Source organism: Dermacentor andersoni, chromosome 9 (assembly GCF_023375885.2).
Source record: "Dermacentor andersoni chromosome 9, qqDerAnde1_hic_scaffold, whole genome shotgun sequence".
Taxonomy (NCBI): domain Eukaryota; kingdom Metazoa; phylum Arthropoda; class Arachnida; order Ixodida; family Ixodidae; genus Dermacentor; species Dermacentor andersoni.
Genome location: NC_092822.1, coordinates 106091861 through 106163949, shown reverse-complemented (window position 1 = coordinate 106163949; position 72089 = coordinate 106091861). Strand labels below are relative to the sequence as shown.

The 72089-nt window shown below is 44.3% G+C and overlaps 1 protein-coding gene and 3 long non-coding RNA genes across 6 annotated transcripts; all 4 read right to left on the bottom strand.

Annotated features, from left to right (window-relative positions):
- Window positions 1–11445: 11445 nt before the first annotated feature.
- On the bottom strand, window positions 11446–30109 carry LOC140213247 (uncharacterized). Its single transcript, XM_072284387.1, has 3 exons — window positions 29953–30109; window positions 27692–27786; window positions 11446–14174 (listed from the first exon to the last, which is right to left on the bottom strand). Exons 1-3 carry the CDS (start codon window positions 30053–30055, stop codon window positions 14043–14045), a joined length of 330 nt encoding a protein of 109 aa, XP_072140488.1. The 5' UTR covers window positions 30056–30109; the 3' UTR covers window positions 11446–14042.
- Window positions 20672–25482, bottom strand: LOC140213246 (uncharacterized). Its single transcript, XR_011890195.1, has 2 exons — window positions 25244–25482; window positions 20672–23484 (listed from the first exon to the last, which is right to left on the bottom strand). It is a non-coding gene; the product is annotated as an uncharacterized lncRNA (long non-coding RNA).
- Window positions 30110–31407: 1298 nt separating the features above from the next.
- Window positions 31408–62953, bottom strand: LOC126528469 (uncharacterized). The gene is made up of 4 exons (XR_011890194.1): window positions 62825–62953; window positions 41288–41355; window positions 32942–33028; window positions 31408–31687 (listed from the first exon to the last, which is right to left on the bottom strand). It is a non-coding gene; the product is annotated as an uncharacterized lncRNA (long non-coding RNA).
- On the bottom strand, window positions 51036–58872 carry LOC126529004 (uncharacterized). 3 transcript variants are annotated; one of them, XR_007599100.3, is made up of 4 exons: window positions 57766–58872; window positions 56671–56775; window positions 53860–54004; window positions 51036–51145 (listed from the first exon to the last, which is right to left on the bottom strand). It is a non-coding gene; the product is annotated as an uncharacterized lncRNA (long non-coding RNA). The 3 variants fall into 3 exon arrangements; XR_011890074.1 differs by lacking the exon at window positions 57766–58872 and having other exon boundaries at window positions 53860–53995; window positions 56671–57094; XR_011890073.1 differs by lacking the exon at window positions 57766–58872 and having other exon boundaries at window positions 56671–57090.
- Window positions 62954–72089: the final 9136 nt, after the last annotated feature.

The following is a 72089-nucleotide window of genomic DNA, read 5'->3' as shown; positions in this document are numbered from 1 at the left end:
TTTGGACACGTGAGATTAAATATAAGACTGAAATGATCTTGTAATAGGTGACACATTTCTGAATTTTTGACATACTGGAATTAGACATTACTAAGTGTAAATTTGTGTGTGTCTAGATCTACTAACACAATACCTGTTTATCTTCTAAATAACATTACAGGAACATACATCTTCGTATAAACATCTTGGCGCACATATCACCGCTAACCTAACTTGGGATGTGCGCATAGCATACCTTGTAAATGACAAAACATTTGCTTGGATAGGTTTGTCGCAGTTTTTCCATGTCGTTCTTCATTGAAGCATCCCTTATGTAACTAATTAATTATATCAAAGCTTGAATGTTCTGCATCAATATGGGACTCATTTCAGGAAAGCTCATCGCATGCTATTAAAATGATATAGAACAATACTGTTTGTACTCTACCGTCTCTTGCTGGTCGTTGCAAAATATATCACACAGTGCTTTTTTATCATTTACATTACCATCCACACCTGTGTCACAAGTTAACTCTTCCTCCCCAGTTCATACCATGTGTCTGCGCACCCAGGTTCAAAAGGTTGCAGTGCCATCCAACAGTCTCAACAGAACAGTAAACTGTTCGTCGCGGGCTCACCACTCAGAGTTTGGGATTTCTTTTGTATTGGTATTTAATAATATTGGGGAGCTGTTGGTGCATTGTGGAAAGAATATTTGTGTTATAAATAAATATCGGAGCTTGGAAGCAACAGAAGGGAGGAAATTGACAGCTTGCTTACTCAAGACAGTGTCATGGCCGTGCAAATGCATGCACATTATCTTTTTCATATATTATGGGGGAGGGTGGGCGCTCATTGCTAGAAAGAATAAGCACATAATGCGTTCCTTGCTGGAAACAGCCTGTTCTGATGGCATTTACCTAATTGACATCTTGACAATTAGAACGAATAAAACATTGTCTTATTACTTAGGTTTGCGACTTGGATGTTGGGCGTTATGAATACTAGTTTAGTTCAACTGGACTTTGAAGAACATGCACTTACTTTTCTTTGTGTATGCTGATGAGTAATTTACTGATGCAGAAGAAATAATTTTTCTCTTTAGTGTCCCTTTAAGACCACGGTGGTTGGGACGAACACAGTTCTGTCGTGCCCCCCTTAAAATTTGTTTTAAGGTTTATGCATGATGAAGTCGTGTAAATAATAAATATATAATAAATAAAATAAAGTCGTAATTATTGTTAGCAAGCGCCGTTGTTGCATGTCCAGAAAACTAAACAAGCCTTTGTGGTGGCTTCTTATGAACAATTTTCTCCTGTCTAGCTTGCAGTACCTGTAGCCTTATAAATAGCAATGGCTTAAATAGTAACAGCGCATTTTTGTGCAGGCCATTCACTCTTGTCATTTTTGACCAATAGCTTGCAGGTGTAAAACTAGCTTAGAAATTTCAATAGCTTGTTTAACATCTAAATTTATAAACAGTGCACCTAGAGGCTTGCACCTCTTTGCCATTTGAATGTTTCCATTCTAAGTTATAGCAAATGCAATCTGCATTTTTGCATTGTGAAAGGAACTTGTAATAACTGGCTCTTTCTTTATTAAGATATTCTCATTGGCATGACAGTCTGATGTGTCATAACATTGGCTGTGGGCACTGTGGAACTGAAAACTTGCAAAGAATAAAAAAAAAACAATGGCAAACTAATCCTTTAGTGTCATTGTTCAGTTCCTGTGTTATGTTAATTTGTACCACTGATACTTTGATGTCATCATAGCTGTGCAACCTTGTGCACAATGTCTGCAGTTTGCTGTGGGCATTTTCAGTGGTCACAAATTTCTTGTTCATGACATTCGTCTGTTGCAGAATGTTGCCTGCACAGCTTAGCAGCTTGCTTGTTCTAGTGTCTGCTATAATCTGTATTGAAATATTTGTTCTTTGTTCAAAGGCACTTATGACAAGGCAACAAGAAGAGTGAAAAGAGCAGAAGCTCTGTCTGGTGTGGACACAAAGGAGCAGTCGGGTAATTGCTTCTGTTTTCTTTTCTTTTTTTTAATGCCTGTGCTTATGGGAGAGGGGAAGGCAAAGTTAGATCAGGGCTACATTTACAGAGCAGTCGCTTTGCTGACGACTGACCAGGAAGCTAGCAGATGTAGGCATCAGGCAGAACTGGCAAGTCGAAGTGCATGCAATAAACGTTAGCAGCATACAGTACATAAATTCCAGATTAATTTAACCTTGTGTCGCCATGTGCTTGCCTCCTGGGTAGCTCTATAACTGTCCCAAAAATGGTGGTATATTGTTGAGTTCATGAACCAAAATGATCTTTCTTTTACTGCAGTACTTTGTTTTTTCCTCAAGGAAGCTGTATGGATTTTCTCTCCCCCCCCCCCCTTTTTTTGAGCTTCATCCTATTTGCGCAGCCCACTTTTTCTTTCACGGCTACCTTTGCCTTGAAAAGTTCTGAATTGTTAATTAAGTATACAGAGTGTTCCAGGTAATTTGAGCCAAACTAAAAATATGCGAATGCCATGTAGCTGGACCAAACCAAGCAGTTTTTTGCTGTCGCTTGGTGATACTGAGATTTTTTTTAATTATCTCTAACTTCATCGATCATCTTCTCAAATTAGATGAAAAGTGCCAATGACAACATTGTAGAAAATGAAAAATTCCCGATACAGCTTCCTGTTGCTCAATACGTGCTACATAAAATTGTTTTTCCAAGTATGAAAGAAGCCTGCGAATACACGCAAAGTGCCTTGAGCAGCCAGTCGTGTGGCAATTTTGCGTGTATTAGCGGGCTTGTTTCACTCTCGGAAAAACACTTTTATGTAGCATGTATTGAGCAACAGAAAGCTGTATCGGGAGTTTCTCATGTTGCTCTACAATTTCCTCCTTGACACTTTTCATTTAGATATAATACTCGAAAGTTTATTAAGACTAATTATGTGTTTAAGCAGAATGTAAAAATAATCTGAGCAGCTCCTAGCGATGACAAGCAAGATTACCTTGGTTCGTTCCGCATATTTTCAAAGTTTGGCTGAAGTTATGTGAAACACCCTGTATAGTGCCTCAAAAATAATTTTACATGCATAAATCTTCAGGCAATGATGCTTGCCATGGGGATGAAGACGAGGATGCAGCTGCATCACCTCGAATGGAGCTGCCTGCACCGCCCTGTATGCTTTTTATACAATAACTATGCAATCTGTTTCATTGAACAACTCTGGTCTTTTTTATTAGGGTTCTTAAAACCAATGCAGTCACCATTAGAGTCTAACACATGTGCGATGACCAGCCAAGTATGAATTCTCCGACAAAGTTGAATTTTAGGATCTGAAGAACAAAAAAATTTCGTCCCATGGAAATGTGTGGGCTGCAGCCACAACCTTTGGTTGGGATCTAATACACTGGAGTTGACTTAATGGATGTCTGCTGTAGTAGCACCTTCATTTTGCTTGCGGCTGCAAAGCTTGTCACTGTGTTGCTGTGCAGACCAATATGCACAAGTCGGCCTTTGTTTTGGCTTATCTGAGCGACAAATATAAAATCAATAGACAGTGGTTATCTGGTCGCGGGATTGTTCATAGATTTTGCGAAAGCTTTCGATTCCCTCAATCGTTTTATATTCAGCGATAAATTTCTTCGTTACGGAATTAATGGAATACCTTTGACGTTAATTCGCAGTTACTTAGAAAATGGACAACAAATTGTTCAACTAGGTGATTTTCAGTCCAACAGCACCGTTATTAACCTTGGCGTTCCCCAGGGATCCGTACTTGGACCTTTATTTTTTTTACTCTATATAAATGACCTGCCTTCGCAGCTTGTCTGTGCCACCCCTGTACTCTATGCAGACGATACTAACCTTATTATAGCAGATTATGAAGAATGGAACCTAATTAATAAACTTAACTCTGAATTACAAATTTCGCACCGTTGGTGTACAATGAATGCCCTTCACCTTAACCCAACTAAGACAGTTTTTATCTTATTTCACTCTGAAAAAAGGAAAACGGCTATTCATTCAGATGTCGTTTACAATAACCATCCGATAAAACAATCTAGTGAGACAAAATTTCTTGGTGTTATTATCGATAACCATTTAAAATGCCGCCTTCATGTGCGTTCCGTAGTTCAAAAGGCTTCATATGGCTTGCATGTGCTGTCGAAATGTCGAAACTATTTCCCTCCCCACATACTTATCAATCTTTACTACGCATTTGTTCACTCTCACATTAATTACTGCTTAGCGAGCTGGGGTTGCACATACAAAACTCATCTGTCACCAGTGTTTACACTTCAAAAAAGAGCTCTTCGCATTATAGCGCCCAACAGTATGCATATTAAGAGGGAAGATTTATTTAAAACCCTTAACATTCTCAACATTTACGATTTGACAACATACAACATCGCCTCCGTCATGCATCAAATAGTTCATGAAAAACTGGCCTTGACAACAGTCTCGCTCCATCCCTCACTTCGCAATGTTGGAAACACATCTCGCTGTCGTTTTTTATTGCCTAAGGTAAATACTAATTACGGTCGCTTTACACTACAGTTTACAGGTACCTTAGTTTGGAATAAGCTTGATAGTGACCTAACCACTCTAAGAACATTGCATACATTTCTTAAACGATTAAAACTCTCACTTATTAACAATGCGTAACACTGCGCATGCTTGCACATGCCCTCACTTTTCTTCTTTTTTTCTTTTCCTGTGCCGATGTTTTCGATGACATAACAAAGAAAATTGTTAGAAAAATGTATCTCATTTGTGAAATGTTCCCTACTACTGTATTTTCCTGTTTTACTTATTCAACTATTTAGGTTTTGTGTGATTTTGCAGTATAAAAAAAAACAGCTGCCATAGAAGTGTTTCTTCCCTGATAACAATCGGTAGGGACCCTTTAACAAATTTGTTGGGTCCCAAAAGTGTGTACTTTGCAATTGTATACGTTCATTATGTTAAATAAACTTTAAAAAAAAAAGATGACACTGAAACTCTCTTGCTATTTTAATGCTCTAAAGCAGCACTGAACCACCTGTTGATCTTAGCAAGCAAACATTCTGCATGTAGCAGATGGAGCTAACAAGCAGTCCGTACCGTCAACTTTCCAGAAGGCTTCTGCTCTCCATGTTTTTTAAGTGGTGGCCAGCTTCCAGTTGACATTATATGGTACCAGCCCATAAAGAATGGTCATTGGGAAATTTTTTTTGATGAATTACTTGTGTTCACACCCTGCCAGATTCACTACAGATTATTAGGAAGTCAAAACCAACGATTGTTAATACATCGCCACCCTTTTATCACTCGAATGTTTTTTCTGAGGCCCATTCATAAGTTTGCTTTGGAAAAGTAAAGGTGAGGTGTGATAGACCTGCCATTGTTACTGGCACTGCCCCTGCTGGAAAGAACCATTGAATTGAGGGGTAATAAGGAACGTATATATCATGCTCCCTGAGCACCAGTTTGCATATGGGGAACAGAAAAAGTTGCATGGTGCTACATGTAGCTAGCAGGGCGAGTTTTCTCACAGTTTGTACACTAGGCAACAGACACAACCACATGCAAGTGTAGTTCACTTGCTATATGCATGGCAGGATTGGATTGCACATTCACTCTTGCGCTCCAGTCTGACCATGCCACGTGGCGCGGACTTGCTGTGCTGCAGTGATAGTACACAAATCCAAACTTTGCACTTCAAAGCTATAGCAAAAGTTCATTACGAAGCGATATCTGTCAAGGAGTCTAGCCAGGACTGGCTGGAAGCAATGTTAGCCCAGCCTAGGTGCGCAGTGGTGTGTGTCCACTGTAGATGCTAACTGCCATTCCATGCGAAGTGTGGCCTGTGTATGTGTGGTTCGAGGCTAGTTTAGTGTTCAAAACTGATCGAAATTAGCTAGGCCCTACTGCTACAACACTGATAAGCAGTGTGGCCAAAATTTCATTTCTATATGGGTGGGTGCAGCTGAGCATCAGCAGACGATAGTTGGCTTCTCCTGGAAGTGCAGATTTTCACTTATTTGAGCCTGTTTAGTAAACTGTGTCTATAAAGATACCCAGTAACAGCCAGGAAGAAGTGCACAATTTTTTTAATTGGTGTTGGCTATGGGCCAATGGCAGCGCTGTCTGGGAATGTGCACACTCACGTCAAGGGGCACTTGCCAGCCGCCCCAAGAGGTTGAGGAGAAGGCCTCTGTTGAAAAGAAGGTTTGAGAAAAAGATGACTCCGCACTCCACTTCTGAGCTGTACGTGCTGCACACAAGTGCAAAATTTGGCTGAGGTACAGTAACGTGTGCTATCTGCAGAAGGCGATTTTCACAAGCCTGTGGTGTGGTTAAGGAAAATCTGCATTTAGAATTTTTATAAAATGTGATTACTTCTAGAAGAAGCCCAAGTATTGTCTAGCCACACTGCTTATTGGTATTGTATCCGTCAGGTCTCGCTAATTTCGATTCATTCCGAAAACATTTGACTAGCCTTGAACCACACTCGACTTAAGGTGAGACCACATGTTCACTTGCTAGCTCACTCTCACTCCTGGCTGCTCCTGTATAGATGAATTGATAGACTTATTAAACTGTTGACAGTGCCTCTAAATGCAGCATTTGGATGTGGCTACTATATCCGTAGGACAAGTTGGTGCAATTCAATGCCGATCCAGACCACTTAGCACGGCCAGAATTGACCATAAGCGCACACACTCCAGTCCTGTCGTGCGCCAGAGCAAAAGCAATACAGTTGCATGTAGCTGTATCTGCTATGTAACATTGATACCGCAGTCACTGCGATAAGCCTGCTCGCTGAGCTCGTTGTGGCTCGCTGAGGTGCTCTGAGTGGTTTCCGGGCAGTGTCTTTACAATCGCTAGTAACCACAGCAGGGTGTGGCATTTCTTGAGGCACCTGACGTTTCTGTGTAGTTGCGAGTAAGAGCAGGAGCAAGAGAGAAAATCTCGGGACTTTTGCTCCTTGAATATGTGACTTTGCTTAGGTGCTACAGAGAAGTTTCTATGCTCGCCTTGTATGCATTTCTCTCTAGGTGTGCCGGCATTGTGGAGTGGGGTTGAGGTTAAGCTCCGACACTGGCTGCCAGCATTGTAAAACAGGTATGCAGTGGGAACGGACGCCCTATTTGGTGATCACTGTGTCTAAAGGTACATCAGACAGACTTTTCTTGCGGATGCAGCGTTGGTGCCAAGTCGGTCATGCTGGATTATACCTTTTTGGCGCCTTGCGGTGCTCTATGCTAAAAACAAAAAACCACAGATTTTTCTTGGAGAGCAGTAAGGGCTGTAGTAGAGGCTAGGCATGCTCCCCTGGAGCACTATCTTTGCTCTTGCATGCTTTTCATATGCTGCTCTCCGTGACATTTCAGCAGCATTTTTGACTGATCCTCTTTGAGTGAAATAAGCACACGGCACCTTAGCAACTGCGGATGAACGCTATTGCCTGAAACACCACAGGCGACGCGTTGATGTCATGCTGTGAAGATTAGGCACTGTGCCTTGTAAATTTTATGAGGCCGGGCCGCATTATATGCGGCCCGGCCTCTACTACATGGTCCCTACTTCTCCCCTGGGAAAATCAGTGATTTTATATTGAAGGCTGGCGCGAGGAAGATATCATCCAGCACGACTGACTCAGCATGAGCACTGCAAGTACAAGAGAGTTTGTCCGGCACAGTGATTTTCAAATTGGGCATCGGTACCCACTGCGTCACCTGTTTCACCGCGCCAGCACCCGGGCGTAAACTTGACCCCACTCGACAATGCAGGCACGCCCAGGTACAGTTGCATACAACACAAGCAAAGAAACTTCTCCTTAGTGCCTAGGCAGCGAGATATTCAAGGCGCAAATGCCCGCACATTTCACAAATGCCTGTCTAAAAGCAAATATCCTACTGGAACAGGTCGTCTGCTTCCGAAGTTGCATTACTTTGAGGTGTGCCACGATCATAGCCGGAGCTCTTTATGAGTGAACATAAATAAATGTTTCGTTCACTTGTCAGAAATTGTACCATTGCCATAATAAGTGTGAAAAAAATGTGGCTTGTTGCTTTGTGTGCCAAAGCTGCATGTAGCTATCTGGTAGACTAGGAGAGCAAAGGTATGCGACACTGTACTCCACTGTAAGTTTAGGAACAGCCTCAGAGTTTTGGTGCATTGTAGGTGCCAAAATCGGAAGTAGTGGTATCTTCGTGAGCACCCAAATTCAAATTTAAACTGCCCACCATGGTGACATTTAATACGTGGAGGGTTGTAGGTATGCCCCGCTCTGCCGTAGCTTTCGCAGTGCAAAGGCACTGAAGGACCAGAAGCCCCGCGGAGGGGATCACGGCGATCTTTGATTGCTTCTGCTGAATGCATTGTACTTCTTACGGCAAAGTGTTTCTGAAATAGTTTATTTTAACTTCAAACGCATTTTTTTGAATACAATAAAATGTGATTCAGGGCCTTTGAGATGTCGTTACTTTATGCAACAGGCAAGAAATTTTACCACAAAAAAAACAACCTGGCACATCTAAACACGTAGCAGTTTAACTCTGCATACTATGATGCATACAGCTGCACTCTTAGTCTTGTGAATGCATCTTGCTATTATGTTTACTTGTGCTTTAGTTCACCAGCTGTCTCAGTACTTTGCTCTGTTGCTTTACTGCTTCATATCTAAATTTTCTTCCTTCATACCTTCAGTTTATAACAATAGAATTTTTGAATGTAGGTCAAGCACATAGAACTCGTTCTTTCACAGCACTTTGATAATGTAACTTGTGGAAAATAGTAACTACTTCACTGTTCTCATGAAAAGCAAGAACAAAGCCTTATCCTCACTGGTCCTACTTATTTTCATGACATCTTTAAACAGATTCACACCTACAGTTTAGCATTTGCACAGGTCCTTGAAATCTTTGAAATTGAGATGTGTTTTCAAGGCCCTTCAAAAGCCTTTGAATTTCATGAGTGATACAATCTAAAATCGATTATGCGACTCTCTTTCTATGGTGAATCAATGTGGACCCGGCAAACTTCCCACGTTAAAAACAATAGCATAAAAAGCTGACACCGCCGCGAGTGCTCGGGCATTTCGTTTCGTATGACTTGCATAGAACTGGAAAAGCCCCACACTGGGCAAGAGCAAGACACCGGCACTTGGTGTCGGCTCCCATCCCATGTTTATGGTGCTTTTATCACGCCTTGTTAGAAGCTAGAGGTAAGGAACTTGCTAATGATCAAGGCTGGACATTTTGAATATAACTTTTTGTATTTATGGCGCAATAAAGCTACCTAAAGTGTTTTGGAAGTGTTATAGTAAAAAGTGGCACATGTGATGCTGTTCTGCAACCTGAAAAGGCTTTGGCTTGGCCTTGAAAGTCTTTGAATACCCGTGAACTTTTATCGCTGAGACCTGTACGAATCCTGGTACTTTTACATTTACCAGAGTGCTCTGGAACAACCAATCAAATGCGCCACAAAAGCATTCCTTCTGCTATGAAATAAATCTTCTTGTGTTTCAGCGGTGATGCTGCGGGTGCTGCGGGTGCCGCTAGAGGTGAAGCAGCAAAACAGAGAGCTGCATCATGAGCTGCAGCAGCTGAGGCACGAGGTACGGGACATGTCTGAGAGGCTACATGAAATTGAGTCTCTCGACAGGACCCGTACCATGCCTCAACCTGCCCAGCGTACGGTGCCTGTAAGTCTCCCTCCGCTGCCTGCCAACAGCTTGGAGGAACTGGAGGCAGCCGAGGCAGCGGTAGGCGACGAGGCTGTGGCTGCCACCTCGGTTCGTACTGCCCATTTCTTTTTAATTGTAAGGCTATGTAACATGTAGATGTTCTGTGCTGTTTCATGAACCATGCTGTGGGTTCTATGTTAACTACCTATTGAGCGTCGCACACACTGAAGATTTTATAGAAATAATTCTTTTTCCCCGCTGTATAGCTTCTAATGGCATATCTGGACTGCGCCTACATTCTTTAGCATCCATCTAAATGTAAGTGTACACTAGTATAGCAGTGTGCCAGTGGCTGCCAGGATCAAATGTGTGAGCTTAAGCTCAGCAACGCCATAGCCACTAAGCTACCTTAGTGGCTTGCTCTCTCTGTAGAGATACATTTATGACTCAAGAATAGGTTGTTGAGATGATAAAAAGCATTGCTGACACAAAGGGCAAACTGTGCCAGCTTTCTGTAAAAGGACGCAATGCAGAACACTTGTGAAAAAATTATTTTTGTTGGACTAGTTGATCCATTGTGAATGATAAATATCAGTACAAACAAGTGGGACACGGTACAGAAAAAGAGGGGCGGTAACTGTATTGTAGTCATTTTAATGTGCAGTTTTCTGAAAAAAATTTTTTTGAAAATTGCATTACAATTGGATATGTAATCAAAACAGCATTTGCAAAGTCTACTGTACAGGCTGTTGAATTGCCCCATTGCTTGCATACTAACCAGCACTATCACATTTTTTTCTTCTGCTACAAGTCCATGAAACAAACTCCTCAATTATGTAGTTTCATGCAGTGATTCAAAGCATTTTCCAGAACCCCAGCAATTACTTTAGGCATGTAAACACACATACACTGCAGCCACTGTTACTTTTTATTCCGCTACTTGCATTTTTCAGCACCTTGTTTTATCTGCTTCTATGCTGCATTATATATGAGTATTTATTATGGGCTTATTTTCCATGCCTGAATGCCAAAGGTTAGGTGGGAAAGTCAGTTAACTTGCAAACAGCTTGAACCATTGCATCTGAACATTCATGGTGAAAACAAATGCCAACCATAGTGAACAAGGCTCCCACAAAGGGGTCACAACATTGTTCTAAATATTTTTTCACCTTGGTTGCCATCTGTTTTTTTTTCACCATGCTTCTTCCTGATCATGTTAGACTTGCAATAAATGTAACGTTGACCAAAATAATGTTGTTGAAGGGGTTAGATGTTTTCGCTTCTGTGTAGAAGCCGAGACGTCTAATCGTTTCGACAAGTAAGTCAAAGCAAGTGTCAAACCTTCCAATGTCGTAAGTGGCTACCTTCTGTGCCATGATGTGATGGGGGAGAAAGCTGAGCCAAACCTGGCTGTCGAACATCTATTGTAATAAATTATTTAGCGCGCTCTGGGGTTTGCCAGTATAATTATGGGGTTTTAGAGTCCCGCACTTTGACTTAAAGGGATAGACAACTGCTCAGAACATGAATTGAGAAAACCACACTTATGAAAATATTTCCTGTCTTACTGGGTAAAACGAGCCATCTTTTTCTCATTAAACATGTATTTATATTGTTCATCCTTTGCAAAAAGTCGTGGAAAATGACCTTTGACTCCTCATGCAGCAAGAACATATTCATAACAGCCCTGAAGAGGATGGAAAACTCGGGTGGTGTTAGTATTCATTTATGATAAATGAGGAACAGCGCACTGAAAACGGAAGATGAAAGGAAATGTAGACACACCACAACTTCACTTTCAACTGGAATATTTATTGAATGAACGAGTTAATATACACTTGAACTGCATATTCACCTGCAAGGCACTGAAAAATTCATGACATGCATTTGTGGTTAGATTAGGTGACACTAAACAATAATGAATTAACAAAAAGCCAGTTTGCTGCTTGGCTATCAACAATTTGCGTGGTCTACAGCGGAAATTGCTTTTTGTTGGAGTGCTATTGAAGGCTGGCTAATGCATTCTGGTCCTGCTTTCTGTATTCTACAAGCCTCACAAATTTGACATGTCAATTGGTCTGGGTGGCGAAAAAGAATCTAGGTCATGGTGAATTTTGCAGTGCACCCATAGTCACGGCAATGCATTGCCAAGTGCGAGGAGCAAACAGTGCCTTTCAGTCCATTTTGGTGCTCCCTCATGGGCACGTTTACACACTGCACTAAATGTCCCACGTACACTTGGCCACACCTGAGGGGGATGCTGTACATGATTGCAATGGTGCAAGGCATAAACATATCAGTTCGCCTAACAGGGCAGACATCTTTTGCATTTGCACCTATTTCCACATGTTTTCTTACCACTTCGAAGACACTACCCACTTTTTTTTTGCTAAAAAAGACCACATCTAGGCCATGCCAAGATCCCACCTTCTTCAACCTTTGCAAAAGCTGGTGGAAGTGCGGCATAATGGCTACCTTCTTCCTTTTCCTTTGGTGAAAAGAAAATAAAAAGTTTCTTTTTAGAGCAAGCAAATCGATAGCAGAGCAGCACGCTGGTTTTGATTTTTGTTAATTCATTATTGTTTGGTATCATGTAAGCTAACCACGAATGCACGTCACGAATTGTTCACTGATTTGCAGGCTACTGCAAGGCAGTGAACCATGAGGCCACTGCACCAGATTTCATTCGTCCTGTGTTTAAGAAACTCGATTGAGTGTTCGTCGAGATGCGTGAGCATTTTGTTGGTGACCCCGTCGGGCCCAGGGGCAGATCTGCCGTTGAGGGATGCGAGAACCCGCTTGACCTCAGCCACGGTAAAATCCTCCTCCATAGATGGCACGTCGCACCGTTCGTACTCAGGAAACCGGGCGGGGGGGAGACGCTGGATCGTCCGTGACCGCCTCATCTGGAGTCGAGTCGGTGGCCAAATGGACAGCTTTCGCCAAACCTCTCTTCTTATTGGATTTGCTGCTGCCATCATGCAGTAGGTGCCTGAGGAGACTCCAGCTTTTACCGTTCATGAGCTGGTACTCACCGAGTCGTACAGCTCGTCCCATTGCTGCTTGCATAGCACTTTGCAATGAGCCTCTATCACCTTGTTTATATGGGAAATTTTCTTGCGCAGTCTTCTGTTATGGTGCTGAGTCTTGCATCTCGCGAGCAGTGCCTGCTTGGCTTCCAAGAGATGCGCGAGCCTACTGTCCATCCTGTCTACCTCCAGGATCGGTTGTCACCTCCTTGGTGGCTAGAAAGTACTAAATTAATGCGCCCTTAAAGGGGCGCTAGTAGAGAAATTGTGATTGGAAAGATGCCACTTTTACGTTATGAGAGGCTCAATAATTACGAAGAAATCCAAAAACAAATGCCAGCTGACGCCGCTGCGTGGAAAATTCTGCAGTGGCGGGTCATGGCCTCATGCATTTTGACAGCTGCTGCTCGCATCCGGTCTACCATTTGTTTGTAAAGAACAAATTCATTAGATAAGAAAGCTTTTACAATATTTCATGTGCCAAAAAACCCAGATAACATAAACAACGTTAGATTTGCTGACGTGAGAGCGTCTCGCAGTCTCTTTTTCGAGCGAGAATCAACCTATTCATGGCTCAAGGAACTAAATTACATGTGTTATATACGATTTGGTATATCTGACATTGTGATTTTATAAAGCGAGAGGTTTGGTGGCTCGGTCTGTGTGCAGTGTTGGCACTCAAAAAGCTTTTTGTCATGCGCCTCAAAGCAATTTTGTTCAACACATTCCCACTTACGTTATGCTACCACAACAATCTATTACCAGTTATGTTTCGCACCTATAGTTATGTTGCCACACCAACACGCCCAGCTGTCCCTGCTTTTACAGTCCTACAACCACATTTTTTCTAGGCATAAGTTCGGTCATTGAAAAAAAAAACTGTGGAGCTGAATATTAAGACAGTGGGACAGTAGAAAGAACGCCTAGAGTGCCTGTCATCTGATGAGCCTCCATTTGTCATCTCCATAGGCGCTGTACCTCCGTGATTGTAAACAAACAATGCACAGCTCTCCTTCAATGTTTGCAATAAGGCAATCCAAAGCACAAGCACTTAGCACCGAGTCCACACTATCATGTTCCTCTTCCAATGAGTGCAACGAATCGAATTTCCTATGAATCGAGTGCGTCTCTAAAAGCTTTTAGGCTAGCAGGATTTCATGCTGCGCCACTCGTACACCCGATGTTTCAAAGTCTGCAAGCTGATCTCTTGATCCTTGCGCAACTGGAACCGTCACTTTAAGTCGCCAAACAATTCAGTCTGACACGTCCACCAGCGGGTCTTGTCACACACGACACACTTGCTCACACTGACCGCCGAAAGTCTTGCTGATCCGCTCTTTGACGTTATAACTCAAGTTTCTAGCTAAGCAGGTCGTTAGCACCTACGTAGAAAGGATCATCATGGGTTACTTTTGCGACTGGCACCATAGTAGCTAGTTGCACTTCAGCACACTCTTCATCAGCTTTTGTATCGCCCTCGTCGTTGTGCTCCTGTAAGGACAGACAGAGAATAAAAGGGTCAGGATAGGCATATGCCAAGTTGTCCTTTTTATTTTTAAAGATGTGTAAGTAAGTCAAAAAAGGCTGGTGGTGCCCTCTTAACAGAGAACAACGGCTCAAGATTATTCAGTTGACCTTGGCATCATGCGTAATGAGGCATCATGTGTTATTGAGGAAGACGGGTGCATGACAAGGGCAAATTTAAGAATGCAGAGTGAGCACCCTTTGCACTGCTCTGCTTTAAAGCGCCCGACAATTCTTGGCAGCAAAGCTGTATCTTAACTGCGCGATGAATACTGTCACATTTCTGTCGTCTACTGCTAGTGTATCTTTAAGTATGGATCGCTCTCTTAAATCCCTCCTACAATTCTATTCTGTGCGGCTGTGGGACTGTACTCATTTGTTTTTCACAATGGTTAGCTGTATAAAGAAACCCACTGGCGGGAACGCCTGATGCACCTAACACGATTAAAAAGACCTGTAACGTATTACACTCTAAGAACAGTTTACACCCTTTGGCGTGCCCCTTCTGCCACACAACGATAATCGTCATCTGCCTTGATGCGTTTCCTTTCTTTATCGCCGTGAGCCCGGAACATTCCAGTAACGAACGACACGCGCGTTATCAGAAGGGGCACTCCAAAGAGTGTAAACTGTTCTATGCTGATAACGCGCGTCCCGTTCGTTACTGGAAAGTTGCGGGCTCGCAGCGATAAAGAAAGGAAACGCATCAAGGCAGATGGCGACTATCGTTGTGTGGCAGAAGGGGCACGCCAAAGGCTTTAAACTGTTCTTACAGTGTAAGTAGGATGCATTACTCTCTTCAACTTTGCCAGGAGAGTATACATATGCCACGCTTTTGTCTCCCTTATAATTGGGCTAATTAGGGTAATAAAAATCCACATAGCCATCAGTTGATTAATTATTTGAGTGGTTGACTGACTGAGCACTTAACGCGCTAATCTAATGTAGCGACTGACCGAAATGCCGACGAGTGTGGCATCGCCGGCATCGCATCCAACCCGTCAGCTCCGTCATTCGTCCATACTGACACGTGTACTTGATGATATTTATCAGTTGACAACGTTTCACCACCTAACAAATGTTTTCGCTAAGCGCAGGACACGCCTGCATGTATCGGGAGTTGCTCGAATGTTATCAATGGTTCTATCCGCTGTCTGTTGTCGCCGAACCTTCTGTAACCTGATTTGTTGTATGCGCGACACGAATGGCGTAGAACTTTCTCGAAGACACGCGAGCACCAGCGCTTACACTGGAACCTTCGTTGACTGATGTATAAAAATTACCGAAGACACTGGAAATTCTAAAGTGTGCTTGTCGAAAGCCTTGTGGTCAACCCACTGCATATACCATGTTGTGCATGGCACCTCAGTGGAATGGCCACAGTGTTCGCCGATATCCCTTTGAATTACCCAAAGGTGCTTGTAGTAAACGAGGGACTCTCTATACATTCTAGGTGTCTTTATTTACGGTCACGTTCATACATTCATCGCAGTAACCTGTTATTTCTCTGTGTATGCCATATCACATTCATCGATTGCTCCGAAGTTGTCTTCTGGGAGGAAATCTTGTCGCTCGTGTCCAGTGAAGCCCTTGTGCTTGTTTGGATCGACGTCCATGACGACTTGTGCTAGACGCGCTTCTTGATGGGCCTGGTTGCGACAACTGCAGCCGCTTTCGTTCCGCCTCCTTGGCTCTGCTATTTGGTGACATAGCCAGACGCTACGGCCACCTGCGCTCTGCTTCCCTGGCTTTGCTGTTCGGTGACATGGCCAGTCGCTGCTGCCGTCTGCGCTCCAATTCATTCGCTGTGGTGTGCGGCGATATCGCCTGTCACTGCTGCCGCTTTCGTTTTGCTTCCCCGCCTTTGGTACCCGGCGATCTAATCAGTCGCTCTTGGCGTTTTCGGTTATGCCTCCCTTGCTTTCGCATCTGCTGACATGCTCAATCGTCGCATGCGCATTCCCTCCTTGTTCTTCTGGCGTTTGGTGTTGTGGGAATCTGGCGTCCGCCGCCGCTTCCCCGAACCGCTTGGCGCGGAATCACTGGGACGCTTCGGAGCCATGCGACTAACACCTGCTCACACTCGAATGTAACGAGACGTGTGGCGTAAGAGGGGCGGCGGCAAGCGGCGGTGCATCTGCCACCGCCGATGCGGACGCGCTCGTTATACCGCTACCGTAGAGTAACATAGTAAACGTAAAGAGTGGACACCCCCATAGGCGCCTGCGGCCGACTTTGGCTCTCAGTGCACCTAGCGGAATGGGCGAAACGCACCAGCCTCCAAGATGGTCGCACACGCTGCCGAATCTCGGAGGCTCCAATTTCAATTTTGTTTCCTGAATTTGCTTTTTGTGACCCATACCTTTGCTTAAATCGCGTGATTTCATCCAGGCGCTTGTGCCGCTGTTTATATGTGGTGACGACGAGCGCGCAAAGGTGTTTCACTCATGTTAGTTTCAGTTAAATTCATATTTGCTGTTTCAACCTAACTTAGCGCAACAATCTTGCCAATTGTTGAGGAACTAGAACTTTATGGCTTATGATATTGTACGTCTAGTAACCCACGCCAAAAGGTGTGTTGTTAATAAATGTGCCGTGTTCCTTAAATATAAATGAACTTGCTGCATCAAGAACACGAAAATAGACAATTTATTGCACCAAGATTGTAAGAGGCAGATGCATGAAAACTGGAAGAAACAGCGAAATGCAAGTAATACGGGTGCCGCACGGCGCACTTTTAAACGCGATCAAGCCCAATCCGATTTGAATTTCTCAGTCACGATTGCTTCTTCTGCGCAAGCTGCGCGATGGCGCCAATATCAGTCGCGAATTTCAATCCGGATCGGACTTGTTCGCGATCGAAAGTGGTCGTGTGACACCGGTATAATGGAGAATAGTCGGAAATGAATTGCGTGATGGCAATAACTTTGCACAAGCAAAACACATATAAGACGTGTTCCAACTATCCAGATAATGAGAAAAAGAAACTGCAAATACACGACACGAATTAATTTGCTCAAAACGGGATTCTTTTAGAAGGAAAAAAATATAACTTTTTTTTTGTACTTCTGCGAAGGAGGGTGAATTAGGGCAGCAAAATTATGTGAATGGTAGTATGCCGAAATAAAACGGCTGCAAGAATCCTCATTTGCAACGGCTGCAAGAACCAACATCCTCATTTCGAATGAGTAAGCCAGTGTGTCCGTCATTAAACAGCTGCAATTAAGCACTTTGTGTTGGAGGTCTTCAACTGCTGTCTTCGAAGCCTTGCAATCGTCTTCTGATAATTGGAGTTTTGCCCATGTTTTGCCCTTGAGTATGCGTGATGTCCTTTGGTTGTGCATTGTATTTTAAGGAAATGGTCGAGATTCCTGCAATACGTAGAATGACAGACAGAAGGTATGCAATACTGGAGGCTTCAAAGGTATTGAATGTAGACGCTACGTTCCTTCGTATAAGCAATATAGGAGGCTGCAAAGCTTTATTATGGAGATGCTGCGTTCCTTCATGCAATGCGTATTTTTTTTTTTTTTGGTTAAGGAAGCACTGTTATAAAGGCTAAGAAACAAGGAACTTTCTACGGTGACGACTCCATACACAATTAAAACATGCAAACACGTATTTTCAGACCGATGCAAAACAGCTAACAACGCTCGAGCGCACATAGCCTGCTACACAGGTTGGGAGAGATAGCATTATTGCCATACGGCAAATATTGCACGTGTACCGCTTAAGAAATAACTACATTTATTTTGCAGAAGTAGAGCATACTTTTTCAGCAGTCGCCGCGCGTATTATAAAGCGCGCTGCCCCGAACGGCATGTGTTCATAGGCCACATTTCTTAAAGAACCATTTTACTTTATTTTCTAACTTCGTCAACGTTTTTAACGTGCATAGAAGCTCGGACGCTGCCGCATCGCTGTTATCGCTAGCATCACCGCTCATTGCTGCACATAAAAAAAGAATACGAAATGAAAGTCAGCGTAGCAAATGGGCAGCAGCTGTTCATGACTGCAAGGTCGCCGTCACTCGTTCATGCGGCTAACAGTGACAAAACGAAATGCGAAGAGAATGAGTAGTTAACAACGCGCAAAAGAACTTGCTGTGGCCTTACCATGAAACGGCGACGAAGCAGACACTGGCAGAATAACCCAACAACGGTGCTCAGATGCATATTACAGAAAGAGCCCGGCGGAGCCGCCTGACAAGGCTTCGCACATGTTGGGTCGTGCCCAGTGGTCGTGCCGCTTGTCAAGCTGCTAGCCGCAGCCACAGCCGCATTTTTCTTGATAGGCTCTACCACCTAGCGGAATCAGCGAAGCTCCATAGCTCGGCCGCGAAACGGCTGGAGTGTCCGCTCTTGTCGTTTACTATGTTACTCTATGTCTCTACTGTGTGACGTCATGGTTGCTATACGCAGGAGCGCCCCCAACCGGCGCACCCGTTGCTAAGGAGGGGAGGAGGTTGCGCCGCTGCGCGGAGATGAGGCCACAGTTGGCACGATTCCAGCGCACGGACGGACGCGACCGCGAGCATAGGCTTTAAACCACTCCATGCACACGTCACCGCCGCTTTCTTAAGTAGCGACAACCTTTGTTGTACCCGCCGTGGTTGCTCAGTGGCTATGGTGTTAGGCTGCTCAGTACAATGTCGCAGGATCGAATCCCGGCCACGGCGGCCGCATTTCGATGGGGGCGAAATGCGAAAACACCCGTGTACTTAGATTTAGGTGAACGTTAAGGCACCCCAGGTGGTCAAAATTTCCGGAGTCCCCCACTACGGCGTGCCTCATAATCAGAAAGTGGTTTTGGCACGTAAAACCCAATAATTTAATTTTAATTTTTAACCTTTGTTGTCCGCCGCCTTTTCCCCTCACACCATATCCGGTTCCGGCATTTCCGGTTTCAAGATTGCCGGTTCCGGCGTTTCCGCTTCGTGGAGTTGCGCTGCGGGAATTTCCGCTTTGACTGCTGTTATGGTGAGGCGACCGCGCGTGCTTAGCAGAGCTGTGGCAGGCACCATGAGAAGAATGCGAAGGGGACAAGCTGTTGTATTCCGTTGTAGTAGCAGTTTGCGGTCGCTGTTTTCCAAATGCACGAAAAACGGCAGTGGTCTCCAAGCGCACAGGCACTACATTCCACTGTACGTTGTCTCTCGTGGCACAACCCGTCGCAGGTTGACGCGAAGCTGCGAACACGATCAGATCGCTGATTACAAGAGGCGGTGGTTCTTGGATGGGATCGCATTCACAGTTTAAACCGCAGCTGGTGGAATTAAAGTCTCTCCATGGACGCGATAACAAACAACGCTAAAAAAAACACACACAAAAAAAAACATAGCGTCACTTCCACTCGGAACAGGAAGCTGCAGCTACGTAAGTTCCGCTTGACGCCAGAAGCTAAGGGGGTGAGTGGGAAAGGAGCGTGGAGGAGGAGGGTAGGTTGGCGGTACTTATCCTGGTCGGCGGAAACGTGTATGGACGGGCTTTAGGCCCATTAAGAGGAAGCTTTAGCTCGGGTGCTCCTATCTAAATACATGTAAAAGGAGAATTCGTTTTTCTCGGTAACCACTGCGCCAAATTTGATGAAGTTTGTTGCATTTAAATGAAAAACTTGAAATATAGTGAATGTTGGCTTGCAATTTTTCATTTAGGTTGCAATGTTTTTGTTATAAATTGGCAAAAATTGAAAGTTTTCGAAAAACGAAACAATCAGGTTTACAACTCAAACTCAGCAACGAAAAAGGATAAGGCAATTCTGTGAATTGGATCTAATAGAACATCTAAAGCGGACAAAATTGAAATGTTACACGTTATTCTCAGAAAACGTCTTCATTGGAAATACAGCTTTTGCAGAAACCTTGTAAACAACTCAACAAATTCACGTAAGATGTAAAGTTACGTACCGAATTTTTCCGCTTTGAATTATCTAATGGATTCCGTTTACAGAACAACGATACCCGTACAAAAAGAATTATTGAGAAGGCATTGAAATATTGTTGGTCAATGTTGAGTTTTTTATTGAGGAATTATTGAGAGTATGTTGGAGAATTGTTGGGTTGAGTGTTGAGCACTCTTTAATATTGGCCACTGAAATCGAATTGAAACACCATTGTGTACCTCAATGTTGAATAATTGTTAAGTTACCATTGAAAGTCCATTGTGCTTAGACGACCCGTTGTGTTCGTTTTGTTGAATGGTCGTTGAGTTACCATTGATTCTGCGTTGAACTAACGTTGTGGTAGTTCTGTTGACCTGTTGTTGAGTTATTATTGCCACAGCATTTAAAAGCATATTGTGGCACAGTTGAGATGCCATTGAGATTTCAGAAGTCGCCATTGAAATATGATTGACGTTTCGTTGGGCTAGTGTATTTTTATTCATATATTGAAATTGCTTCGCTGTTCACACTTGCATGCCCCGGTGCCTGTCGTAACTTTCCCAAACATAAACAAAATCAAAGGAGACTGATCAACTTGAAGTACCTTTATTTACACTAAAGATGCGTGCACGTGAAACATTATTACAGTACATAGGGCACCACTACATCGAACCTGGAGACATAGGCTAGTACCTACAGCACTCTAGCAGTGTAAATACATCTGAAAAAACCTATACATATGAATCCAATCAAAACGATCATTGTGCTCTTCACTTTCGACTCAAGTTTATGACTAGAAGGCAAAGCGACTCAAAAGCCAGGCCTTAAGCATACCCTTGTAACAACCAACTTTGAACACATGAACACTTGGAGCTGCTTGCATGTGAATACACAAAAGACATCTGAATATGTTACATTAAAATGTTGCGCACACTAACACATCACAGGAAGAGCTACGGCTGACTGTGAGAAGGCAAAATAACCAACTTGAAACAAATGACTTCACGTAAATATATACAACCTTTAGCACATGTCTTTCACCATGATTAAAATTTAATGAAGTACCAAAGTAGACTTGCCTGAGCTTTGTCTTCGAGATATATATATTTTCATGTTGCCCAATTATTTTATAAAATAAGATCACTCAACTTAGCTATTATTTGACGAGACATCATTTAGAAAGTTGTCGGGCATGATGAACACCTGAATCGTGTTTCTGACAAGCCAGGATTGCTTTCTTCAGAAATAAACTTGTAAAGCTTTTGTGTAATGAAAGCAGCTTATCTCCCTGGCACAAGTCAAGAACAAACAGTACACCATTTGATTATGTTAATGTGGGGTACAGAAGAGTTCCTTAGTGGCATTTCCTCAATTTAGTGAGCTCATTTTCAGGTAATCTTTCTGGACCTGCACAAAGCTAATTAAAGCACTTTTTGGGGCCTTTTTTCCTATACCCAGCAACTAAGTGCTACCTCAGTCAATAAAGAGATAAGGAAAGGCTAATACCTCTGAACGATAAGAGAAAAAATTATTTAGCACAGAAAATTGGTAGTAACACATGGCTAACACAATTCCAAACAGCCAAATAAATGGTCACCTGCACTTTCAGTATCAAGCACCCCAGAAATAGTCAAAGTATGAGAAAAGGTTCCAATGACTCGACAGCCGGATTGCTGAGACAGTGAAAAACGCCAATAAATGCATATACGAAACACCAATTACCTCAATTTCGCAGATAAAATGTTATTAAAATAGCACCAGAATTTTGCTGCATAAAATACGTAAAGGTTGCATAAAAATTGGGACAAAGCAGTAACTGAAAGACAGAGGGAGCTACAGCACCCATGTTGAAAAAGATTACAAGGAAAATGATATATATGCATATTTAAATTTACAATTTTCGCTCCAACATATAGAAAAAGAACGCATGCACTTAGAGCATAAAAAGGTTCATGTGCCTGGAGAATGCAGCGCAGTACAAAGAAGCGTCATGAGAACCGAAAAGTAGATCTTACTACGAATGCTTGCAACCTACAATCAGGCATGTGCCATGTCATGCCTTGAATGGATGAAATTCATAAATCTTACACACAAAGGAAGTTACCATGACTCTTATTGGCTTCCTCAGGGGACTCCTTGAAATTGAACTAGAAGAATTTACTCAGTGTCAAAAACAAAGAGAAGATAAGATCCTATAGCGTTCTTCCTGAAATAAACAGCGCGAATAACTTCATGTATCAATTCTATGGACACTTCGCCAATTCGGTGTACATTTATATTTCACAACCACCCAAACAGAGACGAGAAGGATGAATTAAGGTAGGAACACACATGAACGCTGACTCAAGTAGATGTTTATTCGTGAAGACGAAGATTGTAAACACACTGGCCAACTTCACAAAGAAAAAGCCATGGATGCGCAGCATACACAGCCCGGCACAACAAAAAAGGACCTAAATACGTCCTGTAGAATAAACATGTGCGTCAAAAACTAACAAAAACATGAAAACTGAAAGGTTTCTCCTGTAAGTGATATTAACGAGAAGTACTGAAGCAACTCTTTCCCACTAAGGGTCACAGAAATCTTGCTTATGAATATTTCTTCGTGATCAATAAATAATGTTTCCGTAAGTCCTCTTGTGTTCTGGTCTTTGTGATGAAACAATCGTTCTTTCTGCTCTATAACGCAACACCAGAGGAGTTCCAGAAGCAATACTTATTGATCACAAACGAAACAATTGCATAACCAAGTTATCTGTTGCCCTTAGTGGGAAAAAGTTGTTCTCAAAAGAGTATTTCCCGTTGGGTAGTATCACTTATCGGACAAATCTTTCGCTTTTTCAATAGATTTGACCGATAGTTCTCGTTTTTCACGCACGTTTACTCTACATGACGTGGCTTCATATTCTTTTTCTTGTCGCACGTGGCTGTTTCTGCCACGCATGCACGGATTTTTACTTTTGCCAAGTTGACCAGTGTGTTTAATACCTTTGTCATCAAAAGCAAACTTTTAGTAGAGCTTGCGCTCGTGTGTGCTCCTACCTACTTCGTCGTCCGCCTCTGTTCGTGCTGCTGTTTACAGCACCCACGTATCACTTGGTTAGGCTGGTAAACATTCTCACAAACAAAAGTAAATGCCTCCCCTCAAAAGGTAGCCCATCCTTTACTACTAAACGCCAGAGCAAATCGAAAGTAAGCCTTCACAGCGTCCATGCGGCAGCTAGTACACCACAGAGCCACACAAAAGATAGTTGAAAATCCCACTTGATGGAGAGTGGCAACAGAGATGCGAGCTTGCTAGTGAATCAGCCACATATCAACGGGTGTCTCTTGCACGACGCCAAGGTGCTTTTGGCGTAGAACAGTTTAGCATTTGGGAATTTACTGCATACGTAACCTGTGAAAAGGGAATGTGGACAGAAAATGATATTGCGCGGATTAAGAATCTGCCACACACTGCACATAACTACGCACGAAATAGAACTACACACTATACTGGCAAATAAAAAATTTGCGACTCTTTACGAGTGCCGTCGAGAAAAGGAAGGAATGGGTTGCTACGGTAAATGTTAGCTAAAACACGCACAGCGATGTTTTACAGTGGGGAAAATATTCCCGGCTCTCTCGCAGAACCAAAGACCACGCGACAGTGCATAGCCAATACCAAACAGATATCGAATCTTTGCGCAGAAGTCCAGTAGAAGGAATGACCTAAACATACGCCGAGAGCGATGCGAGCGTGAGCGTGCCTGTACGAGTGAGAACATGTACCGCTTCTTTGAAGCTAGCCGCTCCGGCGTGGCTCCGATTATCCCGCGCGATTTGTGTGCAGAACGTCGCGTACACGCCCTTGCGCGTTTTGCTCGGTAGCGTCCGCGCAGTGAGCTAGCTTCGTGCACGCGTCATTCTTCACCGCGCAAACGGTGCTCGAGTGCGACGCTTAGCTCGAGGCGACAACGCGCCGATTGGCGCTCCTTTCGCTTCTGGAAACAACGCACATTCGGATCGGTCCAACTCAAAGAGGCAGCAGAGAACGGTGGCATGTTTCGGTTATCGCTTATTAAAATTGTACAGTACGCCTTCAACGGCAACCCGCCGCGCTAGATAAAGATGCTTACTGCGGTAGTTTTGGCGGTGATAGACGATAAAGTGGGGCCGTCGGCGGCTGTGTTCTTTGACCACGTCACCACACCTCTGTTCATTTGCGCTGTGTATCCATGTACAGTCACCGCGCGGAAGCTGTGACTAATCCGTTGGCCGTTCTCCGCAAATCCCAGAGAGGCGAAATATATTTCGCGGTGCGCCGCATCATTAGCCGCAACCTAAATCGAGGCGCGCTAACCGCTACTGCACAAAAGGTGATCACACTAACCGTATGGTATACGATGAGCCACTACGGAAAAAAAAAAATAATTCTGATGTTCCACGTGCCAAACCAACGATCTGATTATGAGGCACGTCGTAGTTGGAGACTCCGTCTTAATTTTGACTTCCTGGAAATTTTTACGTGCATACAATGCACAATGCACGAGCGCTTTTGCATTCCGCTCCTTTGGAATGCGGCCGCTGCAGGGATCGTATCCACGACCTCGAGCCCCAAATTGCCACGGAGGCCGCCATAGTTACGAAATGCGTAAGCGTGAAGTGCAACACTGCCTTCCGGTACGAGTGTGGTACAAGCGTAGCACAGCTGCGCACCTGCTGCACGATTATTTGTCGCGGTTCTCCTAAACTCGTAGTACCTGCCTAAGTACCTTGAAAGGCAGCGCGCCTCTCACGTAACGGAACGCGATAACAAGCGCTTAGACGGCATACGTGAGCCCCCACGAGAGATGACGTGGCGACTGTAGAAAATTATCACTGCGCAGAGAAGCCGATCCTTATGTTCCAATTGTGTTCTCTCATACAAATGAAGGAAACGTTATTAGACAGGAACAAATGAAGCAATGCAATTTTACGCACATGGGGCGCCGCTGCCTCTTCGCCTACCATTGTTTCAAACGAAGTGACGGCGGCAGCGAGAGTTCGTATCGCGCGCATTTGCTCCGGGGCATGCGGTTTGCTTCAAGAAAGTCAACGGTGTGCTGGACATGTCACGCTCGTCAATGTCAAAATAGAAAAAAAGGTTACGTGCTCAAGAAAACGAGATTACTTACCTATCTTCAGAAGTGCGGCTGTGACTGTTTCGGGGTGCCTTCTCTCCAACAGGCATCATGGCCTCTGCCGCGCAACTCATCAAAACAGTCAGTCTCGCACATCAGTAGAAGACTAGTTGTTGGGTGAGCCAACCACTTCACCGGATAAACGTCCCACTTATCGTCGTTAAAGCATTTCACTAAAATGTGCGTCATGATGTCCGAAAAGAAAATCCTTTCATCAAGACGCACGAGGCGTGAACCACCGCACAACTGCAACCGAATAACTGAGTTCGAGAGCCGTTCACAGCTTCACATGGCTTCACTATCGTATTCAGTTATAAAAACGTTTCAAACACAATATAACGGCACTTAAGAACCACTAATTGATTAAAAATAATTTTTCATCAACTAACCTTCATACATTTTTAAGAACTACCTAATTTATAGTGTAAACAATAAATACTACGACCAAAAAATGCGACTACGAAACTAGCGGTAACCATGTGTACTGTTGCAAAAGTGTGCGCAAAACGAAGCTCGGTTGTGCCCGTTTGCGCGCACACATACACACCCGAACCTACCTTAACGTTAGTTGCGCCTCCTAGGAATAAACATTACTACTAGTTCTGCAATTTTTACAAAAACAAAACTTCTAAAATAGTTTGCAGCATCTTTGCAGATGACGAGGTGACAAGTAAGGTACAATAAGAGTCCGTTACCTGTATTTCTTTCATTTCCCTGTGGTGTTTTTCACTGAACATACGAGACCTGCAAGCTTCGAACATGAGAAGACGACAGTTCGGCGAGGCTCAAATAAATCGCGTGCTTCTTGCAAGGGGAGTAACGGGAGCAGCCGCAGATACAGCGATTAGCTGTGATACTGTTGCGGCTGTTGCTGAATCTGAAGCTCTTTGAAGTCAATGGTTATAGCGGCTGCGCGCGGCGATCTCAAAGCGCGTTCATTCTTTGATCTCCAGTACCACGGACATTGGACAAAAAACTATATTTGCTTTATGGACAGAGGCTACGTCGCAGGAAATTCGAAGACCTCACCGTGTATGTTTGTAGCGTGTGCGCGCTTGCATCCTACGGTTCCCACAGTGCGTCCGATGCTCGAAGGTAGCGTCGTCGCCTGTCGGCACCTGTCTTATCGCCGGCCGCGCTGCCGCCGTGTCTACTTTTGAGGAACTCCACATGCGCGTAGTCACCGTGTTTGCAAGTGAATTTCGCATTCTTCTGCTCCCCGAAACGTGCTCATTTCGGATCGTACCAATGGTTATGTCATCTAGTGTATGTTAAAACGACGATGGCATTTGTACACCGGCGAAGAAATAAATCGTTATGAACTTGGGCGGTCATGAATCTAGTCCAGCGTTGCAGTTTTTACGTAGCGAAAATGGCTACGAAAGTGGGGCGGTCCCGGAGATAGGCGCTTCAAAGCGCCAGCTGTAGCGACAGCACCAGGAAGTGGCACGCGGCGCACACGCCAAGCATTTCAGAGCTTACTAGCTTTCGAATGAGAGGAGTATGCGCGCGCTCGTGGCTTATTGGTTAGAGTACCGGGCTCGACGGCCGACGTTCGGTTCCACCCCATCGGTCACACATAATTTTCTATTAATGAAAGCGAGGCGAAAGAAGAACCTACCTGCCGCAAAGTGACAGGAATTAAGTTGGAACGCATCGCAAAACATGTTTGGAATGTCTTCATATGCGATTTTTAATTATTGTATACTGGACTCAACTGCTACACAACAAAAGAACAACTGAAAAAATCAACACAAATTACCCAATAAATTCTTTATTGAGAACACTCAACGGTAATATTGTTGTGCAAGGATTGAGTGAACTCAATTGCTCTTGAAAATTTGTTGAAGTCCGTTGTTTCAACAATTCCCCAACAATATATCAATGGTTAATCAACACTCATTTTTGTACGGGTATCTGCAGTTGATGCAGAGCTATGAATTTGTAAACTTCGTGCTTCTATTTCTTTTTCAAACTTTCGCATTTTTGAAAATTCTTGCAACAATATTTATGCCCTCGATCGAAATTCCGCTTCCGACAGTAACTAGAATTTATCTTTCTCTCTCAACTGCAACAAATTTCATTAAAATCGGTAGGGGGTTATCTCAGAAAAAAAAGTTTTGGCGTTTTACATGTATTTCAATAGGCAGCGTCGGAGTTGGGCCCGAGCTATAGCTTCCTCTTAAAGGATTTCGAGGCGCTTGACCCGATGGTCAGACTTTCGACGATCGCCGACTATGTTCGCCGCTATCGCTGCTCTTTGAGTGTAACTTACTTTTGGGGGCACAGGTTCGACCAATAAAACGCGTTTTGTCACTCACAGTTATGCTGCCTTCTGTACCGTCACTACCACGTGACAATACTCTTGATAAAGAGAGCGTTTAAGGCCGATGAGTGTCTCCTCAACTCAAAGCGTTGCAGGGCCTCTAAATGCTAACTCACCTCCATATCCCCATGCAGGAGGCCCAGTCGAGCCCACAGGCTTAGGAAGGTGGGACTCGAGAAACGCAGGCTTCTTCGAAGGTCTTCTCTACTGCCTGCTTGGGGAAAGACATGAGAAATTGCATACCCGGATGACTGACCAAATATTGTAGACACTGATCACTTGGAGGAAAGAGGTCACGGAGTTCATACATGTTCCTTAGTACCTACCTAGCAGCCACGATTATGGGAACTGTTAAATAAAGCAGGCTCCGCAAACGCCTCCTTTTTTCATCGCTTACTGCACCACTGACAGCACTAATCGCTACATAACAAAATATCCAATCCTAAATATATTCATAACGACAAATTTGACCATTGAACCACGGAAAAGGCTCATTTGTGGGAAGGATATGAAACAATGGATTGTTTCAGAGTGGCAATTTTTTACGTATAAATACCTGTTTTACTGGGCAGCAAATGCAGACAGGTAATACCCTACTTAAAATTGGAAGCAGTGTTGTGTTGTCACGTAATACGTTCAGCTAACGCGTTTATTACATAGCAGAATTGGCGCCACGACAAAAAGACGCGCAGTAAAAATCGACAGAAAATTAGATTGATGAGATTGGAACGATTGAAGTCAGAATTCGGAAGGGGATGACGTAGAAAAAGAGAGCCACCAAAAAATAGATCGGGGACGTTGTTCTTTGCCTACCTAAATGAGCTGCTAACAATGGTTACATAATTAAACTACCTGCAGAAGGTGAACAAAGGCTCCACACAGCATTGTAGTCAGTCACAGTAACTGCGATACAGATGGTGAGGCATAAATGAGGCATTCGTGGTTATGTTTTCGCAGCGTTGGTATAACTTTTACAAGAAATGCAGGAAAATACAAATTAATGTAGAGAGTGAGAGACAATCACTGCATGGTAATTAATTGCTTGCCTGAACGAAATGCCGGAACGTTCACATAAGAAAGCCTGGAAGCGTAGGTTCAAATGCGAACATTTCGTCTATCGTAATTGCGGGGTCATCCACCTCGCATACTCGAGCACATATCGATTGAGCGAAGTGTTCTCCAAATATTCTGGTTCATTATGCTCGCTCGCTCGTTAGGGCTATTCACTTGCATTGACAATTATTGTCAACGGTTTCTGCGAACGTTTTCATTGTCTTCAAATCTTCCTGAAACCTGGATTTGTTCCCGTTAGTGCTAAATTGTTTGCAGCGATTGATATCTTAACTTCGTGGATAAAATTTAAACGTATATCATTATATTTACTGGTACTTCGCAATGATTTGTTATTTTTATCTTTAGTTTCCTTCAAACCTACCCTGCATTATTATGCATTGTTGTTTTCATATGTCTAAGCATGTTGCAGATGTCTTTACATACGCCTGTGTTAAAAAGGAAGAAAGAAAAGAAAGGTTCGCCACTTTTTTGCAGTGATGCAGCTGGAATGCAGTATAAATTAAGACGTGTCTAATATTATATAGAAGTTAGGGCTTATCATTTATTATGCTTTTCTGTGGTGCTAAAGTTTCTGCACAATACCGTTCCATTTTGGGTTGTGTTTGCATTACGATGAACTTACGAAGATACGCTGCGTCTTATCGGTATTGATTCAAACGATTTCATTTGCGAGTTGTGGTAAAGGGCACGCCAATATCATCTTAGTACGCATAACATTCCTAGACAAATTTCTAGCCTATTTCATTTGCTGTGTCTAAAGAATCGCGCTTGTTCAAAAAGCAAAAGAAAACACGAAATGGGTTTGACAGTGGGCTGAGCAGAACAGTGCTTCCAGGATATCATCATGCGTTCTTTTATAATTATGCTATTCGTGATTTATAATCATCGCGTGCTTTGCCACGAATACAAATGGCGGCTTCCGTAACATAAAGATTGACACATAAATAAAACTGGCGCCGTACATGACTCCTTGCATCAGATTAAACCTTGAGTTCAAATTTGAATCCTTGTTGAGGTTTCGCAAGTATACATCGAAGGTATTTGTAAACACACAATACAGAAGAGGTTGTCTTTACGCGTTTGGCATATGATGGTATGTTAAGGTTATCGTCCCACGAAACTATTTCGGAGTAAATGAACGACAGGCAAGTCTAGAAATTGTTTTCTCAATTGTAAACGTCAAGTGCGTGGTTGAATTCCTGGAGTCGGGTATGCGCATATTTCTTGCCTAGTAATGGCATGCGTAGTATTGACAAAACGTGCGCTGAAAGCAATAGAAAAATCTAATCGGCCCGATTCTTACCCAGAAAAAGGCTTAGAGCGAGGCTTAATGACACCGTCGTCAGCATGGCGATGAAGGAACTCCAACACGAGGAAAGACGGTACAGAAGGAACACCTCTGTCATCCTGCAATGGCAGAGAGAAAGAAAAAAATTGTTCGCGCCCGGTTGAGCACCACGAATGCCAGTACAGCAGAGCTCTGCCTGGCTTCTATTGTGCAAACGAGCTTCGACGCGAACTCTAAGCTACTGTCGTTGGCAGCAGCCCCGCAAGCGGAGAAATAACACAGCATACAGTGGTAGGACAACGCACCTCAGTGGGTAATCCAGCGACAGCTTAGTGTAATGCATCACAGTAGGAACGTAGAATTCAGTGCGTGATCAAATAACCAAAACACGTCGCATAAAGAACTTGCACGCGCGATGCGCCCTCCTGCCTACTATTTCGCTTTTTCCATATCAACCAGTGATCATTGCGCTATGCGTTTCCATTATGGCCACTACGGAAACTGCGAGTAGGGAGAATGCAATGAGATTTAGAACGGGCCAATCTAACTGAAACTGCACTGGTTTTCACTCAAAACCGGCGTCTTAATGGGTTGTTTATGAGCTCAGCAAGATACGGCCCTAGCCGTCAGCAGTACTTCTTTCAGAAGTACCCTTAATTGGATCTATCATATTCATAGGATTGCGCGTACGCTTAACACCACATATTTTGTCGGCATAAGCCGCAAAAAAAAAAAAAGGGGGGGGGGGGGGGGGCTAGCTGTTCCAATATATAGATGCCGGTACTGTTTTATCTCAGTGAGGCTGAAACCGAAATCTGCGCACATTTCCCACGGCGTGCAGTGTACAGGAAGTTTTTTTTGCACTTCGTTTCCTTGATCAAGGAAATACCTTTTATGCACAAGTCAACTCAGCTCCCATGCGTTTTAGCTCATGAACGTAGCTGACATGCTCAGTCTGACCGAAACTTTCGTAGCCATTCCGCGAGTGATCAAATCTGCCGCCTGGCCAGGCTGCAGGGGTGCCGTGTAGGGCCTACGTATAGGGCCGCCTATAAGTCGAAGCTCACAACGGCAAACATCCCTATAATCATTTAGTTTCGACCTCTGCTGCGAGCGACTGTACTCACAAGATTTCCACAGGGTCGCCAGGGCATGGCTGGATGGTGCACTTTGGCCTGTAAAATTTTGGCGATAACCGTGCGTGCACGGCCATTTGAGCCTTGAGAATGCTGTGGAGACAGCAACGTGCACCGCCCTAATAATAATGACAAAGATGTCCTATTTCATAATGTCGGTTGAGAAAATTTGATTTATATAAGTCAGTCAGAATGGCCTTGATATGTTTATGTTATGGAAGAAGGCCCTACAGTTTCTAATTTTGGGCGTTTTCCTGAAATTGTATCCCTTTGATATATGTGCTATGAATGCAGCTTTCTTAATAAACACTAATGATTGATTGATTGATTGATTGATTGATTGATTGATTGATTGATTGATTGACATCACTTTCATGGACTCAACATACAAACCTGTTAGCAGACGTTCCTTGTTGAACGCATGTGAGATTGTTTGTGCGCTCTGAATGGCGAGATAGGTCAGCAAGGTCGTTAGATGTACAGCTTGCAGTAACATTATGGCTGCAACGCAGCAACGTAGTATTCATCCTTGGCGGTTCAAGCCCAGACAGCGTTCTTCCCACAGTCTGGTATAGTTCAAGAGCGAATACAATGGATGAAGCTACTGCTGTGCCCTGCGAAGAAGAATTAATGAAAGCGTGTCGTTAATTTATTCTTTTATGAGGCAACACCGTTGTGGGGTTTACAGCCTATATTATTCTCCTCCTGAGCATAGAGCGAAGCTTTACTGACTGTACGTAAAAATACACACATACATGCATATATTCCTGGCTGTACATGTGTATATGGAAACAAAATTTTTTTGCGGATATTTTCTCGTCCACAAAAAAACCATAGCTGCGTAACCTACTCCACTGCTTATGACTACTACCGCTTCCGTGAACTGTACTCGAACACTTTGTACATTCTCTTTTCTATTCGTCTCGTCATAAGAAAACTAGTTTTCATCTGTGGCGATGCACCAATCCAACAAAGTAAACAAATAGTACCCTTCCACTGGCGAAATCTTCACGTTGCAGCGAAATCTCTAGGTCGGGCGAGGCAACCAAGACTTAGAACCAAAAACTTAGAACCATCAAAGGAGAACCTCTGGCGGAGATGACGACTCCACAATAGAAATTACGGAAGCAATAGCTCACGCATTGGAGAAGTCCTTGTCTCTTCTCTGATACACATTGTGCAATAATATTTCTAGTTTTTCAAGAGTGAAGTCCTAGCTACTCTGTTGACTACAGTAACAGCAACGTTTACTTCAACTGTGTTTTCCTTGTTGGTTCACTTGAAATCCAGCACTGTCAATGAAGTGTAAATCCTGTTCAAGCGAGAGCAGTGTACAATGAAAAGGAAGAAGTTTGAAATGTATGTTAAACGCTTACTAATTAAAGTATGTTGGTGAATATTAGAATTTCGCAGCATTTTGCACCAGGGTGGGGAGGGAATTTTTTATTATAAGGCATTCGTCCAAAGCGGGATTCGCGCTACAGTAATGACATTCGTAAATTGTTCATCGCACGACGTCGCTAGCCCTGCTGATGAGCAGCGGTCTTCGAATTACAGTTCCGTGCAGCAGTTCCGCTTCAATCAGTACAAGTTAAAGTCTTCCACGTCTAAGCACATGTCGATCCCTCTCATCACATTGAGCGTCATTTCTTGCCGATAGGTAGTTACGATGGCAGCATGTGTTGTCTCTGCTTTTAAGGGCAGCAGTTGTTGGGCTATATATCTTAATACCACTTATTGTTGGGCTAGTTAGTGCATGCTTCTTACAACGAAAACCACGCCCAACAAAGGACGCCCTTTGCTTTCGCCTGTCTTGGTGTGTTGCGTCGTTTCCGTTGTAAAAAGTTGTAGGATTCATACATGCTTACCTTAGTGTTGGTCCACGGAAGGCAAAGGGCCACGATTATCATGCCAGCAAATGGCCCGGATGCGCCACTGTAGAATGCCATGATGATCTGTTTATTCGGTGTAGAATACAGTAATGAGCTACTGACATTGTCATCGTCAAATAAAACTTCAACGAACAGCTTCCAAGGAGCAAGTGATTACAGAGGAAAGAACTGTCTGGCTCATGCAGCTATTTCTATTCATTAAGGCTATTCCTCCTGCATCACTAACTTAAGCTCGGTAAGATTCTGTCAAGCTCATGCATTGCCAATAATCCTCTATTAGGCTGGTCCGACTAGCTTTAAGGATGCCGTACGTGCCTACAGCATACTAAGCCAATCTGGCTGATGCAAAATGATACTACACACTCAAGCCTATTGGTGGTGAGCATCAGGATAGAAACTATTGAATAGGTGAGCTTGTGCCCTAATGAGTTACGAAACTGGGCTGTTATGGGCAGCAATAATACAGAATATAATTTATTGACAGGAAAGACAAAGAGGTCGACCTGAGCTAGTGCGCTCTGGTCTGCTACTCTGCACTGGGGAAGAGGGAAGGGGAGTGAATGTACTGGGATGGGTGATGACGATAAGAGAAGTGGTGAATGCTTATGTATATTATACAGTTGCCTTGCTAGAGCCGCTCGTCCAGCTTGGTGTCCTGAGAAAGTTCAACAACACTTTAGTTGCACGAATTGAAGTTGCAGTGTCAGGCCATGGGCCGAGGATACCTTCCTCCGACAGTGGTTGCTTGCAAAAGCTGGCTAAGAAACTTTCCAACGTCATTCGCTCCAGCATACATGCTGGGCAGTCGCACATTCTGTGTTACAGTGTTTGAGGCATCTGGCAGTGTTCACAATAACGGCTGTTCGACTGGCCGATGAGGTGCGCGTTGCGACGGGTGAAAGCGACGCCTAGCCGAATCCTGTGTAGCAATGACGTTTTGCTTCGCGTAACTTTGGGGGGCAAACAGAACATAGGGGCAGCGATTCTGACAACACAAGTAGACATGGGTAATCTAGAAGAAGGGGTAGTGAGCTAATTTTCTTGGCGAGGGCCCACGTTGCGGTGTCACAAGAAATGTCAACGAGGTTTCGCATCCCCGAGGGCCTTCGTGGAGGCGCTGCCGTCAGCATCAATGGAAGTCATAACCGTGCTGCCGCCGTTTCGTCGTCGCTGCAGGCTTTAAGCTAAGCGTTCTTTTGTAGGTACATTTCATTTCTCAGTTCTTATGGTGGCAGGAAATGTCAGATTTTTCGGGCCAACAAAGTATCTGTTCATGAATCCTTTTTTAGCGCAAAGGAAGAGACACAAGAAAGACGACCAGGACAAGGCGCTACTCTCAACTGACATGATTTTATTGCGTCTCTCCTTTACAGATAGCTGAAACTAGAGGAAAATGCGCAGTGAGCACCATGTGGTGGAGCGCCTTGTCATGTCGTCTTTCTTGTGTCTGTTGTGTTGCGCTTAAAAAAAAGTATTCATGGATTCGCACCAACCAGCCCGTCAACGCATTGTGCTTAAGTATCTGTTCTTAAAATTTCATATCGCTCGTGTGTTTGCATTATATAAGTACAGTTTAAAATATATTTATACATTCTTTCTCAATTGTAGACATTCTGTTCCTATTTTAGTGGCACAAATACAAGAAAATAACAGTATTTGGGAAACAATAAAAACACAATGGCATATGTAGTAATTCCCTGTACATACTAAAGCAAGAAATCGTTGACTAAGTGCCCTCTCTGCTTAATATACTCATCAAAGCTGACTTTATTCATTTCTGTAGCACAAACACTGCAGTTCAAATTATCTGGCAGATCACCAGTGTATATGAATAAAAACGCATTTCTTATTTGAATGCCACGGTGTGTCTAATATGCCAACCCACTGTACGTGGCGCTTATTGGTTACTTTTGTTAGTATTTCTACTTTATTAGTGCCTTTATTTATTGTATGAATGTGTTGAGAATTCATATGTGTTTTTAAAAACAAATTCTTCAATTGATGCTATGCGAATGCGCTATCGATAATTTCTTGCGTCATATTAAAACGTTTTTCTTAATTCTGAACATTTCTCGAACGTCTATCAGGCTAGAGAGTTGTAGAACGTTTAATTAGGCTGTTTTAGGAAAGGTACCGTTTGCCAGACGTGCTGTTGACTGTAAAAGGGGGAAAGACCCTCTTCAAACTGTTTCAGCTTTTTGCCCTCACTCCTCTTTCCACTGTGAAATGGAAATGAAAGTTATTGATTGATGTGCATGTCTTTTGTGGAGTTAAGAGCATTGTAGTGCATCAACAAATAAGCTTTTCCACATTGTTTATGAACACATGGGGTCTACCTCTTTCCATATCCTCCCTGCATGTTCCTTTTCCCAAATGAAAGTGTGTAGACACGGTAATTCTGTAGAATGGAATGCCAATGAACATTTAAAATATGATAGTGCCAGCAGAATTGCTAATGGAATTTTGCATACAGCAGATAGTTGTCTCTTGTGGGCAATTTCTCCCATAAGGATTATTAACATGTACTTAGATTTAGGTGCACGTTAAAGATCCCCGGGTGGTCTAAATTTCCGGAGTCCTCCACTACGGCGTGCCTCATAATCAGAAAGTGGTTTTGGCACGTAAAACACCATATATTATTATTATTAGGATTATTAACAGCATGTCAGTTGTACTTAAATTTACTGTGGTAAATCGAATTGCATGTACACTATAATATCTTTGTTCTGAAATTTCATGAACGAGGTTGGTTTTGACGCCATATGACAGCCTTTCATGCAATGTATCCCGGGTCATCTTTTTATTGCCCCATGGTGTCCTGTCAGAGTGTGAAATTTGAAGTTTTTAGGACAATACAACAGTCAAGAGGACGTAAGATGGTCAAGTTTGCCATAATACTGTTTTATTTATGAAGAGCATGACCTCGCATAAGCTGCTATTGGATGTAAATGCCAGCATATTCATGGGGAAATATGAGCCGTTATAATGTCACGCTTGAATTAGGAAGGAACAGCTCAAACTAAAACAATCACGAGAGGGAGAAGACACAGGACAAGTGCGCGTCCGATGCGCATGTCCTTTGTCGTTCTCCCTCTCATGATTTTTCCCTCTCCGCGGTTTTTCGCAGCAAGTCAGTCAGCCTAGCGCTTATTCACATGTGATATTTCTTCTAATTATGTTGCACTTATTGCACTATTTAAGGTATCGGTAGCCCCAAGTATCTCTGCACTAGAGACAAATGCATTCGCCAAATACTACTGCAGATTCAGCTGCAATCAGACAAAAGCAGCGTTTTGTTTCATTCAATCAGGAATTATTCAAGAGAAGGTACTTGTAGAAAACTTCCCAAGAATGAGCAGCAGGACAACGTGAAAAACAGTGGATTAAAAGTAAATGGGGCCAGGTAAGGGGTGGCGTATTGCATCTGAAATGCTTGCTACCTCTCAAAATTGATGCCTCGTTAATTCAAATCCATTGGATACTTCGAAAATATGAACATATTCATAATAGGGAAAAAAAAGGTTTGTAAACGAATCCGGCATTTTAACAAATTCGCTTGCTTCGAGAATTAAAAAAAAAGTGTAATACTGCGGGTACATTAAATAAAACCATGACGAATGCCGAGATAAATCAACACTGTAAATAGACTCAGCAACGGTCAGTCTCTCTTCTGTTAGCTGTTTGAGTTGGAGCGAGGATGTCCAAAACGTCTCTGATCCTGGGTTCGCTGTAGGAGGATTTCACGAGAATGTGGTGGAAGGTCGTCGCTAATCCTCGAGCAACACTGTCTGCCCTCGCGTTTCCTGCCAGTTCTTGCGTGCCGGACACCATATGATAGTGTGTTGCCCTTCTAGTTGATTGCCTAAAATTTTTATTATTGATTGGGGTGCCGTTCTATTTAGAAACAGGCGGCAAGCCGTCTGTCAGCCGGATAACAGCCGAATTCGTTTGGCGCTCGGCGTCCTGAATGGCCAAGGCGATGGCTGCAGCCTCTGCCACGCATGCCAAGGTAGTTTTGACGGATGCCGTTGTTATGTTGTTCTTACACGTAGAGACAATGGTGAAGGTGTCGTACCTGGTTCGACTGGCATCCGTATTATACACTCCCAGTCCCATGCCAAAACGTTAGTGAAGATTCTTAACCCTTGCTCTGCGTCGTCCGGGATGGTACTTGAGGTGCATATTTTTAGGAGTCGGGGCAACCGTGATGTGCGATCGAACGTTGCGGTCTATCTGTGCCGTTTCCTCTCCGCAATACTGGGGTCTCAGGAAAAAGCCTAGCCTCGCAAATACTTGCCTGCCCTGAGTTGAAGAACAAACGTTATGTCTTTCTGAAGACATAACGTCGCGACTGCGCACTCGTCAAAAGTATTGTGCAGACCCAGTTCCTCAAATCTCTCTGTGCTAACGCATTCGGGAAGACCAAGGGCTGATTTGAAGGCTTTTCTTATTACTGTGTCTGCCTATGTGATCTGTTTTCACGGTTTATACTGACTGGTAAGTCTCCGTGACCCGTGAAGTCGTCTAGCACTTTGGGAGCTGCCCTTTAAGAGTCCCACTTCGCGATGTCTTACAAGTCTGGTCGTCGCCACAGACACCGACTGCTACTGCCGCTTATCTCTGGCAATGGCAGAATGCGATGGAGACAATATTCATGACTGTTTCACTCTCATTTCTGCCACCTTTCCACATTCTACAGCATTCAAGACAGAGGGAAAATATTATGCAGATCCCACGCACTGTGAGAATCGATTTAAGCGAAGCTTTCTGTGCTGTTTGCTTTGACTGACGATAAGAACCGGTGATGTTGACGGTGAATGTTTAATTTCTTGAACCTTTTGTCCAATACAAGAGTGGTGAGTTGATCTGATACGTTACCTTGTGTGCACCACTGCTGTTTTGTCTGCGTAGTACACAAAACACAAAAAGAGAGGTGCTTCCTTGAGGCGTTGTTGTGTGCCATATTTCATAACCTCTACGAGGGTTGAGCATTGTCATTGCGTCACATGGCACATCGCATCGTGGCAGAAGCATTAAACTTGAAATGGATTTTGGGGCTGTATTTTATTTCGCCTACAGGTGCTGGGTGTTCATGTACCGGATGCCTCTGCAAAGCCGTGACCCAAGCCCGAACGCAGAAGGCTACACAAACGTTGCCAAGAACCAGGAGAGGACCGACAGCTGACACTACAACCTTCGACGACGCTAAGTCGAGTACCAGCCCGGCGGCCGTGTTTGAGTTTGGAGCGCTATACGCCCCCCAGAACTTAGCGAGAAGCTTTAATGCCGCTATTCGGACCCTACAAGATCATCCGACGCATTGGCGCACTTGAATATGAGGTCGTGCCAGAGGGCATTTCGCTATCACCGCGGCGCTGCTCACGGCCGGAAATAGTCCATGTTGTGCGACCTAAGCCGTTCTGACAATGCTAACGGACTTTTGGACATACCTGAACTTTGGACTTCTTTTAGACTGTTTTACTTTCGACTTTGTTTATTCGTTGTTTTGGTACTGTTTAATAGGTTTCCTTCTTTTTGGTCTCCTGTCATGTTTTTAGCATCGGGACTATGCTTTTTGAGAGGGGGGCATTGACACGTGTACTTGTATATCTTTTTCGGGTGACCCTTTTTCCCCGTCTAAATATGTTATCGCTCCGCGCGGGACGCGCCAGCATTTATCGGAAGTTTCTCGAATGTTATCGACGGTTCTTGCTCGTGTCTGTTGTCGCCGAAGCTTGTGTAACCTGATTGCATGTGCGACGCGAGTTGCGTAGAACTTTCTGGAAGACAAGCAGGCACCAGCGATTATTTTGGTACCTTCAATGGCTCATGTATAAAAGTCGATGCGCTTGACAGGGAGATGAGATTTTGACGATGGCCGACTGTGTCCGCCGCTATAGTTGTGCTTTAAGTGTACCCTGTCATTGTGTACGCAGGTTCTCCCAATAAAAATTATTTTCATCATTCACAATATTGCTACTGTATTCTTTACCGTCATTACTACGTAACAATTCGGTCAAATCCGCAACGTCGGGCAATGCCGTAGCCACAAAGCTATCGCAGCGGGCACATAAATGTTGATTTGACGTGCGACTGCTTCCGTTATGTTGCCTAGACCCAGCGGTGCGCTTTAATTGGCTCTGCTTCTGCGCGCGCTACGTAAGGTGTCCGCTATACATATGTGCATAATTTTATCTGTCAGAAATAGCAAGAACACACCGCACCTTGAACTAAAGTGTATCCGGCCTTTTCTTACCTTCTCACATTACCATTTCGCTATCCCTCCCCCCCCCCCCTTGTATTTTACAGAAACTGCGAGCGAAGGGAGGCAAGGCTGTTATTCATTCGATTCGTGACTGCGTCGGTTCTACCCATTCCCTGCCCCCTCTCCCCCCTGCTCTCTTTCATTCTGTCCAGCTTCCCTCTGGACTTGCACGTTCGTAGAAAGGTAAGCGCTTGCGGGGGAGGGGGGGGCGGAGGTCCCGGACAATTACAGATGTCAAGAGGCTAAAGTGACGACAAACCGGGAGTTCCAGAGGGCATTGTGCACATTCGACGCGGTGTAGTCCAAACGAGTTCGCGTCACTTTTCTTCTCTGACACGCATCTTCCATGTATATACACGCTCTGAGCCAACCCCGGACGCGGTGTGCGGGACAGCAGCAGCTACGGCAGCAGCAGCAGCAGTGGAAAAGTCGAAGGAAAAGTCAATGAAAGCTTCGCTTCAAACTGATATTAGTTTGGGGCCACTTTTTGTCACTGCGTCTCGTCCCAGTGCTAAAGGTCACTTTTGTTTAAGCGACTGCCTGCTTTAAATGGTGAATCGGCCAGTGGTGCGCGCTTTCATGAGGTGGTTCGTCATAGCGTTTGAGCCGGCATATCAAGAGCCACGCACGACGACGCGACATCTGGTCATCTTGGGTTTATTAGTTCCTTTAAGTGGGCACAGGAGTGTTTTTACTTTCCCAAAATGCGTGATACAGTCAAGCAATGCGTCAGTATTTGCGAACGATGTCAGCGCTACAAGCCCTCTTGGACGAATTCTCCGGGTTCCCTTCATTCCTTACCACCCCCAAGTGTTTTTTGAAAAAGTGGTCACAGACCTATTGGATCCGTTCCCACGAATATGGAACGATAACAGATGGGTGATCGTATGCGTCGGCCACCTGACCCGTTACGCAGAAACGGCATCTTAGGCATTTACACGCGTTGTAGCCTTCTTACTTTGCTTGATTATTCTTCATGCGTGGCCTTCCCCGCGTAACCATTAGTCATCGCGGTCGCCTGTTCGGCATGGTTGCCGTGCAAGAATTTCTTCGTCTCTCTACTTCGCAGTTCCGTCATTCGACACCCTATCATGCTCAGCCCAATGATCTTGTCGAACGCGCAAACAGGACCCTCACTAACATGCTGACCGTGTACGTGTCTACTGATCACAATGACTGGAATAACGTACTTACATTCATCACATGTATGCTCATAATACTGCAAATCATGAGACGACGGATTAGAGTCTGTTTTATCTGTTTTATGCACGTTCACTGTTAAACTGAACGGACATAATACTAGCGCTTAACTTTCACAGCGAGTGTTCGATTGCTAAAACACTGCGCCTAGCCCAAGAAGCCCATCGTATTGCTCGTTCTCGTACTATGGCGTCAGAACATCGAGCGAAGGAGCACTATGACAGCTGACATCCGCCTGCGCCGTACACGAAAGGAGACTTTGCATGGCTGTTGACTGCTCAAAGCAAACGTGGCCTATGTCAAAAGTTCACATCCCAGTATACTGCCCCATGAGTCATCGCAGATCGTTTGAGTGACTTCACCTACATGTTGGCACGTTTGATGTCAGCTCGTTGCCGTTTAGCTGTTCCCAGTTGGCACACGTTGCTTGTCCAAAGCAAGTTCACCTTACCATTCGCCAGTGATTGGACTCGCCGGGCGGGCTTCGCCTGTGAAGCAGGGAGTGCTACTGCACGGTCCAGGAAAGGAGTAGAGGAAGAAAACGATAGCTAGCGGCAGTCTCTTCAGATCCGCATTACAATTAAGGCCTTTAAGTGAAGCCGATTTACTCGTGTCAATATATATTTGAACATGTCTATAGTGTCCGGCGACACTACCTTGCTCTAAAACGAGAAGTGGAAATGAATGAATGAAAAAACTACTGGTGTTCAAATGTTTGCATGATACGCGACTGAAGAACCAATTTCAATTTGTCGTAATTTTAATTTCTTGTAAAGAATTGAAGTTTCTTGTAACATCTAACCAAGCTACTCGCTTACCAAATGTTTAAGCAAGGAAATGCAGCCTCGTCAACTCACCCGCATCGCAGTTCCTATGTAAGGCACCACGACGGCGAACGCAGTCATCAGCGTGCCGCTGCCGAATTCTGCAAAGTGCATTGCATATAAGGCGGAGAAGAAAACAAACGCACAAGAAAACGCCGAAGGAACAGACACAAACGCTGTGCTTTTCTTCTGTACTAGAAACAAGGCATTGCCACAAGACATGAATTGCGTCGATGTCGTTCTCTCGTACCTGCGTAGCGTTTGTACCTCGCTGTTAGGATGACCAAGCGACTACGCTGAACGTTATTTCCTGGCACTCCTTCCTGGTGTAAATAGTATTCCATTTTATTGTGTCAAGGAAAAGAAAGAGAAAAAAAAAACAAGGACTTTCGCCTCCGTCGCAACTTGCTGCTGTTTTGCGCTATAAGATAGCCTTCATATAAATAACACACAACAAGAGACAATATGTGCACCCCGACAACCTATCATTCTCCTCTGCTACAAAAATTAGTTTCATACGTCACACTACCGTGTCAGCGCAACAGCTGGAAAGTCTGCGCGGTGTTCTATAAAGGTGCCCGTCATTGTCAGCATCTCAGCAAGAGCAAGCATTGATGTCAACGCTGCTGAAGAACTACTTTTTAGCATGGTTCTGAAAAAAAAAAAAAAAACGGAATACGTCCCTGCCGACAGACAGCAAATGCATCGGGATGAAAGCGGCTACCCTGACTCGTTTGTGCGTGCCGCGGTACGTAAGCTAGCTTTTTCTGCACGCAGCGGCAGTGCGCGTCCCAAGAGTCGTGTTCCTGTGCTGTAAGTTCCTAGGATCACCGAGCACTTGGCGCCTGTTCTACGCCCCTACAGTGTACAAGTAGCGCATGTGCCAACAAAAAGGTTAAGGCACTCCCTAGTAAACGATAAAGACAAGCTACCAAGCGAAAATTCCCAGGTGTTATCTACCGCAGTGCATACGCAGACTGCGATCTAATTTACGTCGACGAGACAGGCAGTTTCCAGCGAAAACTCAACCAGCACATGTGTGACGTAAAAAAGAAGAGCATTTCTTCGGAAGCCCTCGTCAAACACTCAGAAGTGACTCGCCATGAAATAGACTGGAAGAAAGCAAAGATAATGGAACAAAGAAAGAACTGGACTTCTCAACTTTTGTACTTTTCAGAACTGGAAACACAAATTTTGAGTTTTGCCGCTAGCAATTTGATCTTGATTTGACCGCAGCCGCGCCGTAGCCTTGGCAACGCATCACGTGAATTGCCGCGCCACGCTGGTCAGCCGCCGCTGCCGGCTTGGCGCATGCGCTATCTGCAGCTGTGTCTCTGCCTGGCCACGTGACTCACCTCTCGCCTAGATAAGGGGCGTGCCGCGCTCACCTAGTCAGTGCGAGCTCGCACATGGATGAGACCGAGGCCGGGCCGTCTTCTCTGATCGTTGCGCGAGAGCGGGAGGCTTTGAGCCGTCGTCGCCAAGCGGCGTATAACCTCCCCCCCCCCCCCTCCTCCTACGGACATCGTCTGGCGAGCTGCTTCACTGGAGGGGGTCCGGAATACAACAAACGTAGCACTGCCGAGATCAAAATAGTGGCCGTGTTCGCCCCCTGTCCGCTTGTGCTTTGACAATGTGCATGCTCGCCGCGTCTCCTTGCATGTCTAGAACTTGCGACTTGCCTGTGGCTGAACAGGGGCCGCACGGTCGAATGATTCGTGTCCATCCAAGTCTAATCAGAGTCATGTCTAGCCACCGACCTAGACACAGCAGTCATACCTGGCTTAACGATGATTGCATACCTAAGTATAATGGTTACAGCTAAATCAAAGGTGAACCACCCAAAACTTCACCAGGCTAAACCAAGCTTTTGCTTTCCGTACTCAGGGTTAGCTGAGCTAAGCCGCATCCATTTTTTTCTTGAATTCCTAACCATTCAGACCATCAAGCGCACACTTAATCGCAAAGACGGCAACTTTCCCCACGTTTACCCACGTTGCCTACATCCCACCTTAAAGTCTACATAGCCCGCCCGTTTCCGCCTTTAATCTCACTGTGAACAAGGCTCCCGTGCGGGAGGCGATACATCTTTCTCTTTTATAAACTTTCGTGGTCGATGTCCACTTTTAAGTTTTGTCATAAAATGTCGCAGCTATATGGGATATCTGGAGCGGTTCGCTCAACATTTATCGACATTTCTAGGGAAAACTACCATTGCTGTCTATTGTTTGCGGTGTAACGTATTTCACAAGAACAAAAAATGCTGGCTCTCCCGTAATCCAGAATATACGTAAGTATGGTACGGCTACCGGCACAGAAGATTGGTTAGAGATGATACTAGGTACAATCTTAAAATGGGCATAATGCATGTCCGCAACGGCACACGCCAACACACTGCACCACGTCGTAGTATGCACTGGTTCATACGGACGCAAATGTTTTCTGCCGCAGACAGTGACAGCAAAAAAATGCGTCCACAAGGCGTATTTTGCCGCCTGTGATGCAGCCGCCGTCAATCGCTGTTCTTCTTCGAACAGGGCAGCACCCTCAGTGTCTGTCGCTAGTCTTTTTTTTTTAATGGCAGGGTTTTACATGCCCAACCGCGATCTGATTATGAGGCACGCCATAGCTTGGGACTCTGGAAATTTAAACCACCTGGGATTCTTTAATGCACATGTAAATGTAAGTACACAGGCGTTTTCGCATGTCGCCTCCATAAAAATGCGATCGCCGTGGCTGGGATTCCATCCCACGACCCCGTGCTTAGCAGCCCGACACCATAGCCACTAAGCAACCACGGCGGGTGCTACTTTTTCTTCTTGTCGGGTCGAAGTTGTCGGCTGCAAATGTGCGGTCTTAAGGGCGCAGGCCGCGGTCCGTGGCGGTGTTGTCACCTTCGGGAACATTCGCATAATCTTGGTGTTGTCGGTACAGCAGAGGAGTCTTATGCTCTGGCGTATAACTCGTTAAGCAATCAGCTTCCGGAAAACGCTTCCTACCGTTTCTTTCGTTGGGCTGCTTGCTCGGCTTAAGCATTTGTGTCGGCGAATCCATTGAAATGAAGAACGATGCAGAAGCATATGCAGCCACGACGTGAAGCGGGCTTCAAAGCTTACAGAGCCGAAATGAAACTGTTTTCAACTGAACCTCGTCGAAAGTCTCGTCTCGGTCAAGCAACCATGCGTGGCGCATCGGACGCTGCCGGCTTGGTCACGCAGCGTTGCGCCATCTCGCGAGGCGGAGCAATACCCACGCCGCGGAACTCATGGACTGCTGGCGTTGAAAAGAGCACAGGCAACCCTGTCTCAGCGCCAAAAGATTACAATCAATTGATTGGTGCCCTGTATCTGCGTTTTGAAGATCTCTATTGGAAATGATAAATTAACTTCAGCGTAGTAGAAGTTACAGCTTCAGCGATATTGTGAACAAACATTAGGAGGAAATCGGAAGCAATAATTTTGTAACTTGTTTGGGTAGTAACTAGCGTATTTAATGTCGCCTTGTACAAATAGTTTGGGGCCTGAGACCGCATTTTTTCTTGGGTTTTGATTGGTTGCTCTAATAATCTCGTTTTGTTCTCGTAACGAAGCCCGGATATTCTCCTTTCGTTCTTGCTCCGCTCTAAGCTTGACTGCCTGGATAACAGCTCTGGATTTTGGCTCGAGGTCTCTTGAAGGTACGGGACAAAGGAGCTAAAAGCATTTCATGCTTAAAAACCATGCCAAACAATGCCGGAGAAGTGGGTGTTTTTAATACGTACAATAACTACTGACGTCTCATTTGATATGTGCTTCCTAGAACATCGCATGAATTTTATAGTATTTGCTTCGAACTCCACCATTCGCATATTTTCTTTTTACGAATAAGGCAGAATGCGACATAATTTCTGAGACTTGTCTACTAAAGTGTAAGCATCGTTTGGTTCGGCTGCTACTTCACTTTTGCTTACTTCATTAGCTATCTTACGCATGTCTACACATCGCGACTAATCATCCAATATTACACTATTATTACGACTACACGTGTTAGCTTGACGAATTATGCATTTATTACATGAAAGTGTTTTGTGCCGGGGTCCACCGTCAACTTCCTGTAACGGATGTGACGTCGGTGAGAACGCATAAAATATGATCTATCCTGACAGGAATGGCGCCGCCATCTAGCAGCGGTGAATCGAAGTACAGCATTATTGTATTAACGAGCACCGACAGTGACCGCTTCGGTAGTGTCAGCGCAGCGGAGGCTCCAACCACACCTCCTAAAAAGTTAAGGCCTGCGCGCTGCCAAAATCACGTGAGCAACGTCACATCCGGTAGGCGATCGCCTCCGGTGGGTGCGCGCGAGAGAGCGAACCAAGCAAACTCCGCAGTCGGCGCAGCACTGCCCTTGCTAGACCAGCAGCAACCAGCCCGACAATGCGTGTATCGTTCTGGCGTGGTTTTGTGTTTCTGTACTGGGTGTGCGTTGCTGCGCTTGATCAACGCGCGTGGTGGTGCTTAAGCCGTGAATTGCGGCTATCAGCATGCCGTACAAGTGCTGTGTGCCGAAATGTCTGGTAAACTACGACGAAGACTCGAAAATTTAGGTCTTCTCATTTCTCAAGGACGACGCCCAGCGAAACAAGTGGTTGAGTGCGATACCACGCAAGGACTACCAAGTTACAGTTTCTTCAAGGGTAAAGGTTGCTTTAATTAGCTTCTTGTGTACCTTCATAAGCGCTTTTACGGTGCGCAAAGTTCATTATCAGTGCGAACACATTGAGCGTTAGGCCTACAATCCATTGCATCACTGAGCGGGACGAGGCGTTGGAGAGGTTCAGAATGCTTCCTACGGCTGACCGACGAAAATTGTCACATTCAAATTTTGCACAGGGGTGGCGTAAAGCACTGAGCGTTGATTTTTCCTAGTTTTATATCGTATATTTGGCAAATTGTTTGACATTAATAATCAAATATTAAGGATGTCTTGCAAAGAAAAGGTCTCTAAGTAACGCCAGCTCTCGCCGTTGAGTGCAGTCAAGAGCTCTCAACGTTTCGCTTAGTCTGCTCTCGTTCTTCTGCAGTTGGGAAGAAATAGCACTGCATGTAGAGCTGTAGGGAAGTAGTTTTCCAGTCGGACATTGCCGTAGACGGTGCCATCTCCGATCTGTTCTGTCATAAAAATACGCTGTCAGTTTGCCGTAATAAAAAGACTGACCACTAAAGACTATGTTATGTGCGATGCATAAACCAGCTAATGATACCAGCGGTTTCGAGCGGCCCAGCTGTTTCTGCTATCGGGAGGAAAAGTAAATTGGTCACAGAAGCGGATTCAAAGCTTTCTTTCTTGAAACCAGACATTTGGCCATTGATTTACGCAGCTCGTGACGCTAAGCATTGTTGGCGATGCTTTCGGCTCTCGTCATTTGATCAATTTGGTGTTAAGCTTAGCAGCAGTAACATTTAGATTCGCTCTAATATTTCATTCGCTTAATCTGCTTGTTGTACTTTCTTGCATGCTCTTCAGCCGCTTGGATTTTCGCGGAATGATCATGTCGAGTTTAGTGATAAAAATGATTGTGAAATAGAAGCATGCCTTTTCGATCTTTTAGCACAAGCTAACTGATGAGCACGTGTGTTTTCTAAGAAAAGTGTTCGTTTAGCTGTAATTGCATCTCGAAAGAATCTGATCTGCGAGTACTAGAAAAACTACCTTGAGAACATATACATAATATGAGTACTATGCTTTTGAGGACACTATGACATCGTTTTGTGACACAGTCCCCTATTTTCGTTTTTGCAGATCTGTGCGATGCACTTCCATGACAGCTTTGTTATAAATCTGTCTATCATGACCAAAGGACTCGAAAGGTTATCGAGACTACTTTGCCAGTACCACAACTGGACCCCAGTGCTGTGGCTTCAATATTCAAGAACTGCCCATCATTCTTGTCCGCGCCGCAGTGATCCAAACAAGAGAGGAGCCACAAGATCGACTGCAGCGACTGGATTCCTCCCTCCTTAGAAATGCATTGGCGGATTCATTCTCGTCACATAGGATGGAAGTTGGCAGGTATCAATTACAGACAATAACAGAGCTGCAGGCATGTCAGCAGGGATCCTCGTTGCCAGAGAAGTGGTCAGTACTGCATACTTCGTCGAGTGTAACGTTCCTGTTGCTAACCGGGGGTACCATGCCAAGCGTTGAAGCTTCTGTTGGGATGAGTGACAGTATGGACAAAACTGTATGCCATCAAATGGTTAAAGTTACGAAAGTAACTGACTATACTGTCCTCAGCAGGTTTTAGGATATCACATGCATTCTAAAAATTCTAGGGAGTTTGTCTAATTTTGAAACAATCTATTGTTCATGAGGATGTGGTAAAAGCTGTCGACACCCTGCTGGAGGCTTTGAAACAGCAGTTACCAGTGAAAACTCGGAAGTGTCCTTAAAGCACTGAAAGAACAGCAGGAAATAGTCACAATGAAAATGCCCACATATTCACCACATTTGATGGTTATTGCTAGTCTTCTCTTTACAATGTCGCCACACGCTTACAAATTCCTGCGACACGCAGGTGTTATTACGCTTCCTCACCCTGCAACCAGCGTTGTGTATCATGCAAGCTTGCAAGCTTGCTATCATGCAGCAAGCTTTGTGCATCATGCGAGCTGTCACCGCAAGGAGAGACGGTTGAAATTTTTTGTTTTACATGAAGAAGCGTGTGAAGTGCCTCCGGCCTCACGAGCGCATAGTGACTTTGATGCGTCAAGAAATTCACTTGAAACCATTCTTTGATTACAAGAGTGGCAATGTTTTTCGAGCTGCCTTTAACTGTTCTGACGCTGCCATGACTGCACATGCTTTTATGGTACAAAGTTTGGTTTCATCTTTTAAAGAGGTCGCTCACATCCTTCCTGTTAAAACCATTGACGCTATGTTGCATAACGTCAGCCTAAAAGTCGCGACTGGTTCGCAGTCGCACGGGTACAAAATAGGTATTGTTAGTGTCAACAATGCTATCAATGGAAAGAAAATGTCAAGCTTTTGCAGTGCTGCAAAGCTGCAGTTTGTGTATCTACATCCATGCGACCCGACGAGACCCCTGTTTTACATAGTTGACACAGTCCACCTCTTGAAATGTGTGCGGAACAATTGGATAAACAAAAAAATCATGGCACCAATTTCTATTACCCGAAGATTGAGATCGCTAGCTATACAGTTGACAGTGGTCATATCATCTGGGCTTCGTTTGAAGCACTGAGCAGAATACACAACCTGGAAGAAGCGTGTTTGCTGAAGTACGGCCACCATTTAACCTTTGAAGCCTTGAATCCTTCAAAGTTAGAGTGGCAAAATGCGAAGATTGCATTACAAGTATTCAATCAATTTACTGCAGATGAGCTTCGGACGCATGCCAATGACATTGACAGAGCAGCAGAAACTGCAAACTTTATCAAGATTATCGTTCGCTGGTGGTCAGTGGTAATTTCAAAACACCTTCGGAGCTCTTCCGAAAATGTGGACCTTTTCAAAAGCTAGTGAAAGCAATGGAAAATGACGAAAGAATCCAATTTCTTTAGAAGCTTGCTGAGTGGCTAGACATATGGATCGCACTACGTTATGACAATGGTGTTTTCACTCGTGAAACGGTTAGTGCCTTGTGTCTTACGTCCTGTGAGATTATGGAATTCTCTCCCTACTGCCTTGAGAACTTAAGATTCGCTACGTGCTTGTGGGAAATGTTCAGACCAATCCGCTCGAGGCGACGTTCGGTCATTACGCACAACTTGCGGCCGGCCAGTGCCATGTTTCTATTCGACAAGTGTATGAGTGTGAGGCGAAGCTTCGTTTGCAAAATTTGCTGCCAGTTCTAGCAACTCAGGCTTCCTCAACCGAGCACGCGACAAAAGGAGAACTTTCATAAAGCCTTCAGCACTGAAGTCACAGATTCGGACCTCGATGCTTTGTCTGAATTGTAGCGGCTTGGAAATTGGAGGAATTCCGTGAAGAAAACAGTCTCATCGACCCACTTAATAGGGGTGGTCCTTGTTTTCCAGCACCAGTTGTTGTAAATGCTGTGATGTTTGCCCATGGAGTAATAGAACAACTTCTATCTAAGGAACACGGCCTTAGGTTCTTGAATTCCGAAGACCAGCGAATTGATATGATATGCTTAACAACAGAGATCTTGCTATTATTTGAAGGCTTTGACACATGCCTGAATGGCCACAGACCTGAACAAGTCATGGACCTATTGCTGCATTCAGCAGCAAACATTCTTCTAAATAACATTTGCAAAAGGAAAAATCACCTGTCAACGTCATCTTCTAATGCGGAATTAAAAGAAAACGGAAGTAACTATCCTGTCCAAAAGTTAAGTTATTTTCATGGCTTTTTCCTGTTTTCTGCACTTTTGCGAGGGTAATTTGCTGTAGCTGTCTTTTTTTGGATAATTTTATAGCTGCAGTTTAATACATCGCCAGTCCGTGTGTTGCTTGTATTTCGCCGTGCATGTGCTTGTTTGTATGTGAAGTGTTTATTGCATTTATTTGCTTTCGCTGTGCCATATTTTCTAAGAAACCAAGTTCTTAATTCTAGTCGCTTGCAATTATTTCAACAAATGTGTTTCGTGCTAAATTTGTATATTGCTCGAAGTTTTTTGTATTTTTTGACTGCGAACCATAATTGCTTTAGTACTTCTTGAATCGCGGACGCATAGAGGATGGCTTGCATTGCTGACAGAATTACTTTGTAGATGCTTGTTGCGGTGACCTGTCCTTCCCCTACATGTTACGTGATCCAAATCTTAAGTGTGTTCAGGAGTAGAGTTTCTTTATGTCGTGATATTTAAAGGGTATGTTTGTTCTACTAGTCTTGTTGCTACCTTGCAGTTCAATTTTGTTACCTTGATGCTTTATTAGTTGTTTTTTTTTCACTGCCTGCCCTACTAGAAAATCCTATTTGTTTTCAAACGGGTTTCATCAAATAGGGTTATGGAACGGGACCCCGTTTGATCCTGTTCAGTCCTGACCTGTTTAAATCCTGTTTATTCCTGTTTAAACCTGACCCGTTTAAATCCTGTTTAAACCTGACCCGTTTAAATCCTGTTTGATCCTGACCCGTTTAAATCCTGTTTAATCCTGACCCGTTTAATCCCGTCCTATCTAACCCAGACCTGTTTGCCCCTGTTCAGACCTATATTTTGCTGCATTCATACCTGGTCCTTTCAGAATGGATTGATGTTGCTTAATATAATTTACTCTTAAACCTATTTTGTACATTTGTGTATTTGCGATCAGCATTGAAGAGAAGTAGATCTGCATTATGTTTGCAACAAGAATGCCACTTTCACATGTAGGTTTGCCTGGTACATTGCTTGATACGAAGATAAACACAATTTTCGGCATAAATTGATTAGCACTACCAACACTGATGTGATACATCATGAACAAGTTTTGTATGACCCACGAGTACGTTCTCTATGTATGACCTACAAGAAAATGCACCCTGAAGAAGACTGTACCTCATTTTCATATTTACTACTAGTATGCAAATGTAATTCTTGCAGATTTAGTATTTGTTCGATTACTTGTACTCGTTTTAATGCAGTGCTTTTTGTTGTAATGGTTTATTCACAAATCCACAGTAAAGCGTAATTTTGGGGTGAAAAATGTCAGGCAAAGTATTGGCATGTACTTGTAAGTGAAAAAGACAAGTATACTTTACGTAGGTATTTCTGTACACCAACTTGAGCTTTCATTAAGCCTGAAGTCATCCGGCTTAAAAAAAAAGCATGTCATAAATGTCCCAAGCACTGTTTATTGGACCTTCTAACGGTATTTCGATGCATCCAGTCTGCCGAGAGAAGACCGCTGGAGTGGGTTGCTTGGGTGAGAGCGAGCAGGGCACCTGAAAAAGTAAAGCCAATAATTTATCTTGACTCATGCAACAGGTTGGCACATAGGCAAATTCGCCTATGTTCCCACAGATAAGAAAGGTTCAGCATTCCGGTCATAGGAGATAATGAATAAATCTTATTGAAAAATATGTGGTTTCATGCAATGCCTATGTTTCAAGGGAACATGGAGTACTGTGGGAGAATAAGCTGTCATAATTAGCAGGCGATTGAAGCAAGTGTTATAGGAAAAAGATGGACACATCGTTTGATTAGCAATAATTACTAGTATTGAAGCAACAGAATACAAACATGAAATACCTTTAAAAACAACACCGACAGGTTGAGATAATAAATTATTCAGAAACTAAACCCTTCTGCCAGCAAAATACCGTAGTGTACTGGCTTTGACATTGCGCTGCTCAGGCAGAGGGCGTGGGATTGAATCCCGGCCACAATGGCTGCATTTAGATGGCAGGGAAATGCCAAAACCCCTATGCAAGGTCTATTGGGTACACGTTAAAGGAGACTAGGGATCCCGCCAACTTGAAGTTATAAAAACCGGGGTAAATTTCGAGATAAGCAAACTCACAAAAGTAGAAGGCCCTGGCCATGCGAAGACCATATAAAGCCTTTTAAGGTAGGTGCCAGCAGCCGCAAAATTTCTTCCAAAGCGAAATATAGCAGAAGCGGTATTTTTCCGTAGATCACTTTTGCAAGGTATTTTACAACTTGACACCCGACATGTTGGGCATCTACGGGCAACAGCAATTCTTGCACAGATCATAGCAAACACTGTTGCACCTAGGTATACATAAACACATAGGTATAGGTACAGTCGCCGACTGATTTTCCGGACTCCGAAAATTCGGACTTGATTACTCGGTCTGCTTCACGGCACCGCCATTCTCCCCATGGACCATATTGTATAACAACTTCCGAAAGTTCGGTCGCCTTGCAACCTCTCGTCTGATTTTTCGGACACTCCTTGAGCCAACTTGATCGAGAGCACCATGCACCGACTCTGACAGTTGCATGGTTCTACTTGCTGAACGACATTTTTGTTTTGAACGGAGCCTCCTTGCTGCCCCACGAAGTGGCGCTACAGCAAATCCCTGCTCATCATCATCGTCTCTGCCTGGTTTGTAGCTACAGCAGTTCCGGTCTCAGCTTAGTATGCCATGTCAAGACAATCCAGCAGCTGATTTGTTTGTTTCTTCGTGCACGACGCTGCGAGTAGGCCAGGTTTTTTGTTTGTGCGACTGATGTCGGCGTGACGATGTTTGATGAAGCAAGATGGGCCAATTCATTCCCCTAATATCTAGAATAGCTACCTGTAAGCACCACCTACCTTTCAACAACATTTGCAAAGCAAAAAACCTCATCCTGAAAAGTCTGCACATGACGACATCGGTAGCATCATCAGCGTGGGGCCTCAAGATAATTCGGCAAGCCAAGAAATTACTGACAGCACGAGTGCAAGCATGCCAACAGGAAATCAGCGGCTGAATAATGCACCTTCTACCAATTGGTAGACAGTGCATTTTCGCAAAGCCCTAACTATAGCAGATCATTGTTCAGGAGTTCCCGAATGCACAACTCTATGCCATTTTCACACAGACTCTAGGGAAGCAGCTCTGCACAGTTGCAAGAAAAAAAGCTAGATGCCCCAAGAGAAATGAGCCCACTCAAGCCATGGAAGTTGTGTTTACCTTGTCTTCCTACAACTACTCAAAACCTAGGACTGCTGTTTTGCACAAGGGAACAAACGTCAACATTGGTGCCTCGCCCAACACAAGTGGTCTGCGCTGTAGAAGGTGCCATAAGTCAGCCCACAGATGAGGCCCACACCAGTGCTGTCAGTGTGCTGTACAAATTGCAGAAGCACAGCCTACAAGCTTGTCTGCCTTAGTGTGATCGCACCAATGAACGAAAACTAACGAATCAAGTTTGTTTCGTGCCGAGAACAGTTGCCTCATGCTGACTTGGTTTGTTGTGTAGGCATGTAAATAATGAAAAGACCTGCATCACGTACAGTACACAGGTGCAGTGTCTATCACATACCGTTTCGTGCAGTAGAGGCTACATCGGATAAACCGGCCAATGTATAAATGACTGGCAGCGTGACCAAGCAAACTTGATGCATGGGTCAGTTAGCAGTGGTAGTGCACTGCTCTCGGCGCACATGCACCTATGTTTGAAAGCTGCTTGATCGTGACAAAATATAAAGACAAAAGCGCTGGAGAGATATCTGAGGCTTTTCTTATATGTATGACGAGGAACCTAGCGCTAGCTCCCCATGCAGAGAATTACTAGACAGTGAGACTGCTTCTTATCATTGTAAAACAAGTGTCACGCTCACCATGTTTCTGTGCGAACAGCATGTATTCAGATCTATTCTCCCCCTTTCACCTTTTGCACAATATCACTGTGCGAGCAATAATACTGAACTGTTAGTAGCACTCTGTCCTGTTGCCTCCTTTCTTTCCTTGTGAATTGTGTGCTAAATAAGGCTTTTTTTGGTGAAAGAGTGCTAGTTTAACGCATAAACTAGCGCCATGGCACTTTGCAATAAAGGACTGTTATAATTCTCTAAAAATTTGTCCATGCAGAACAGTGTCAAAAGAACACCTTAAAGAAAGAACATGAGTGTATCTATCATAAAGACCAATCCTTGTCTTTTTTCCTTAACATAATTTTCAATACCGATATTGAAGTACAAGCTCACCATATTATATCACCTTGTCAATGAAGCAAGGCACAATGGTGCCCAACTGTCGCGGGACCAACTTGGATGTGGAGATCAGCGCAGATCAGCAACATAGCATGGTCTGCTTACGCTTCTTCTCCAGGTCCAGCCATACCTACAGCAGCTATAAAACAAGTGAGCTTAGAATCACAAGCGAAACAATATAAAAAGTGACACTGAACAAAGCAACTTTCGTTAAGCATAAATAGGATCGAAATGCTGACATTATGCCCATAAGTAACTTCACTTTGAGCAACAAAGCATCCAATTTAAGAAAGATTATATGTATCAGCTATCTATGTGAGAAAGATTAATCGAACGCCCTCTATTTGCCATACCCCTCCCCTTATGCATGGATGTCTCCCTGACTGAGTGAGCTGATCCCAGGTATAGTGTAATTAAAGGTTGTCACTTGGTGGGCCAATCCCGATACCATTGCATGACTTGTACAATAATTTTAATGTGTTGTAATGCTGGCCATCCTGCAGGCACTGCAACATTATAGCACCCATTAAGGCTAATGGTATTACCTGATAAGGTTAACTAATAGGTGTCCCCAGAAGCATAACTCGGCATGTATACTCGGAGGCCATTATTATAAGAGAAGCAATGGCAGAGGTGAAGCTTTATCCTGTGCCATATGCAAAATGGCCGAGCACGCCCAGCTTCTGGTTACATTCTCACTTGTGACCACTGCAACAGGCTGACTGACATGCGTAACCAGCAGTTTGTAGGACCACATTTTCATACCCTGCAATTTGTTTTACATCTGAAGAGATCAGCCTCAAGCTCCATGATGCGCTGCACTCAAGAAGCATTATAAACTGGCAACATTTAAATGCTATGCTGCATGGTTTGTTGCATGCTTTAGGAATTTACTTATTTATTATACACATAGCTCATAGGCTCCAGTTGGAGTATTGCATGAGGTGGCAAGAAAACAAATTCTGAACAAGGAGAACATTCAACAAAACAAGTCAGACCAAAGAAGAAAAAATAACATACTCTCCTAATGGGACTATGTATCTGGCAGCTAGCTTCTAAAAAAGACAATTAGGAATCTTTTACTACTGGTAGCGCTTTAGGGGATGGAATGTAGAATTCCAAGCTTCATACACTTTTAAGCCACCTTTCGTGGCTTTTTGTTTTGAACTCCTATTCTCTGTACTATTATAGAAATGAATACCCCCTCCAAAATAAAACAAAGAAAAACATGTAATGCACAGTAATGTAACACAATAATGTAATGCACAACAGTGAATACTTAGAAAAATGTAATTAAGAACATGGAGTCTATGTGGGCACAGATGTTAGAAGTCTACATGAAAGCATAATAATAAAGGTGGGCAAAGCATTTATGCTTTTGTCGGGCAAGCTGCAGCAAGACATACAGGTAAAGCATGCCTCACAACACAGTCCCTAAAAATATCTGTCACAATACAGTGAGTAGGTATATCATGCATATCTACAATAGCTCCTAAGTATATTTAACTCAGAGGGGGCTACCTATGTAACTTGATCAAACTGAAGGTGGGCCAAATTCTAAATATACGATTCAAGTAGACAGAAAATGGACGTTATGAAAATGCATCTACAGCAAAAGTGTTGTACATTATTGTTGTACATTATGTCATACCTGCCAACCTGTGAACATAATATTTTGTAAAAATGCTGCAGACACTAAATTCTTTGTTGGGGACATAGCACACATTATTTTAAAGCTTGCTCTCAGCACCCCCATTGTTGCATACACACACACATTATTAATAAAGGGAAAATCGCACATCTACCCGCTCGCAGCAATTGCTACAAAAGAAACCCGTACGGATTCCTCGAAAGGAAAGCCTCACAATTGAAAAAAAGAAACCGTCCAGGTCTGGGACTCAAACCCGGGACCACCGCCTTTCCGGGACAGCCGCTTTACCATCTAAGATAACCAGGCGGCTAGCAGATGGCCGGGCCAAGTCGAATTTGTCGACAACATGAAGCAAAGGCAAGGGTCTGACGTAATAGTTCTGCGGAAATGCGCAAGGTGTAGAGAAGTAATTAATAAAGGAGAAAAAAATATTATGTCAAACCCTTGCTTTTGCTTCGCGTTGTCAAGTAATTCGACTTCGCCCTGCCATGTGCTAGCCAGCTGGTTATCTCAGATGGTAGAGTGGCTGCCTCGGAAAGGCGGTAGTCCCGGGTTCGAGTCCCGGACCAGGACGAATTTTTCTTCAACTGTGCGGCTTTCCTTTTGAGGAACACATACAGGTTTCCTTTGTTGCAAATGGTACGAGCGGGTGGATGTCTGATTTTCCCTTTATTAATTACTTCTCTCCACCTCGTGTGTTTGCGCAGAACTATTACGTCACACACACATTATCAACCATTATTTAACTTGTGCAGCACGAAAAGCAGCAGCGAACTTGAAAAGTAACTGACAACATTTTTTTTTAGATTACAGAGCTTTACGCTGCTTCAGGAATTTATCTGACTAAACTTCCTAAAAGCACGTGCCCCTCTGATGTTCTCGTTAGAGATATTGCATCGCTAATAATAAAGCAGTACAAGTACCATTATAATTAATTTTTTACATGCATTTTAACAATGTCATACCGTCAATCTCTCAACAGCTTTAAAACATCTTAACCAACACAACTTCATTGTCTTTCTAAAATGACATTAATAAAATTGTAAAATGAGCCCACATTTGTAAACCCACGAAAAATTCAGGAGTTTCCAAACATGGATGATACCAACAAAATCTGCAGCTCTTGTAAGTGGCAGCAACTGCTTTGCACACACCTTGTCACAGCATGCACATCAGGTACTTTTCCGTGCTGTTGAGGCTGCAGAAGTGCCGCAGGTGCATATGTGGAGGTGCCTCTGGTTCACAAAATCTTGCCATCCCTAAACAATAATAAATACTTATTTATTGTAATCCCTGCTGAAACTGCAAACTTGTGATATAAAAAGATCACGTCATATTTTGAAAAAAGTCTCATACAACCAGTTACATGAAGCTGCAACTGGTTGTGCAAATATCTGATTGTAACATCACAGGCGGTTAAATAACACGTAAATCGAACTGTAGAGAACATGAATCTACTATGAAACGGTTCACACAAACGTACAGCTGTATAACGTGAAATGTGAATTGTACTATCAAAAAATTCCTTAGGACATGAAAAGCGTTCCAAAACCTAACTTGTCTATGCGGCGCAACAAAGCACTGCTGCCAAAGGACGATGCGCTTAAAATTACAACAGACCACCTCATTTCTGGAGAGACAATACAGAAAAGAGAAAGATTTTTCGATTAAAAAGAAACATCGCTTATGTAATTTCGGCTTCTCTGCTAGATCGGAATCCTTTACAAGTACACGAAAACACACAGGACACTAATACACGTCATCTGACGACACACTATAAACAGAAGAATTTCCATACAAGCTAAAAATCTGGCCATGCGTCGACGAAGAAATCGGGTGCTATCTCGCGCAGCTGTTAGCTGTGACGACGACACATCGACGTACTACTTCTAGAAATGACTATACCATTTCTTAATGAAAAATTATGTACACAAACAGTAACTTTCTTTGCTTGAATTTTTGTGCCCATTTAGATCAAAGAACCACCAGCGCTAGCTTGCTTCATAGGTGAAAGTAAATAAACCACAGGTAGAGCTATTGGTAACATGAATACGTTTTAGGGCAATTTCCGTGGAACTTTTTGCTAAATGTGCACTGCGACATGAAGAACAACCATTTGAAAAGCACATTTATAATTCTTGCTGCTTTACAAATCCGGATGCGGTTGTTGTACGGATCTTGCGATACGTACAACAACGCACACTTCACGAACCATAGACAGGAAGAATGCGCGCAAGCGCCGGACTTACCTTTCTAGGCGTACTCGGAAAACGCTCCTTTTAGCGTCACAGGTGCCGCGGCACCGACTGCACCAACGGTCCTTCCGGCGCACACACTGTTGAATTGCGGATCAACTACAGGACGTAAGGGCACAACTTTCACCAAATTCTTCCGTACAGCGCGATACGATGCGACAGTGCCAGAGGAGGAGATCCTGTTCATGAGCCCGGAACAAAGGAAGCGCGAAGGGTCATATCTTCGACATCGGCGCACCACACGAAGGATACTGCGGGCTACATTACGCGGTCCCAGGGGTTTTGTGATTCTCAATGCATACAAAATGCACCACAATTTCTCTCAGCACAGGGTACACACGATTAAACAACTACATCGGACGGCTTCAATGCAGCAAGCACTCACATGTGGCGACAACTGAGGACGGCAAAATAATATCACCTGTAACTTTACCGGCGCTACCTGTGCTGCCATCTGTAGGCCGCCACCGAAAGCGACCGTGCTTTCGGTGATCTCATGGATGGTGACGGCGTTGTATTTCGATGTTATGCGAGTCGTACAGCGTCTTGTACGACGTGTTTCAGCAACGTTGCTTTTAATAGAGAGGACAGCAATCTGCGTATACGCCGTATAGACGTCTCACCCACTTGAAAAACACAACAGCAAATTTTCAGTCTGTCGTATTTTGGGACGTTGTGACTGTCGTTCTGTTCTCTGTAGTGTGACGCCCTGTAGTCGAAAATTCTGTAGTTCCTGATCAATATTTGATTAAAAATTGACAGAGGTCATTTTAAGGTTATGTAAAATTATTAATACGAAATAAAATAAAAAAATAGAAGTAGAAAAAAAAATGCCTTATGCCTAGGATTCGAACTTTGGACCTGACGGTTCCGAGACAAGCATCTTACCACTGCACCACGCCGAACATCACTGGCGGCGTATGTTGAAGCTATGTCAAGAGTGTAAATTGCTGTCTGGGTTGCTGTTTACATTTGCATTTTAAAAGCCACGATGCGCTTTCACTTCACCGCGTCAACTGCCGCATCTCTAGATGAGCAAAAGTGTTGTTACCATCGACAGGTACATCGTGGAGTGCTAGACCATCGATTTTGCTGTAACGATATCCATATTTCATACGAAATTAAGAAACAGACAACGGTGACCGGGGACACTGAGGGTTGTTACTGCTAATTTCGACAGTTGTCTCTCGCTCTTTACACTTTTGAGCTCGCATATAATTCGTGTGTTCAATACAATATAGCTACATAAACACTCGTGGGTGAGTCTTCATCTCGACAGAATACTGGCTTCTCACGGCAGCGCTGTACCAGATTAATGAGACCCGAGCGAGACAGCTTTTCACGCAACTTTGTGGAACAATCCAAAACTTCTTTCCCGCTTCGCATATGCTTGTGCAATATTTCTGGGAAATTAACTAATGTGTCAGTGTAACCGCACATGTAAGTCCACAGGCCTGTGTGCCCCATCTTACCAAATAAAACAAAGCGGATACGCAGCCATTCCCGCAGATGGTATGATTTTGATCAGCGGCCGATTTTGAGGAGGCCGGTAGGGCGTTGCTGGTGCCGCGTCGTCACGGCACAATTATAACAATTGGCAACGTCGACTTTAATGCCGGTGTCGGTGCTATCAGTACTGCCGGCTCCAAGGAAGGACGATTGAATACCGCGCAAGAAAAAAAGTACAGTGTACACCACCGATGCGAAGCTGACATTTTAAAGGGCCGCGACGGAAAGTGCTTCTGTTGCGACTTCAGAACTCTTGGCCGTCGCGACCGAATGTTTCTGTTGCGACGTCAGAATCGCTGTCGTAACGTCAGAAATGTCTGTCGCAACTTCAGAAACGTTAGGAACTTCTGTCGTACAACAGAAATTGCTGTAGTTGCAGCAGGAATTCCTGTGTCTTTTTCAACTGGGCAGGACCGGGAATCGGTCTGAAATTCGCAGCTAGCATATCGCAGTTTGGTCTGTGAATGTTCCGAGGTGGTCACGCAATTTCTGTAGAGCTTGATAATGGCCCCAATTTAGCACTAGGGGCTAAATTGTCAGGATGTCGAACAATAAAAAGTTCCTCCCCAGTTCTATTCAAGCATTAAACTCGTATGCATGATACCATCCAGTATGGTTGCCACAAAGCTCCAGAATAAACCAGCTTTTGTGCCAAACAGGCGACCATATATGGTGCCACTGTGTCCAGTATAAGCCAGTTTAGTTGCAAATAGGGCCCCTGTTAAGACCCATTTCTGCTTGAACTGGTCGTGCCTATACCTGCTTGCATGCCAAACGGGACCCCGCTCAGCCCTGTTCATGTGTGAACTGGTCCAGTTTATACCTGTTTGCATGCCAAACGGGACCCCGTTCAGACCTGTTCGTGTGTAAACTGGTCCAGTTTATACCTGTTTGCATGCCAAACGGGACCCCGTTCAAACCTGTTCGTGTGTAAACTGGTCCTGTTTATACCTGTTTGTTGCTAAACAGGTCCCTGTTAAAACCAGTTTAAACCTGTATAACCCAGTTTGAATTTAAATAGGATTTTCCAATAGGGTGTATTTTGATATTGTGTTTTTATTTGTTTATGGTGCCTTTGAATGCCCTTGACCAATAAACCGAAATTTGTCTTTTGTTTGACGACTTTAAATTTTGCTTCATGCTGGAATTTTTAGTACAACTCTGCCGCTCGCATTCCTGAAACAGAGCACGTTGCCCCCCTCACCTGGCTGCCCAAGACACTACAGGAGCCAGACCAAAGTGCTTGTACCTTTGCCGAAGCGACTCGGCAGTAAGACGCCGCTCGCCAACAGGACGCCGCTCGCTAAGCAAACTAGTGACGCGGTCGCCGACCCGCAAAGCGTGCAATTTTCGCTACAGCGGATGGTGAGTCCACGAAGCGATTTACTGACAACCCGTTCGGTTTCGCTTGTACGGTTTGCAAACACCCGTGGCTTGTGGCGCATTTGCGCAGTTCTCTGGAGCGTGCAATGAACAGCTTCTGTGGATGCACGCGTCACTGTCGTGCTCTACCGATTCCCAGGAAAGAGGGGTGAACCTTAACTTTTTCCTATCCTATCAACTCCTATCAGCTGAGCGAAAAATTTAAATTTAAATTATGGGGTTTTACGTGCCAAAACCACTTTCTGATTTTGAGGGACGCCGTAGTGGAGGACTCCGGAAATTTCGACCACCTGGGGTTCTTTAACGTGCACCTAAATCTAAGCACACGGGTGTTTTTGCATTTCGCCCCCATCGAAATGCGGCCGCCGTGGCCGGGATTCGATCCCGCGACCTCGTGCTCAGCAGCCTAACACCATAGCCACTGAGCAACCACGGCGGGTAACTGAGTGGAAACGCCGTCACAACCGTTTTCTTTTTTCCACACCACAGCTTTTCTAATTTCTTTATTTCTTTATTTTGAATTTTCGTTACGACCTTGACGCGGTGATGGCGACATCACCAGATTTTTGTTCTTCTTCTAACGCTATCAATCATCTACTGTTACATTATTATAACGATTACATGTGCACACGTTATTTTCCTTTTTGTTAGGACATTGACGCGGTGATGGCCACGTAACACTTTCCCTTTTTGAACGCTACCAAATGTCTACTATTGAGCTAGTAGAACCATTACATGTGCTAACTTGACCAATGATGCATTTGTTTGGCAGATATAAGGCATGATCGAAAGGACAGATTTTGCTGCACTCTAAAGAACTAAAGAACTGTAGGACTCTAAATAACTAAGTAAATGGAGGGAAGTAACGTAATGTCCTTTTGACTTGAACCGGGTATGATGTGAACTGAGGTCAGAGCAACTTTCACTGCGATGAATGTAATCTGGCTCACGCAGATACCTGCCCGCCAGGCTACTGTGTATGGTTCGAACACGTGATGTATTCTTTGTTTAACGCTACCAATTGTCTATGATTATGCTAGTATAGCGATTGTTACATATATGGTAACTTTGCGTACTATGCATTTATTTTACAGATTGAAGGCCTCATGGGACGCACGTATTTTGCTAGTGTACTCGCCAAAGAATGCTTACGTACGCTGCGGTCCATGGTTCGAGTCCCAGATAAAAGCATTTTTTGTTCTAACGCTACCGATCTTCTGCTATTGCACTACCACAAAGATTACAAGTATTACCTCAACGAATTACGCATTTATTTTACACACATAGGGCATCATTGGGTGGAGAGACACTGCTGGGGTAGTCACCAAAGAATGCTCGCGCATTAACAACCGATATTCACACCTCCTAGAAGAAAACGTTGAACTGCGTGTTTTTTCATTGGAGGTTTCCCCCACTTTTTGGTAGTTACCAGAATCACCCAGCCCCTCGCGGTCTCTCACTGAAGCAGACCAAGCACATCATTCAGACATTGCTATTTTTAAGCGTCTACGAGGGGAAATTTACAAATTTTCTGAGTTTTTCTGGAGTTGCCAAGCTTTCCGAGTTACCTGCTAACAATGTGTTTGCAGGCAACTATTGTATTTAAATTAAAAGATGCAGATATGGCATAATGTGTTCGCACGTTTCTTCGTATTTTGGCAAGACTGCTTCTGATTATATCCCACAAACATAAAACCGTTTATTTTTTTGCTCCTCAGTGTTTGACACAGCTGAGTTTTACGTGTACTTGTACATGTACATGTCTGATGTCGCTATGCACTTCAAAAGAGAGAGGCTCACAGAAAGAGTGAGGCTTTATTTAAGCAACAGTCATGGAAGGAGAAATAAATTGCGATTAGCGGAACATTCGCTATGTCGCCATTCCCCCCCCCCCCCCCCCTCCCCTAGTTGCTATGCAGTTTTTTTTTCCTTTCGGCAGTTGCGAGGCAATGCATATTTTTCTAAGCGAGGGGTTATGCCATCATGCTCAATGCACCGCGTATGGCTATCAAAGGCGGGGGAACAGTTGTGGGCTCCCATACGCAGGACTGAACAGGTGGCATTCTAGGCAACATGCGCTGCAGGCAAGCTGAGCCCGCTTTCAGCAATAAAGGGCGTCCGCAACCAAGCAACCGTGAACCGTGCCGTGGCTCTGACTCACCAAGCAAATGTGTCACCCGCATAGCTTGCTTCACTCCTAGCTTAGTGTACGGAGCAACGACGTCGGCATAAAACGTGGCCGCGTGGGAGTTGATCACGGACGAAACGGTGCTGCAAAGGAAACGGTTGTGTTTATGCCTGCCTCAATTCGAAACTGAACTAGGTGGTTTTCAAAGCTAATTATTCATTTTATTCTACTTTGTTTAAACCTTGGTTTTTACTCTGGCAATAGTTGCCAGTGTAGGAACGGTCACCTTTCTTGGAGACTGGGGCGATCTTTCCGACGCGCCAATAGCAGGCAACACATTATTGAGGGTGAAATATGAGCGACAATGTATACCTTGCCATGTGTTTCATGTCTTTAGGCACTTTAGCACCTGCACCAATCACAGACGAACTTTTTAGGGGGTCTATCACCTTGACAATGCCACTTGGTCATAATCCAGGACAATTCATTGCTGTAAACTCATAACATAAATAATGCGTAAAGACATTTAAAGGTCAGCTTGTGAAAAAGCATCTGTTTTCGTCACGCAGTGAAGTGTCATTTTTGCATCTCGTCGGCTCCAAAAACGCCTTGAGTTAGTATGGAGCATAGAAGTTAGGGGTGGAGTGACAAAAATATATGCTTCAGTTGTTCCTGTAGCGTTCTGTATTTCTCTGTAACTGCGTAGTAACATTCCCAAGTGAACGTTGCCTTAGGTTTTTTTTTTCTGATCGAAATAGTCGCTTTTTGATTATTTAAGCGCTTCAGGTTAGTAATAAAGGGGCTTCCTTGCATACTCTTTGTAACTGCGATGGTTGGAACGTACTATCGTATGGAGCGTTGTATTATCATTTAAAACGTAACCAGGAGCCCTATGACGTAAAACTATTCCAATACGTTTTTATTTCAATCTCCTGATGTCCAATTTGCGTAACCGCCGACGCAAGCAAAGGGCGTTGACGCGCAGAGTTGACCAATGAAATGCTCTCCTCGTTTATAGGAGGTCACTTTTGTTTGCTTTAAAAAGGAATAACATTGCCTACACTGAGCGACTTGTCTTATCTAATTGGCTGACAAAAGGCGAGGAGCACGTATCAGTTGAGAGGAATTCGACGGGGCCTAGACAGTGCACTGAAAATCGATAACCGGATGAAGAGGGTGGTGCCGGTGTCGGCGATTGGTTCGCTTTCCTTTACTTAGCTTGTGATGGCTGGTCGAAAATCGCGGCGGCATGCAACGGAAGGTTAAGAATGCTGCTAAAGCTGATCCTCAGCAATGAATAGTTGGCAGAGCGAGGTCGAAAACGGGTCGAAAGTGCTTGAAAACGTTTCACGGCCACGCAAAAAGTTTTATTGTATGCAAATAAACCTATGCTCTCCGGCAGGTGCAAGTATACAGTGCCTGAGCGATCTGCGGCAGCCATTTTTTATTCCTTTCGGAACGCGGCAGCCTGCAGCTATTCAGAAAAAAAATCGGTTTTGTTCGGCATTTTAATGCTTCTATAACGCGTACACATCGCTATCACGCATTGTGCTTTCGCAGTTTTGTGAAGTCGCGTGACAGGCAGGTGAAGTGGGTGCAGCCCTAAACCTTTTCACCAATAGCCGAGGTATAATGGCAAAAAGGCGTCGCATAAGACTTAACAATTTTTTTTCTTCGGTTCAAGCATGCACAATCAGTATGTAACGTCACATCACATGGGGAGCTATCGCGGCTTTCCTGACGTCGCGTGACAGACAGGCGACGTGGGGGTCGTCCAAAATTTTTTTGACCCGTCATGTAGGTCTCATTGCAGAAGTCGAATAGAACAATTTGGAATAGCTTCACGTCATGGCGCCCTAGTTACAGTTGACATTGCGTTGTTGATACGAAGAGCTGGCTCAATAGGGTTGTAAGGGTTGTATTTTGGGGCTCCTTTTTTTTAACGCCTATATCAATGGTGTAACGAATGTTTACCTGAATTGGAGATATGTCCTGTACGCTGATGACACCGGTATATTTGTTTCAAGAACAAACAGTACAGATATAGAGTATGAAACTAACCCCAAGCTCTCTAAGCTGAGAGACGGGTCAATAATGAACCATTTAAAAATAAATACAAAAAACCAAAGCTGTGCTCTTTAGGCCTAAAAATAAACCATTGAATTCAAATGTTAACATTATGTATGGGGACAAAACAATAGAAATTGTTACTAGTATGAGAACTCTCGTCGTAACGTTTTCGATGATGATGATTATATGTGGTGTTTAATGGCGCAAGGGCCAGGTGTGGCCAAAGAGCGCCATGACAAGTGGTGATGTTGACGATGTATTATGGAGATGTGACTTGGCTGTAAAGTGGCCTAAAAATAGTTGCTGTAAAGTGCATAAAATCTACGTGATATAAAATTATGGCGATGACTAATGACGAATACTATGAACATTAAAATCCATCGTAAAAGAATGACATAGAATTGAAAATATATCAGATGGTAAAAATAGCTGGAGCACTGTTGCCTCGCCGGAGCCCTTGAAACATAAGGGCCTAGAGGCACGTGCTATACGAGAGAACTATCACAGCGCCATCCTCTGAAGAGAGGAGACGCTACGAACATGTGGGGCTAACAACATGCAATACAACATCTTTCAGGTAACTTAAGACTGCATTGGTGTCAAAGAGTGGTTCTGGACCAAGTAACATAACAGGATGAAGGGGGATGTGCTGCCGGTATACTAAGAGAAAATGTTTCCTTCTTTCAGATTCGGCTTCCCGACACTCCAGTAGAACGTGGAGGACGGTCAGCCTCTCCCCGCATCTACCACAGGTTGGAGGCTCGTTTCCCGTGAGTAAAAAGTTATGTGTTCCAAAAGTGTGTCCTATTCTTAGACGGCAGAAGAGGACATCTGTCCGGCGGGATTTTGTTACAGGAGGCCAGAAACCTAATTGTGGCTTTATTACATGCAGTTTATTATTTATTTGTTCGTCCCACATGCGTTGCCAGTGGTTTCGTAGTTTCCTTCTTAACAGAGGCTTCAGGTCTGTGACAGGGACTGAAGCAGTAGGATTAACTGCATTCAATGAAATTGATGTGGCCATCTGGTCCACTAGAACGTTACCCTGGATGCCCCTATGGCCAGGCAGCCAGCAAATAATCACATGCTGGTTAGATACATATGCCTTACATAACACGGAATAGAGTTCAATTATAACAGGATTTTTGTGCTTACAGAACGATATCAAAGACTTCACGACACTTAGGGAGTCTGTATATATAACTGATCTTTTGAGTTTTGATTTCCTTATATGCTTCACGGTCGATAATATTGCGTAGGCTTCAGCCGTAAAGATACTAGTTTCCGGATGCAGTACGCCGGATTCCGAGAAGGATGGACCGACGGCTGCATAGGACACCCCGTCGTGCGACTTCGATGCGTCTGTGTAGAACTCCGTGCAGGAGTGTTTGTGTTGGAGTTCCCGGAAATGCATTTGGATTTCAATGTCTGAAGCGTGCTTTGTAACTTGAACGAAAGATGTGTCGCATTGTATCAGCTGCCACTCCCAAGGAGGTAGCAGCTTGGCTGGATGCATTAGGCGAAGCTCGAGGAGTGGAACTTGCATTTCTTCACTAAGCTCCCTCACACGCAGCGAGAAAGGCTGTCTTACGGAGGGACGATTGCGAAAGAGTGTAGCGTATGTCATCTCGTTAACGGTATTATAACACGGATGTTGAGGATTAGAGTGGACTTTCAAAAAATATGTTTGGCTGATGTATGTTCTCTGGATATGAAGTGACCACTCATTCGATTCTGCATATAAACTTTGTATGGGACTCGTTCTGAAAGCGCCCGTGGCTAAGCGGATTCCTAGATGGTGGACCGGATCTAGCATCTTTAGCGCGCTCGGGGCGGCAGAATGGTAGATCACGGCACCATAATCTAATCGTGACCGAATCATGCTCTTATAGAGATTCATTAGGCACGTCCTGTCACTACCCCACGTAGTTTGCGATAGAAGTTTCAAGAGGTTCATTGTTTTCAGACATTTTTCTTTAAGATGTTTTATGTGTGGGATGAAAGTGAGTCTATTGTCAAGTATAACACCTAGAAATTTGTGTTCTTTGTTTACAGGTATCTGTTGTCCACACAGTTCTAAGCAAGGATCCGGAACCAGGCCTCTCTTTCTTGTATACAGAACACAAGAACTCTTGTGAGGATTGATTTTAAATCCATTTTTCTCTGCCCACTGTGACACCTTGTTCAAACCATGCTGTACCTGTCTCTCGCAGACTGTGAGGTTGCAGGATTTAAAACCTATTTGTATATCGTCTACGTAGACGGAATAGAAAATAGCTGGTGGTAAAGATGCACGAAGCGTGTTCATCTTTACGACAAAGAGCATGCAGCTGAGTGCGCCACCCTGGGGTACCCCAGTTTCCTGTTTAAATGTACGCGACAGTGCAGGACCTATTTTCACTCGAAATGTACGGTTCTCTAGGTAGCTCTCTATAGTATTTAGCATATTGCCGCGGATACCTAGCGCGGAAAGATCGCGCAGGATTCCGTACCGCCAGTTTGTGTCGTATGCTTTTTCCATATCCAGAAATACAGATAAGAAGGATTGCTTGTGCACGAAGGCATCGCGAATGCTCGCTTCGATGCGCACAAGATGGTCGGTTGTAGATCGCCCTTCCCGAAAACCACATTGAAATGGGTCAAGCATTTTACTGGACTCTAGGAGATGCACGAGACGGCGATTGATCATTTTTTCAAATACCTTACAAAGGCAACTTGTCAGGGCTATCGGGCGGTAACTTGCCACTGAGGAAGGATCTTTGCCTTGTTTCAAAACCGGGATCACAATGGCTTCTTTCCATGTAGTCGGGAAGTATCCCGCAGCCCAAATCGTGTTGGAAAGTGTGACTAGTGTAACTTGGGTGTCTTTATGTAAGTTTTTGATCATTTCATACATGATTCTGTCAGATCCCGGTGCAGAGCTCTTGCATGCGCTCAAGGCAGCTCTCAACTCGGCAATGCTAAAAGGACAGTTGTATGTTTCATTCTGTTCACATTTTCTCATGAGTGGCTTACATTCTTCTATTTGTTTATATTTGAGAAAGGATTGCGAGTAATGGTTGGCATTTGACACGCTCTCAAAGTGCTCCCCAAGTGAGTCCGCCTGATCTTGTAGGGTATCGCCTTCTGTGTTTACCAAAGGGAGTGCATGTGCTTGTCGCCCTCTTATCCTATTGACCCTGTTCCAGGCTTTCGCCTCATCTCTGAACGAGTTAATACTCGATAGAAACTTCTGCCAACTTTCTCGTCTGGCCTGTCGGCGGGTTCGCCTGCCTTCGGATTTTACTTTTTTAAAGTTGACTAGATTCTCTGCAGTGGGAGAAGCGCGTAGCAACCCCCACGCCCTGTTCTGTTTTTTACGAGCGATCCTACAATCATCGTTCCACCATGGGACACGTCGTTTGCAGGCCAAGCCTTTTACTTCTGATATGCATTTAAATGCGACATCTATTATGAATGCTGTAAAAAACTCGACTGCAGCGTCAATTTCTAACGAAGACAGGTCAGCCCATGAGATACTAGTTAGAGATCGAAATTTCTCCCAATCAGCTGTCTCAATCTTCCACCTAGGAGCATATGGTGGATATTCGTTTTCTTTATATGATCTTAGCAGTATAGGGAAGTGGTCGCTACCGTAAGGGTTGTCGGTAACTTCCCATTCAAGTTCAGGCAGTACAGACGGGGAGACTATGCTAAGATCTATTGACGAAAAGGATCGGTTTGCAAGAGAGTAATATGTGGGTTCTTTCTTATTGAGAAGGCACGCTCCAGAAGAAAAAAGGAACTGTTCAACAAGGCGACCTCGCGCATCTATACGAGAGTCGCCCCACAGGGAGCTGTGCGCATTGAAATCGCCTAGAAGAGCATAAGGTTCTGGCAATTGATCGATCAAGGAGTGAAATTCATGTTTGTTCAGTTGGTAATGCGGGGGTATGTAAAGGGAGCAGATGGTGATGAGTTTGTTTAGTAGGACAGCTCGAACCGCCACTGCTTCAAGGGGCGTTTGTAGCTGTAAAGGTTGACACGCAATACTTCTATGAGTAAGAATCGCAACACAACCCGATGATGCGACGGCATCATCGCGATCTTTGCGAAACGTAACATACGTACAGAGAAAGTTTGTGTGTTTAGATTTTAAGTGTTTCCTGTAAACACAGCACTTTTGGATTGTGTTTGTGGATGAGTTCTTGCAAATCATCAAGGTTTCTAAGGAGACCTCTGATGTTCCATTGAATGATTTGTGTATCCATGTTTAAGGTAAATTGGTGCTGTGTTTACGGAAACGGAGTGGATGCCTTATATTACAGAGCCCTTTCGAGGCCCTGTAATAGGTGTTTTGTTCTTTTTGAAGCGTTCGAGTGATTCTCGACGCTCCTTAGGCGTTTGGTGCGCCTTGGGGACAGGTGTAGTGTCCATTGCCTCGTGTGAGACGCCGGACAAGCGCTCTTGCGAGCGAGAGGTCTTCAGAGGGAGTCCCGCCTTGGAGGGCAAGACCCCTGCGCCCACCAGCCCGGAGGTCGATGGGGCTCCCTGAGGGATTTGGCTGCGCTGGCCGTTGCCAGCGCTGGAGGGGGCCTCGGAGGTTGGGGCAGCCTCGGCTGCACCCACCTTCGGGGTCGATGGCTCCGTCTGCTCTGTTGGCGGAGCAGCGCTAGCTGCAACCACCGTGGGGGCAGATGGCGTGACTGACGACTCACTGACTGTGGGTCGGACAGCCGCCGGAGGCCGTTGTGACGCTGCCCCCTGACGCGCCACATCGGCAAAGGTTTTCCTGGGCAGGTACGATACCCGCCTACGTGCCTCCTTGAAACTTATATTTTCCTTTACTTTTATTGTTACAATTTCCTTTTCCTTTTTCTACGATGGGCACGACCGCGAGTACGCGGCGTGCTCCCCATCACAGTTTACACAGTGGAGAGTGTTTGCACAAGCTTCAGTGACGTGTTCAAGGGCACTGCATTTGGCGCATGTTTGGCGGCCTCGGCAGCTCTGCGAGCTGTGGCCAAAACGCTGGCATTTGAAGCATCTTAGGGGATTTGGCACATATGGCCTGACACGGAGCTTGATGTACCCGGCCTCTACAGGCTCGGGCAGAATACTTGAACCGAATGTGAGTATCAGGTGCTTTGTTTGAATTTCTTTTCCATCCCTTCTTATCTTAATTCTTCTCACATTGACGACATTCTGATCACTGAAGCCCTCCAGGAGCTCAGCCTCTGTTAGTTGGAGCAAATCGTCATCCGAGACAACGCCGCGGGTGGTGTTGAGAGTGCGGTGTGGAGTTACTGTTAGTGGAACATCTCCAAATGATACTATACTGGGCAACTTTTCGTACTGTTTCTGATCATGGAGCTCTAACAAGAGATCACCACTTGCCAGCCTTGATACCTTGTAGCCTGGGCCAAGGATATCAGGTAAGGACCTGGAAACTAGAAAAGGGGAAATGTTTCGTACTTGTTTGTCGGATTGTTCTGAGTGGATGACATGGTAACGTGGGAAGTTTGGTCTTTGACGTCCAAGGAACTGGAAAACTTCATCGGTGCGCCCTCTTTTGTGAGGGCGATCAGGAAGCGGAGGAAAAGAGGTTGCCATAAAGGGATTGAATTTTCGGCAATAACGCCAGCCACCCACCGTGGAGTCCTACAAGGGGACACTACAGGGACTGTAAGAACAGGTCCTGCAAACGCCAGCTGTACGTTATCACTATAACCAAATATGAGATAACCTAGGTTGGTTATTCACACAAGGTTAACCCTTGCTGCCTGGAAAATTGGAAGTAAACGGAAGCTAGGAGGAGACAGGAAAGATGAAGAAGTAAGAGAAAGACGAAGTTTAGAGGAAGAGAGAGACAGGAAGAAGCAACTACCGATTTCCCCCGGGTGGGTCAGTCCGGGGGTGCCGTCTACGTGAAGCCGAGGCCAAAGGGGTGTGTTGCCGCCGCCGAGGGGCCGTAAATGTCCAAACACCCGGCATTGGCTCAACCCCCAGGATCCCCTTTTCCCCGGATACGGCTAAGCCGCGCACGGCTACACGCGGGAGGGTCCAACCCTCGTGTGCTCGAGTCCGTGGTGTCGCAACACACCAAACGCCTGCTGACGCAGACGCCCCTGCGGGGAACGTTTTCGAGTAATACGCTTTGGGACGAACATATTGACGCACTCACAATCCAGTTATCTAGAGTCATTGGTATGACGTGGAAATGTAAGTCGCTGTTGCCGTTTATTGTTAAACTTCTCATTTATAACTCTCTTTTTTTTTTTATTCATACCTCAATTATTACTTATTGGTATGAGGTACAACTACCTTTGTTAACTTGCATAAATTGCTTGTCTTGCAAAAGAAGCTTGTACGGCCGCTTTTTAATGTCCACTACAACTCGCATACTATAAGCTTACTTCAGGAAGCCAACATAGTTTCTGCGTTAAAATTATACCAGTATTAACAACTGCATTTATGCAGGAAGTAAAAATGAACTGCTCCTTTCAACAAGAACTTTATAGCCTCGAACCAATGACAAATTTTATGTTACTCGTCTTAAAGAAATATGGCGGGTGGCCAGACGCACAAAAAAAATTTTTAAGAGAAAAGCTATCATACACGGTACCAATGCTTCCAAATAAATGTAATAATCTAGGCATTGACGTCACGCAAATAACGGTCCAACAACTGAGAGACTTGTATGTGCAGGGTTTTTAAGTTACTGTTTAAGTGTACTTCATCTCGGTTAGTATGTATATAAATGTGTATATATGTTTGTGTATATATGTGCGTATATACATATGCGTATGCATATGAGTGTGTATGTATATACGGCTAAATGAATGCATGTATATATGTACACATATATGTGTTCAGCGGCATCTACTTGTTTCATTTTTATTCACCATGGGAACTACGCAAGCTCTCGGGCTTAGCAGACGAACACCAAACCTACTGCGCAATTACGTTGCGTTAGGGAGAGGTGTTGCTTGCTTTCTGTGGTGTGGGTGAATGATATGACAAGTTTGACGACGTCCTTACAAAGTGGTTACAAACAAAAATTTTGGTTTGCGTTACTAGCTTGTTGCAAGGTAGCTGGCAGTTAGCTAGTTACTAGTTAGATAATACGTAGCTAGCTGAAGCACATCGTAAGAAATTTCAAGGAAATTCAATGCCATTTACAGACAACAGATTACGGCAGAGAAAAAAACAAATGCGTAGTCAAAAATTGACCTTCTTTATTAGATAG

Excerpts from the sequence above, each read along its gene's own strand:
- LOC140213247 (XM_072284387.1), bottom strand. The coding sequence starts at position 30,055 with ATGACAGAGGTGTTCCTTCTGTACCGTCTTTCCTCGTGTTGGAGTTCC. Across the intron at positions 27,787-29,952 it reads CGCTCTAAGCCTTTTTCTGG|GCAGTAGAGAAGACCTTCGA; the intron begins GTAAGAATCGGG and ends TTCCCCAAGCAG. Across the intron at positions 14,175-27,691 it reads TCCTGCATGGGGATATGGAG|GAGCACAACGACGAGGGCGA; the intron begins GTGAGTTAGCAT and ends CTGTCCTTACAG.